Source organism: Artemia franciscana, chromosome 15 (genome assembly GCF_032884065.1).
Source record: "Artemia franciscana chromosome 15, ASM3288406v1, whole genome shotgun sequence".
Taxonomy (NCBI): domain Eukaryota; kingdom Metazoa; phylum Arthropoda; class Branchiopoda; order Anostraca; family Artemiidae; genus Artemia; species Artemia franciscana.
The window spans coordinates 28,161,114-28,223,468 of NC_088877.1; the positions used below are offsets into that span (position 1 = coordinate 28,161,114).

The 62,355-nt window shown below is 36.7% G+C and overlaps 2 protein-coding genes across 2 annotated transcripts; both read right to left on the bottom strand.

Annotated features, from left to right (window-relative positions):
- Nucleotides 1–995: 995 nt before the first annotated feature.
- On the bottom strand, nucleotides 996–40,358 carry LOC136036284 (uncharacterized). Its single transcript, XM_065718429.1, has 5 exons — nucleotides 40,161–40,358; nucleotides 14,976–15,108; nucleotides 10,511–10,652; nucleotides 7,654–7,733; nucleotides 996–1,497 (listed from the first exon to the last, which is right to left on the bottom strand). The coding sequence occupies exons 1-5, from the start codon at nucleotides 40,341–40,343 to the stop codon at nucleotides 1,133–1,135; spliced, it is 903 nt and encodes a 300-aa protein (XP_065574501.1). The 5' UTR covers nucleotides 40,344–40,358; the 3' UTR covers nucleotides 996–1,132.
- Nucleotides 40,359–54,148: 13,790 nt separating this feature from the next.
- LOC136036567 (craniofacial development protein 2-like) lies at nucleotides 54,149–54,598 on the bottom strand. Its single transcript, XM_065718869.1, has one exon. It carries the CDS (start codon nucleotides 54,596–54,598, stop codon nucleotides 54,149–54,151), a length of 450 nt encoding a protein of 149 aa, XP_065574941.1.
- Nucleotides 54,599–62,355: the final 7,757 nt, after the last annotated feature.

Here is a 62,355-nt window from a genome sequence, read left to right on the forward strand (position 1 = left end):
TGTACCTCAGCGTTTCTGGAGAATTCTAATATTCTCGAGAAGTTCCAGAATTGTCTTCAATACACTATATTCAAACAAATAGGCTAGTATATACTTCAATTGTATTTCAATATAATTTAATTTTAGTCTATATGAAGCCCCCACAAAATAGTCCTGGGGCGGGTAAGGATTTACAAAAAAAAATATTTTGCCAATCAAGTATTCACAAACATAAATCTGCTGTGCCCTAACCCAAGCACTGCAAATAGAAAATCTATAGCTTAAATACCCAATTACAAAATTTTCGCTTATATTTTTCAGACTCAAATAGGTTGGCTTATTTAACGAAATCACCGCGTATTGATGCAGTCTACAAAATCATTACGTCACAAGAGCTTTCAAGAGTAGAGTTGAGCTAAACGTATTTTTGAGGAAACCAAAACTGAGCTTCTGTAAAAATTTTCGATGTATAACTTACTTATCTTGTTTAGGAGCCCCAACGTCGACATTGTCCATCAGGCACGTCAATTAGCGAGGAGGACAATAATCCTCTATAGATTTTTACCCTCCTTTCCTCTATTTTGAAGAAAAAATTTTGTATTTCATTGGAAAATCGAGAAAATAGCCAAATTGCCCAATCTTCTAGATTTTTGACGAGCACATTTTGGCTCCCTTCCCTTACATTCTTCGCTCCTTGAATTGACGCCCTTTTTGCCTCTTTTCATTTATGTTCTTGACATAGCAACTTGACAGTTGCAAATGCATTCATATCAACGATGACTGTGAAATGGGATATTACTTATAGAAGCCTTTCCATAAAACCATCCGTTGATTCTATCAAAAGGAATGTCAACAGATGTTTAGAACTATATCACAAGATGGGAGACACGTTAGGTTCACACAAGATCTGGCACCGCTAAATGTGATATACTGGACCCAAAATATGGGGTATAACTTTATGTTATTTATTTAGCAATGTGAATTACTCTATTTAATAAGTCAACATAAAACTCAAAACCGCTTTCAGGTTTTTTATTGATCAATTAATAGAGCAAAGAAATATAAAAGCGTCATTGACCCCTGACAAAGAAAAGAGGTTCGAAAAATATAATCAGAAATATTGCAGAATACAAAGTTAATAGGGAAGTTTATTTTAATAATTATTTAGAGGCTTTCTCGAATTTAAAGCCATGCGTAAAAGATGAGCTCTCCCCCGAGCAACAGTCGGTCGCTCTTCTTGGATACGACCAGGTTTTCTCGCGTTATCAAATTCATCCCGGCACCGATTATCATAAATTTGGATAGGTCTAGCTGTTAGTTGCTCTCCTTCTTGACTACTGGTACTTTCTTCTGTATACTCTTGGCTAACACTACTACATCCGCCTAAGCTGACTTGACAAGTAAGGCCTGTGCTGTCATGATCAAAATGGTCTATGTACCGATCATCCCATTGGACAGCTTGAGCACGGTGTTGGGAAACGACTCTTTCACAGTGGTCGACCATCAAATCTTCCAGATCTAGAATTAAAATTGGATATTTGGTTAGCGGTAAAAAGAGAAGCTTCCAATGGAATATTTAGGGAATAAAATACAGGGGCCCATAAAAAGCTTAAGGCTAACATATTTTGACTTAAGTAAACTAACGAACTTTGACAAAATCCAAAGATCAATTTTGAAAATTACGCCAAACTAAAATTGTAATACTGCTTCTAATATACAGCGCACAAAAATATACAGAGCAAACAACAAAGTAGAGTTGCAATACAACTAAATGAAGCAGTGGCAAATTCCCTAGGTCATTCGTTAAAAAACAAGATCAATTGTCATACTATTTTAGATATATTCTAAAATACACATGTTTTTTTTTCACGTCACGTTACGTTAAGCACATCGAGTCTCAACATGACCACGCTGGCTATGTCCACCATGTCCACCTGACGTATGGACGAATGGATGATAGACTTATCTATCACCAAGTGAAATGAAATCGTTTAAAGGACTGAGAGGCCATATTTGCCTCTCACTCACTTGGACTATTTGTCTTGGCCTTTTCTACAATTAGCCATGGCTTGATACCCGCAACTATTTGATTTTGAATTAAATTGATGGGCGATTCAAGCATCGAAGCATGTGATTGAATATTAATACAAAAATAAGTTTATTATCTAAAGTTAAGGATGAATACTGGGAAATGTTACAAATTCAAGACATTTTTTTAGCTACATGATTGGTGCACCAGAAGAAAGATTACGAATACGTATTTTTTATGTTTTTCCAAGGGATATCGTATCGAACCGGTGATCCTAGAAAATCGGGAGAAAGATCATTCGAACGTAAATAAAAAGTTGCAGTGCCCTTTTTAAGTGACAAAAAAGATTGGAGGGCAACTAGTCCCCTCTTCCCCCAAAAGGCATCTGATCAAATTTTAGAGATAACCATTGTATTTAACATAGTTGATGGGTCGAATAACTATGTCTTTGGGGATGAAATGCCCCCCCCCATGGTCCCCGGATAAAGGACTTTCAGTTACGCAATTTGCCCATTGTTTGCATATATTATTTGTTATTGCAGAGTATACGAAAATTTTTTGGAATATATTTTCTCCGGGTTTGAATGTTTGCGTAAAGGACACTTTTGGGGGGATTTTCCAGAGGAAATTTTACGCGAAGTTAATTCCTGGCATTGTTTGAAGAACAGACTGAAATTAAATAAAAAAACAAGTTTTTTCAACTAAAAGTAAGGAGCAACAATGAAACTTAAAATGAACAAAACTATTTTGTACATGACTGGGCCCTTCCTCAATCCTTACTCTTTCAAACAGTTCTTGGTAATGAACTGTAGTAAGGAGCGACCCGGCTCAATAGTAACTGAAACTATAAAAAACGGAATTTTGATACCAATAGTTACATCAAAAGAATCAAATTTTAATGCTGATCTTAATATACAAGTTTCATCAAGTTTATTTTTACCCTTAAAAAGTTACGAGCCTGAGAAAATTTGCCTTATTTCAGAAAATAGGGCTAAACACCCCCTAAAAGTCATCATCAAATTCATCAAAATCACACCATCAAATTCAGCATATCAGAGAACCCTACTGTAGACGTTTCAAGCTTCTATCTACAAAAATGTGGAATTTTTTATTTTTTGCTTGAAGGCAGATCACGGATGCATGTCTATTTGTTTTTTTTTCCAGGGGTAATCGTATCGACCCAGTGGTCCTAGAATGTCGCGAGAGGGCTCATTTTAAAGGAAAACAAAAGTTCTAGTGCGCTTTTTAAGTGACCATAAAATTGGAGGGCACCTACTCCCCCACGCTCATTTTTATCCCTAAGCCACCGAACTAAATTCGGAGATAGCCATTGTATCCGACATAGTCGAAAAACCTAATAACTATGCCTTTGGGGACGACTTACTCCCCCACAGTCCCCGTGGGAGAGGCTGCAAGTTACAAAATTTGACCAGTGTTTACATATATTAATGCTTATTGGGAAGTGTACAGACGTTTTCAGAGGGATTTTTTTGGTTGGGGGGAGGGAGGGGTTGAGGGGACGGGATTACTTGGGTGGATCTTTCCATGGAGGAATTTGTCACGGGGGAAGAGAATTTCCATGAAGGGGCGCAAAATTGTCTAGTATTATTTAAGAAAAAAACAATGAAAAAATAAATATGAGAAAGTTTTTCAACTGAAAATAAGGAGTAGCATTAAAACTTGAAATGAACAGAAAGTATTACGCATATGAGGGGTTCACCTCCACCTAATACCCCGCTCTTTACGCTAAAGTATTTTTTAGTGATTTAAACTATTTATTCTACGGCCTTTGTGACTCTGGGGTTATTCTTAAGGAATTGGGACAAAATTTAAGCTTTAGAGGAAAGAACGAGGTATTAACGAGGGGGAGAACCCCCTCAAACAAGTAATAAAAACATACGAATATAGAAGTTCCTTACGTAAGTTATGTATATTTTTTACAAATAAAAACGTTCGTAAAAAATCAAAAGTTCTAGTTGCCTTTTTAAGTAACCAAAAAATTGGAGGGCAACTAGGCCTCCTCCCGCAATCCTTTTTTCTCAAAATCGTCCGATCAAAACTATGAGAAAGCCATTTAGCAAAAAAAAATTAATATGCAAATTTTGTTTTAATTATCCATGTGCGGAGAGCCAAAAACAATAAAAAAAACAAGTTTTTTCAGCTGCAAGTAAGGACTGACATTAAAACTTAAAACGAATAGAAATTACTCCGTGTATGAAAGGGGCTGTTCCCTCCTGAACGCCCCGCTCTTTACGCTAAAGTTTTTTATTGTTTTAAAAAGTAGAGTTGTAAGAAAGAGTGAAACTTTAGCTTAAAGAGCGGAACGTTGAGGAGGGAACAGCGCCTTTCATATACGGAATAATTCCTGTTCGTTTTAAGTTTTAATGCTGCTCCTTACTTGCAGTTAAAAAACTTCTTTTTTTATTTAATATAATGAAGTATGCCTTTTTGTCCCTATTCCTCAAATAATACAACTCAAACACAAATTTGAATGATAAATATTTTTTAACATTCAAAGAACCTTTAAACTTTAGCGCAAAGAGGAAGGGGCAGCCCCCCCCTAATATACCCAATAATTTCAGTTCATTTTAGTATTGGTCCTTCCTTTTTGTTGAAAAACCTTGTTTTTGTGTTTAATTTTAAAGAACAGAGTACGGAGCCCTACCTTCTTTGAAAACTATTTGCAGGAGTTTATTTTGGACGGATTCAATTTCATCTTACTTTTCTCGGGAGATGCCAGTGTGCCAAACTGGACAAGAATATTCAAGATGAGGGCGGACAAAGGAAGGATGAATCATTAAAGACTGGGAAGGGGGAATAAAAAATTTATTCGTGAGCTCAAGCAGGGAGATAGGCTTATCAAATTTGTGGATAATGTTTTTAACATGTATATCCCACTCTAAATTAAAGAAATTGTGACGCCAAGTAACTTAAAAGAGGACACAGAAATTTCAGGAGGAATGGAACTAAGAAAAAAAGATGGGAGATTTTGTAGCACAGATTTACACTATCAAAGATTTAGAAGGGTTTAATCTCATGCCCAGTCCGAGGCATTATAAGCCGTATAAACATGGCCCACGGATGATTAGTAGTTCCCTAAACTTATTAATGTAGCCAGTACTGCCAAAGTCGATTTTAGAGTCCAAAATTGAGGTTTAGAGACCTAAATCCAGGCAAAAAGGCCCTAATTAGAGACCATTTCGGACCCGAAACTCGGTTTCGGAAAGTCTGGGTAAGAAAACCGAACTAATTACAACCACAAATGACATGTTACTGCGAAAGAATATAGGATGATGATTTGCAAATGTCTCTCCGTGATCAGAGTTCCAGTGATAACTAAGAAACAAACCACCTGAGAAACATTATACCATGGAGGAAAAAGTGCTTTTATGATTTATCCCCGTCTTTCCAAAGATGTTTCTTTTTTTGTATTTTCACATTTATACTTCTCATTTTCAAATATATGAAGCTAAGTACAAAAATAATACCAAAACAATAGCCGTTGCTAGAGCCTAATTATTTTCATTTTTTGGTACCTTCTGTTGGGACTTGCTGTAATCAGCAACTTCTTCAATGACTCCATCTGCTTTTGAACAGCTATGAGAGTAGCGACTAGCTTGGCTGCTCAGGGCTCATTTACAGTTCCACCTATAGTACACGCCACACGTATCTCAACCATGTCCTTCTTTTCAATGCAATCGTTACGCATGTTCTGGGCTTCCTTCAGAAGTTAGTTTGCACCCAGTTCATTGGCAATCAAAAGCTCTTTTTTTAGAGAGAAACTTCCAGGATCCCTCCGAATCCTATCCCCTCTTTCTCATTTTTATCTTCCTGGGCTTTGTTACTCTAGGAATAAATCATGATTTTTTCTAGCGCCAGAATTGTAAAATCTTCAGTAAAAAACATCATGTACACACCCTTCAAACCTACCAAACCTGTAAATCACACTATTGCATTAGCAAAACTTCCTCATTCATAGAAGCGTTTCATTCTCTCAGTATTTTTTCTGGAGAAGGCAAGTACCCATGCTTTCCTACCTTTATCGCATTGTTTCACCTATCCCCGATACTTTCTGGCTCAGATGAAAGTTTAGACAACTGGACTAGCCTAAATTCTCTTCAAGTTAGTCCTCTTTCTTGCTATGTGTATGACCCTCTTGGAAATTATAGCCTAATATACAACACAGCATGGCACTGTATTTTGATTAATGGATAGTTCTTCTGGATTTTGTTTTGGTGGGCATTTTTGGATGAATAGCCTCTTCCTAATTATGCTTAATTATGGGCCGCGTTCCCATTCTAGTATAATATTTATATGTGTGACTTATAATGAGTGGGAGGTATTAGGCTTGAGATTACTTCTGCAAGACGTCGACCCGTGTTGCTGTGAGTGCAGAACCAAATGGTGAAACGGAACTTCCAGTCTTGCTTCAAGGACTCATCTCCTAGTGTTAGGAAACAAGATATTAGGTAATATATAGAATTTATTCATTCGGGCAGGATGGATTTGGAAGTCATAGTGGTATCAAAGTCATGGTGTTATTTGACCCAACAAAAGTGACTGATGGGAAACAGTAGTGACTTGGATGAATTTTGCAGGTTGCCACAGAATGGGCTAAATTGCACCAAGACGCAAAATCTCAACTTAAGCTCAATAATACCTGTGGAAATCCGCCTGTTTTTGAATTAATACTCATCTCTGAGCTAGCGCTTTATACATTGGTGGTCCAACACTACATCTATTATTTGTTCATTCCTTCAAAATTATTTCGGTCAAATTATTTCTTCTTTATTCATTTGTTTCTAGCTTAACTTTATCACCTATCGTTTTATATCTTTAATTTGAGAGACTAAGTAGATGTTTGCAAGACAGTAAAGCACGAAATACGCATGGCACAAAGGCCTTATGCTCAAGGGGTAGATCCAAAGAACGGTTTTAGGGGGATGTGTGCCCCCAGAAGGTTGAAAGCCGTACTAGTTACAGGGTCGGAGCGGCAGAAAATTCCGATGAGGGGGCTAAATTTTTACAGTGCCCCCAAACATTATTTTTGTATCCATCCCTGCTCATAGTGAATGCTCCCGCTGTGGTGATTTATTTTTTAAGTTGTTATTCGTTATAAATCAGTTTTGAAGAATGTGCATGTAGGTCTTGTCTGTCTAGTCATCTCTATGTATATTTCTTTTTAGTCCATTAACAATTATAGAGGGCCCGTGCCTATTTATAAGATTTGATTACATAAACAAAGTCAAAATGTGATACTTGTAATAAAAGAGAGAATCTGGTGAAATTTACCCTAAATGACGGCGAAGCATCCTTTCCTTGATAAATATTACGTATATTGTTAATCAGACGGCTATGTTGCATAGAAAATGCTCTTGCATCGCATGTACCTCTATGTCAACCTTTGTGACAAAACTTGTTAGCCTGGCTCACCAACTACTGAGATAACGTTTCAAACGAGTAATTCAATGATGCATATTTTCTTTTTCTGATGGGCTTAGCCTACACTTTTTTTTTTTTTACACTGGTTACAATAGGTCACGCCGTAAATCTTGGTTAAATAAGCACACCACGAGATTTATTCTTCCTCTTCTGAGAAAATTTTTCAATTTGTCGCGTTTCAGCATTAATAACAAATGCAATACCTTCATCTGTAATGTCCTTGAACATTCCTTTGCGATAAGTTGTCGTCCTCTCTACCCTTTCAGTCTGCCTCGGAGCAAAGCTAAAAAAGAAACAGAAAAACTTCAAACTTATTACATGAAGTCATCAACAATGACATAATTCATAATCCTCACTTAATATGAATAACAAATAATATCAGGATATTACACATCCACCAGACCGCCTAGTAATTAGGCTGGTGAAAAGACTTTGAAAGGAGCCCTGTTGGGGCTCCCTGTCCCTTTTCTTTCTTTTTTTCACCAAAATAACTTGTTTTCCTTTTCGTAATTACATTTGTTTGCATTCGCCTATAATATAATTTTCAATTATGTTGAACTTCCGTTGCTAAGCCAGTAGTGTTGCAATAAGTAAACTGTCGGGTTAAAATCTATTTTTGTCTCCCTGGATTTGGTCATTGATAGTTCGCGGTATTCAAAAGTGTTTGATTTTGAAGCTCTCATTTATATGATTGCCCAGGGCCAATCTAGGGTCTACCTTTACTCCAAGTTCTTTATATGAAAGTACTGATTTTGGTTTTAGTCTGTTTTCAAAGTTTATAGACATGTGTTCTGCTTAAGTGACCTTTGGGAGAATACAAGTGAGTTATGTTCTACAACCGTTTAAGATAATTTTTCCCGATCCCAGGCAGGGTAGAAAAAGAGTTCGCGAGAAATACTGTCATTAGTATATCGATAGGAGGTCCGTTTACCCTCCAAAGAGATAACTAGAGATATTAGTGGTGACACAAGTGGTGGCACCTCTGGTCCTTTCAATCGTTCGATCACGTTACCATATTCTAACGACACCGCCAGTGACACTGGTGTGGCGTTAGAGAAATCAAGTAGCTGGTAGCCCCATGACATGCAGTAAGAACAGTGGTGGCAGCCAAATACGGAAAGTTATCAGGAGATAGCTAAAAGAATACGCGTTTTCCGAAGATACGATTTAATTTAGCCTAAACAGTAGCCTGCTGTGATCACATATAAAAAATTCCCGGAAAATAAGGAATCAATTAAAATATTACATAAGTCTGAATAGATGCAGTCTAGATGGAATATAATAAAATTTTACGAATCAATGCATCACGCAACTAATTAGCTTGCGAAAATCATCAGCAAATTGAGACGTAGAAATTTATCAAGAGATAAAACCGGATGGTAATTGGACCATTTGAGAAGGAATTTACATGTGAACTGAAATAATAGTTATTAGCTAAATTTTGAAATAATGTCGAGAAAAGAAACAGTTCATATAATTAGATATTAGTTCGAGAAAAGCTACCGCGGTGAACCAGAAAAATCCTTTTCAGGTTCACATTTACATGCGACTCCCGCTAAAAGTAACTGAGGGAATTCACCATCAAGAGGAACACTATATATTTCAGGGAATAAAATAGACAGTTCTGACACGTACAACGGGGGATCTTCCCAATAAGCTCAAAAATAGAACGATCTTCAGTAAGAACCGTAGAAGGAGAAAAGAATAGGCTGGAAACTCAAAAGGAATTGTTTCCGGATCGGGGAGACCCAGATAGAGAAACAGAAATGGGAGTACAAAGAATACAATCGGGAAGGAGTACACCCGGTAATATGAGAAAGCAAGAAATCAAAACAGAAGCGGTAATACACAAAAAAATTATTATATGAAAATACACAGAAAACATGACCAACTCACCCCTCAGATCCCATGCAAAATGAAGGGGAGTTGTCTGTAAGAAAAAATATAGACCGAGAACGAACAGACTCAGAAAACGAATTAAGAGGATATAATGACAGAAGGAACCAAAGTAGACACAGCAACAAGAGTAGTAGGAGCTCATGTCCAGCAGGGGGTCACGAAAAAGCAGTCATGTAGATATGACACAATATATTAAATTTAATGAAGGAAGAAAGAGTAGCTAGGGAACGAAAGGATGAGGAAGATAGAAAAGAAAGAGACAGATAGAACGCCAAAGAAAAAAGGAAGAGGCTGAAAGAATAGCCAAGGAACAAAAGAAGGAGGCTGAAAGAATAGCCACAGAACAAAAGGAAGAGGCAGATAGAGAAAAAATTAAGGAAAGAAAACAACTAATGTCAATGATCACAGGGAGACATTCCCAAGAACCTCAAAGATCTACAGTAGATTTAATACATGCAATAAACGTTCAACCAATGAAAGAAAATGAAGATGTACATTTATACCTCTACAATTTTGAAAAATCTGCGGAATTAAACGGATGGCTGAGAGAAAATTGTGCGAAATTAATTTGCCCCTTCCTTGACATCATCACCATCTTTAGTTATGGTGAAAGAAGTTTCAGCAAAGTGAAACAGGTCATGGCACGTTTATGTACAATGACGGACGATAACTGCTTCGACCACCACGTCATGATGTGGTTCGAGATAGCCAAATCAAGACATTTGACTTTTTAATGGAAGTTTTACAGTTGCATTTTATTCTTTCTGTGTTTAATCCGTATATTTAATTGAAATTGTCAGTTTCTCACTTCTGAGTTCTGTTTGTATATAAATGACATTATCGCTTTATTCCTCTTGCATTACCCCTTTCTCTGCTAGAACACCAGCTAGTTGTAGGTATGCCTCTTACAAGATACTGAACTAATAGGCTAATCTTCTTTAGGCTCTGCAAGTCTTTGTTGATTCTTTGGACTAAGCTATGCTCCCAGGTTTCGTATTCGAAACGTACATTATGCTAATTATTGAAAAAAAAACAGTCGGTAGAAATGACCAGCCAGTCAGTAAAATCCCTTGTTCCCCCTACCCCCCCACATTTTCACTAGTAACGCCCTTCATCAGATCTGCGTCAACCAAGACAAAAAATGAATATAATTGACCTTACTCATAAGTAACTACATCCTGTCTTCTACCTACTTCTTCTTCAGCATCTTCACCTTCACAAAAAGCCTCATACAAGCTTTTGCTAACAAGTGGTCCTGGGGTATTGATATCACCATGTTTTCGTTTCCGCAATATTTCTTCGCCTAAAAGAATACATTTATAAAACTGTGCAAGCACACTTTAATAATAGCTGTTAAACAACTTTTTAATCGCTGATTGCCCACCCCTGTTCTCTTTTTATGAAGGAAACGAGCTAAAGCCCTTCAAATGAAATCACAATTACCGAATGCACCGCCACTACCGAATGAAAGGCTTTCCTTTCTTACCAACACCAAAGATTATGAGTGAGTGACAAGAGCGGGAACTGGTGTTAGTGGTGGTTTAAAATCAACAAGACCATCTAGTGTTTGGCATGTTTTTCAAGCTTCGTAATTGTTTTTCTTATCCAGAAACTGAGATCAGATACTTATTACCACACCCGTTTTGCCAATTTCATTAATTTCCTAATTATTACACTGATTTTTTTTCGACACTAGTGCCAGTTTCCATCCTTGGAGGCTATCCATTCTCTTTGACCAATACTTTTATTTTATTATTCGCAATCTACTAAGTGCCGTACTTCTCAACGCGTCAATAAAAGTGGCACGTCTCATGAATAATTTATTCTCTATTTCCTAACACCCAATCAATGTTGTTAGTTTTAAAAGTAACCATGTCAAAAGCTTACACTTTATCATTGTGTCGGAAAACACAATACTTAATACAATCTATGTTGTTTTTTCTGTAACTTAAGCACATACAAGCTAAGGGTACGTAGCTTTGCCTTAAAACATAACATCCATTAATTATTTTCTATGCATTTGATTCTAAAAATTGTTTGATTCTATCTTCATCACTGAGTGATTTAAACACTTTACCAATAATTTCGAAACAAACTCTTTGCGTTGTATTATTGTTCATAATCGTTCAATAGCCATTTGTGCGAAGAAAAAATTCTTCTAGAAAATTTTTTTGGAAGCAAATGAAAGGTAGATCTGTTAGCACAAGCACAACCTATCATCTTGAAGACGAATAAATCTTACGACTTTAAACTACAAGCCACCCTTCAAGAGGAAATTCTTACAGGGACACTTTGAAGCCGACTACCAAATGACCCGTGAAGTTCAACTGTGTGTGGTTCCTTGATTCACGTATCCTTGGCTATACTGCCCTTCTATCAAATCACAAGTGTCTGCAACCCCTTAAGTGCGGAAAGAAGGTGATGCTCAGAAGTTGTGGACACCTCTGGATATCCAATTGCTGTGTTCCCTCGGTCTAATTACTTTCCCCATAAATTTTGTACGTGTTTGAGGTCGAAGAAAAGGACAAACACAAGGTTTCAATTTATCAAAGATAAAGTCTATCAGGTGGACAAGGTCCACCAAATCGAACACTATTCTATGGTACCGCTTCAAATAGACTACATCAAGTCTACTTTTCTACTAAAAGGCTGATGACAAGAAAGGAGAGGGAAATTCGAGGGACCAAGGCCAAACTTAGTGCCTCAGACTATACAGATTGAAAATCATTACACGTTTCAAGTTATACAAGCTGCAACATGCCTGCTCTTCCATTTGAAAGTTGAAGATTGGAAGGGTGTGAGTACTGAATGGTAAACTGTTCCAAGGACTTGGAGGAGGGAGGGGGCATTAAAAAGCTCAAGGGCCCACTATGTGCCTCCATAAATATAGATTGAACATCCTGGCGGGAATCTGCTCCAAATGAAGTCCTACATGTCTAATTTTCAACTAGAGATTTGGTGGGATGAGGAAAGGGATCGTTGGAGTAGCTATGGGCTCGACAAGAAACTTAGAGGGCCTCAAGGTCCACTTCAGTCCTCCAGTTGTACAGAGTAAAATATATTGCATGATTCCGGTTCAAACAAGGTGCAACATTACAACTTCTGGGTAAAAAAGCTGGTGATGTATTAGAGGAGACTATGGCCTGCTTTGGTTCTCTAATCTTACCGATTAAATATCGTTATGCAATCCCAGCTAAAAAAATGAGTCAAACACCCCAGTCTGCTAGAAAGTTGGAGGTACAAAGAGCCCAGTTCTTCCACTATCCCCGAGTTTTTGGAGGCTTTCCCGAATTTCTCCAAGATAAAATTGGATTCTTTGAAATCCTCTCGATAACTAACGTTCGTAACTACATGAAATGTAAAACGTTAATTTCCATTAACTGTAATTTTTCAGGGATTTCTTAGATAAATAAATTTCTTGATTTATCTAAAATAAGGAAAACTCAGGAATAGAAAAAGCACTGGAAGAGGGGGGGGGCTTTAGATGGATCATAGGCCTTGATTATGCTTAAACGTTTATAGAATAAAAAAACTTGCGCAATTTCACTTTAAACAATGTGCAACATGCCGGCCATTCAGAAGAAAAATCCTTTCGTTCAAATTTTGCCTCAAACAATATTAATTTATAAAAACTTGCATGATTTGGGCTCAAACGAGCTGCAACCTAACAACTTTTCAACTAAGAAGCGGCTGGAGAGAAATAACCCCAATTTGGCCTCCAATTGAGTAGGTAGAAAATACTTGCATGATTGAAGTTTAAAAAAAGGCGCACCAACCTTTGTGCTAAAAATAATTTTTTTTTTTTTAACTGAATGTAAGGAGCGACATTAAAACTTAAAACGAACAGAAATTACTCCGTGCATGGAATGGGATTTTCCTCCTCAACGCCCCGCTCTTTACGCTAAAGTTTAACTCTTTCTCTTAACTCGACTTTTTAAAACAGTAAAAAAACTTTAGCGTAAAGAGCGGGGCGTAGAGGAGGAAAATCCCCTTCCATATACGGAGTAATATCTGTTCGTTTTAAGTTTTAATGTCGCTCCTTACTTTCAGTTGAAAAAAACTTGTTTTTTTTATTTAATTTCTGAACGTTTTTGAATTAATGCATGTTTTGATTTTGGCTCTCCGCACATAAATAATTAAAACGAAATTTGCATATTATTTTTTTTGGCTAAATGGCTTTCACATAGTTTTAATCGGAAGATTTTGAGAAAAAAAGGAGCGGGGGAGGAGGCCTAGTTGCCCTCCAATTTTTGATCACTTAAAAGGCAACTAGAACTTTTAATTTTTTACGAACGTTTTCATTAGTAAAAAATATACGTAACTTACGAATTAACTTACGTAATGAACTTCTATATTCGTATGTTTTTATTACGTATATGAGGGGTTCACCCCCTCGTCAATACCTCGCTCTTTACAGTAAAACTTGAACTTTGTCCCAATTCCTTAAGGATGACCCCTGAATCACAAAGACCGTAGATCAAATAGTTGAAATTACTAAAAATACTTTAGCGTAAAGAGCAAGGTGTTGCGAGGAGGTGAGCCCCTCATATGCGCAATAATTTCTGTTCGTTTTAAGTTTCAATGCTGCTCCTTACTTTCAGTTGAAAAAACCTTTTCATATTTATTTTTTCATTGTTTTTTGAAATAATGCTGGCAAGTCCTGCTCCCCCTTTATTGAAATTCTCTTCCCCATGACAAATTCCTTCATGGAAAGATCCTCCCAAATATCCCCCTCAACTTCTCCTCCCAAACCAAAAAAATCCCCTTGAGAACGTCTGTACACTTCCCAATAGCCATTAGTATACGTAAACAATAAACAACGGTCGAAGTTTGTAACTTGCAGCCCCTTCCACGGAGTCTCTGGGGGAGAAGTCGTCCCCAAACAAATAGTTATTAGGTTTTTCGACTATGGTGAATAAAATGGCTATATCAGAATTTTGATCCGGTGACTTTGGGGAAAAATGAGCGTTGGAGGGGGCCTAGGTACCCTCCATTTTTTTCAGTCACTTAAAAAGGGCACTAGAACTTTTAATTTTGGTTAGAATGAGCCCTCTCGCGACATTCTAGGACCACTGAGTCGATACGATCACCCCTGTGAAAAAACAAACGAACAATTTTTACAACAATTTCTAAACCTACACTTCACCCCTGATGATACAATTGCAAAATTACACGACTTATCAATACAAGATAAAACAGAGCACAGGTCAACTCGATCAAAATTACACTTAACAAACACACAAGTTCCCGAGATTCCCAAATATGTAAAAACTAAATCGGAAACAGAGAACACACCTGGAGACAGAGGGCCTATCATTTGACATTTTGCCACCAATCATGCTGATCTTAAAATCCTGATTTCAATAAAGCACAAAACTTCATCTTTTAATAAATTTATCCACAAAACCTCAGTATTTAAACAGACTATTTTAGCAATTTGTCAATCTGATTATAAAAAGCCTATTGTACCTAGCATAATGCCTATCTGATAGGCATTATGCTGTTAGTGCACATGATATTATCATGTGTGCTGTAATTTACCCCTGATAGTATATTTCTCAGGCCTTCAACTACTTCGAAAAAACAGAGATTCTTAGCTGCTATTTGAAAAACGTGTCCAACTTACAGTGGGTTATATGAATCGTGTTGCTTGCCTTCTCACTGCAATTTGCCAGGTGAATATGTGACTCAGGCATTGGGACAATGTGCTTCGCATTATAAGGACAGGTAAAATACTCTACTTCAACCAACGCTTGTTTCTGGAAAATAAAATATTTATTTCGATACTTCGAATCAACTTTGCTACTGGCTAAAAAAAAGAAGAAAAAAAAGCCTACAAGAATGTACTATAGTATTTTTCTCTTTTTAAAGAAAAGCCAAAACAAAATGTTAAGTCTTTGTTGAACAACAACAACCAAGTGGATATGTGTATCTTTGCAAAAAAAAATTTGATTTTGCCTAAATGATTAATGCTTAAAACTTATTCCACTATTAGAGGTAACTCTCATACACTTTTCTGATAATCCTTCTGGTTTTCAGAGGGGCCGTATCCAGAATTGTTTTTTGGGGAGGGGGAGGGAGAGGGTTACAAAAGGATACAGACTTAGTTTTCAGGCATTGGATTTTACTATACCATTAACAGGTTGGTATACTAACCACTCGCTTTGATCAAACTCCAAGCCAGAACAAAGAAAATTTTAGATGAACAGAACTCATTTCAAATAAACAAGCAAATTAATTTCTTTAACCTTAATCTTAGTCCACTATGATAACTTAACCCTCAGCTCCTAAAAATACGAAAATAAGATTTAAAAGGAATAGAATTAGAATATAAACCTCTGTCTTGGCTTTACTCTAATTAGCCATGGATTTCAAGTCTCTCATCACTTTCAGCAAGTTGATAATTCTAAAAATCAAATTCCAATTCCAGAATTTGTATGAGGGTATACGGACTGCAGTTAATTACTCGTAAGAACTCATTACAGGTAAAGGACTCGGTTAATTTTAAAATGAATCCTATATGATATTCTGCACCATCTATTCTACATGAGTTTTGGAATAGAGGTGAAATATTTCAAAATCCCTTCTTTTTTCATTCTTTATACTTGTCTGACTTCCCATTTGGCCACTAAATTTTGCATAATGGGAAGAATCTTCCCGCGGGCTTCTCTGGAGGCAAAATGACGGAGCCCTTCTGGACCCACTCTAGAACTTTCTTGTAGACTGCTTTGGCGAATAACTAGAAAACGTATACATATCTATAGATTGAACGTCATCTATACGAATAATTGTTGTGCATAGCTTACTTGTGTTGATATTTTTACAAGGATAAAAGACATTATCAAAGGTAATTTATACCTATATTGAACCGTAAATTCATTAGTAAATGTCCAGAACCAGCAAGTCGCAAGACTTGCTCCCTAAAGGAGTAGTGACCTATTATGATATTTAGATTGCGTAATATCCGATCAAAATAGGAAGATTATTTTAAGTCTGTAGCTGAACTTTGTCACCAGATCCAAGCTTGATGGTACGAAAATTAATCTAATTATCGGAAAAGCTGTGAGTTTTTTTGATCAGGGTACTATTATCAGTGCTAAAGAGTTTTCGAATTAGGAGCTGAATATTCAGAGCCGATGTGTGAAACATACAAAGGACGAAGATAGTGCAGAAAGTCTTGAGTGTTCAAAATCTACTTTGAGTCGAGTCCGCAAAAACATTAGTATATCTCCTAAAGCGTTGGTTCTCGTGTCATATAACCGGGCATCTGGCCTCCCAATGCCCTCTGCCCTATCAGGCCCTCTGCTCTCGCTGTGGATCATGCGAGCACACCTCTAACAGTGCCTCTCCGTGTTCGGAAAAAATGTTTTGTCTAGAATGTAAAGTTGCCAGACATACTTGTTACAGTGTAAAGTGTCCCGATAACAATAGTCAACTAGCAAATCCTACGGTATGATTTAGATCTCTCTACTACTGCACAAAATGTACTTTCGTGGAGTCAAACTTCCTGTGATAAAAGGTTTGCTTTCGAACTGGGACGCATTGTACTTGCAAGAAGATTTATTGACGAGTCATAGTTTTGGCCTTCAGAAAATTGACAATATTTTTCTTACTCGGTGCCCACTAAACAATCCGATTCCAAGGGCCGCCCCTTGGGTGGTATTGCGATGCTTGTTAGGACCTCGTGCCGGTCGTGTATTTTTGATTCATGTGATGTTTTGTTGCTGTCCGTGTAGAAAAGCATGTTATTGAAAACGTTTATCTCCGTACAGTTTACCTCAATGACCGACCGGAATTTTTATTTACTTCTGCATGTGAGAAACTAGGGTCTTGCCTTTCAAGAATTCGCCAGTTACATAAGTGTTGTATTATTATAGGAGGATTTCGACTGTAATTTAACTGATGCCTCGTTACTGCGAACATCTATTTTGTCTGGTATTTTTGACGATTGGATTAGGGTCTGGCTGTAAGATCTCGATTACACTTACACACACCATTCAAGTCACGTTTCGAACCTTGACTTCTGCAAATCTTCTAGTGTCACCTGTTCACGTCGTTACTGACTCTCAACTATCAGACCCCCTTCCAATACCTGCATCTGTTTCTTGTCGTTCTGCTCAGTCTACTCCCACTCCACAACCACACCAGCCTCAGGCCCAATTCTACAGGGATTGGAAAAACATCCAAGGTGAACTTTTCACAACAGCTACTAATTCTGTCCTACATAAATTTATGTTCTGTTTCAGCTGCTCATGAGAAATCCACAAGCTGATGCAAATGAAGTACAGATTTTGCTTGATATATATCCTGCAAAAATTAGCCATGCCCTGCGATGCATAGAAAAAGTTGCTATACCTCTTAAACTAATACTTCGGGGTGTCAAAAAACATTGGTCCAGTAATCCCAGCCCAGTTGAGGCTTGAAGAAATTCCAAATTTTGGTACCATTTATGGCTCTAGCGTGACCGTCCTCGCTCTGCATGGGTTTCTGACATTCGTCTTTCTACCAAAAGAAAGTTTGCAAGAGAACTATCTATCCAAACGAACCAGATAGTTGAAGAGACGTCTCAGCAAGCTTCTCTATCCCAACCTTCCTTCTGGAAAAATGTATCAAGAGATCCTCCTAGCGCCCGCATATCTACTCAAGATATTGCTAATTCCGAGTGAAATTCGTACTTCTCCGCTGAATTCTCCCCGCCAGATGCCGCTTAACAGTCCTAATATGAAGATAAGCTGCGTAAACTTCTGTCTAGTTGTCCTACCGACAATGTTGTTGTTTCGGTTGATTCTGTACAACGAGCAATCCAGGGCATAAAACGTAAGAAATCTTCTGGCATCAATAAAGTGAGCGCTCTTCACATTCTACATGGAAGTGAGCAACTGGTAAACCATATTGCTTTTTTGATGCAGATGATTGTTTTCCAAGGAGTTGTACCTTCTTCTTTCTCGATTGGAGATCTCATTCTAATTCCAAAGAAAGGTAAACTCGCCATCCAGTGTTCGTCTTTTCGCCCTATAACGGTGGCTACTACCTTCTGTAAGCTTTTCAAAGTTCTGTTCATTGACCCTCTGAACGCGAAATACTATGCACCTTACCAATTTTGATTCCAGCCACTGACCAATTGACCAAATTGACCAAATCTTCACCGTTCGCCAGCTCATGGAACGCTTTGTCGAGTTCAACAGAGACCTATATCATCTCTTTATTGACTTTCAGCAAGCCTTCGATTTAATCTGGAGGAAAGGTCTGTGGCACATCCTAAGACATTACGGTATCCCCGACCAAATAGTCACGATTATTGAGAATATATACAGCCAATCCAGAAGCCGGATACTCACCACTGATGGACTCTCTGATGAATTCTCAACATCCTCGGGAGTTTTGCAAGGATATATTCTGTCGCCCCACCTGTTCAACCTGTTTCTTCATGCCATACTGTCACTGATACCAGACGAACATGGAGCCAAAATAGGTGGAGTCTTAGTAAAATAGCTCGCCTATGCTGACGTCATCGACCAGCTCTCTACAACGGCCGCTGATCTCCAAAGACAAGCAGACTATCTCAACGAAGCCACAAAACATTTTGGGATGCAAATTAACGCCAAAAAAACGAAAGTTATGGTCACGTCACGCCAAAAACAAGCAGCTACTCCTTCCATAATGATTGACGGTCAGCCAGTTGAAACGGTCGACCAATTCGTCTACCTGGGCAGTCTCCTCACAGCGGACAATTGTCACACCTCCGACATGAAACGCCGCCTAGCTCTTGCTAGCTCCAGTTTTAAAAGGCTCACACATATCTGGAAATGCCGAATCCTGTCGAACCAGCTGAAAGTTCAACTTTTCAACAGCCTGATTGTGCCAATTGCTATATATGGGTGTGAGACCTGGACCTTGAAGATCGAAAATGAGCGCAACCTACTGGCATTCGAGATGAGATGTCTCCGTCGCATTGCAAGAATCACCTACACTGAACATGTGACCAATGAGGAGGTGCGAAGACGGCTGAAGTCCCCCGACACAATCCTAAATAAAATCAAACGACAACAACTGCGACGGCTCGGCCATGTCAAGAGAATGGACTACGACCGTCTACCAAAAATCTCCCTCGAAGGAACCATAGACGGATCTCGACCACGAGGAAGACCTAGCAAGAGGTGGATTGAAAACTTTGACCGAAAGCGCATCGTTGAGTTGACTCGAACTGCACACGATAGAACAACGTACCGAGCCCTAGTTCACGCCCTGTCAAAAGAAGTGGCCCCAAAACGTCCCGCGAGGATGGACAAAAATATCAGGGGTTGGAGCGTAGACTTGAGAGCCGTCAGCTTTAGATAATGGAAGAAGGATAAGGCAAACTTTAAGACGTTTACTTACTTAAGTTAAGTAAGTAAGTTTATCGGTTGTCGCGAACGCATTGATCAATGCTGATACATCAGGTGAAACCCTCGTATTAGCCAGGTACGATGTTCGTAAAGCGTTCGATTCTATTATTCATGCCACTATGCTACTCCATAAAGCAAAACACGGAGTGAGCCCTTCATATATCAGGGCCCTTCGAGACATGTATTCTCGTCTTAAAGTTCGCCTTATCCTTCTTCCATTATCTAAAGCTGACGGCTCTCAAGTCTACGCTCCAACCCCTGATATTTTTGTCAACGTCGAAAAAGGTGCCAAATCTTTCATCTTTGCCAGTCTTGATTTATCTCTTGTATGTTATGCAGACGACATTCTGAATTTGAGCAGCACTATCCAGCGAGTTAGCGAGACTTTCGCAACACTAAAATCTGAATGTACAAAACTAGGTCTTTGATTCAATGCTGAAAAGTCCGAAATTGCATTCTTCAATTGGAAGCAAGTGTCACCTGGGAATATTCCTCTCAGAAATAGTAGGATTAGGCAGGTAGATCATATCACCTACCTCGGTCTTCCCATTGGTTCGTCAATTATGCACACGCGACACCTATTAATTGCTCAAATGGAACATAGAATTGAGTTATCATATGCTTCTGTTGTGAAAAAAAAGTTACGCTCCAACTGCTGTCTTTTTTCGAAACTTTTCAACTCTGTCGCTCTACCACACTATCTGTACATATCACTGTTTGGAAAATTCTCAAAAAATCTGAAAAGCCAAAATTTGTTCAGTTTTCTTCCGGTTCGCAAAATATCTTTTAGGTTTTCATCCTTGGACCCGCAACTCTTATCTCGTTAGAAAATTCAGCATTGCTGAGCCCATTAGAGCTGTTGAAAAAGAAATTCGTGCTTATAATTCCCGTTTGACGAAGTTAAACCATCCTTGTTCGTTGGTACTGGCCCAGTAGTTAAGATATATTTGCTGTGTTTTTTAAGTGTTTATCTTCGCACTTAGTGTGTATTTATTCTTTTTTTTATGTTTTTTTTCTTTTGTTTATTCCTCCGTCTTTTCCTTTTTTTGTATGGTGGGTTTACCAAAACCCGTTTTTCGTTTTAATGGAAAAAGAAATATATATAACAAAAACCCTCATCATCACAAACACTAAAAAATACACCGATTAATACACCCCAACAGAAAATCTACGACTGACTCCGCTGTCTGAATCTGCCTTCTAAAACATGAATCTTATCAAATATCTCAAAAACTTTGCAACATTTAGAGATATAATTGTTACAGGACCAAATAGAAACAAGAAGAAAACTTACAAAATTTGAAAAAGACAGAGCAAATTCATTGACGTTCTGACGTGATAAAAAACTTCCATAATGGCACCGGAAAAATACATGGGGGAGTTATAAACGAGTTATAAAGCCAATCAAGCGTTTTTTTTTTGTAAAATTGACCTTTGACTCGAGAAAACCGTCCATAGGAATTTTTGGCTTCTCTCTCAAAACATTTATTGTTAGCGACCTTGTTGGCTGAATCAAAGTCCCGAATGCAAGTTCAAGGTACTTAAGAGACGCACTAGGAAAAATTTAATCAGGACCAACCTGAATTTTTGAACTGGGAGGGTGATGAAAACCAAAAACAAGAAATTCAGTTTTAGCAGAAGCAACTGACAGCCCAATGTCAAACAACCCCACATAAAGGCTGTTCACAGCAGCCTGCAGTGCTTGCAAATTAACAGACAGCAGAAGAATGTCATCTGCATATGAAAGACGACTTGCGTAAATGGATAGCTCGATAGGAAAATGCAACATTCAGTGGGTTGCGCAGCGGATGACATTGTTAAATATTGCAAGACTTAACACTGAGCCTTGTTTTGCTCCGAGATACACAGAAATTCGGTTGCTATAAAGATTTTCGACGTGGACGCGTATAGACGAGTTTTGATACTATTACCACAGGGAGGCATAAATGAATAGGTTTACCCCACTCCTCAAAAGTGCTAAAATAGCTTGGGAGTGTAGGATCGAATCAAACACTTTAGAAGTATCTATTGCAAAAACAAATAAAGGTTTCTTCATTCTCTCATACCTCTCCAAAATAGACACGAAAACTGAATATGCATTCCCAATACCAATACCCACACGAAAAACAAACTGATGATCTCCATGATCATACCTATTGGAAATTTTGAAAGAAGAATTTTTTCAAATAATTTGGCAATAATTGAAGACACTGTAATTGGACGATAAGAGTCACAAGATTGAGGGTCCTTATTCTTTTTTGGGACACACATCACAATCTATTTATATATATTATATATTACTAGCTGTTGGGGGGGGGGGGCGCTTAGCGCCCCCCAAGCCCCCCCGCGCGTGTAAGTCGTTACGCGCCATTGTAGTTGTGTCCCTGTGTCCCACCTGTGAATATATATATATATATATATATATATATATATATATATATATATATATATATATATATATATGTGTTTTATGTATATATATATATATATATATATATATATATATATATATATATATATATATATATATATATATATATATATATATATATGTTAACATGCAAATATACAACATTCTTCGCTGTCCCATTGTCTGTGCATATAAATAGATTGTCAGGTTTACTGACTCTTGAACATGCAACATATAATTGTCCACGGGAAAAACAATCCGTATTCAGATCTATGCCTCATTATTCTAATGATGTGTCCCTGTGTCCCGGTCGTCATTTATATTCCCTGTGTCCCGGTCGTCATTTGTGTCCCGGTATCCCAGTTTGTAATTTCTCTTTGAGTGTCCCGGTCGTCATTTATATTCCCTGTGTCCCGGTCTGTAATTTCTATTCGAACAATCCCTGTGTCCCGGTCGTCATTTATATATCCCGCCTGTGCCCCCGGCGTCCCCGATGTAGTTGTGTCCCTGTGTCCCGGTTTAGTTTTTTTTTTATTTTTTTTTTTTTAGTTTTGTTTGGTTCCAAAACTGTGTCGACTGACTTGTAAAGGACTGCCTGGTCTCGAATCTTGGTCAAAACAATATTGTTGATTTCGTGGACGTCTATATTTTTGGGTGCGAGAATCGCTCTTTCACTTAGCCATTTATTATTTTTATAATTTTTTAGAATATTCGGAAATACTTTTTCAATCAATTCATTTTTGGACGTCACTAAATTACAGAAATCAGCAGGTAGTTGTATACGTCCTGAAATTGAGTCTACTGGGAGCTTTCCGTTTCCAATTGCCAGCAACTGATCTGAAAATGTTTGACCAGAGTCATCGTTTTGCAATCGGACACGCATATTTGTTGTTAATTTTAATATTTTTACGTGTGCCCATAAATTAGAATTTTTCAGGCAAGCATTCATTTCGTCTGCAGGAGTTGATCTAGGTATTATAGGTAATGTTTGCCTGAAATCTCCCACAAGCAATATTAATGTGCTGCCAAAGGGTTTCGACTTCCCTCTCAAATCTTTCAAGCATTGATCCAGAGCTTCGAGCGATTTTTTGTGTGCCATTGTGCACTCATCCCAAATAATAAGTTTGCATTGCTGCAATACTTTACCCATCCCAGATGATTTGGAAATATTGCACGTGGGAGTTTCTGTAGAATGCAAATTCAGAGGCAATTTCAAAGCGGAATGAGCAGTTCTTCCACCAGGCAGCAATGTTGCGGCTATTCCGGACGACGCAATTGCCAACGCTATATCATTTTTTGATCGAATTGATGCCAGAATCAGTTTTATCACAAACGTTTTACCAGTACCTCCTGGCGCATCCAAAAAGAAAATTTCTCCAACGTTGTTATCGACACAATGCATTATCGTATCATAAATGTCTTTTTGTTCCGACGTTAACTTGGAAATGTTATTTTGTACATACGACAATAGATCACTCGTACTGTAACTTTGTTCACGATCCAATTCTGCACATGTCGAAACAGCAGCGATACGGTTAGGTGAAGGCATTCCCAAATCCTGAAGAGGTTTGTTTGCCATACGTACGCACAAATCTTCTATAACAACTAAAGTGTAGTTATAAATTTCTGATGTAAAATCAAAAGTCATATCTGACGTATCTAACTGTTTTCGATGGAGTATATCTTCGGACATTTTTGACTTATATTTTTCCCATAACTCTGTAGGAGCTGATGGAGAGCAAGTTGTTAAAATGATGCCAAACAATGCACGAATTTGACTTGGGGTTGACGTTTCGCACGCGTCATTGATGCAGTTATCCCAGTGTTGGTCATTCTCCAATAAATTCAGAGCTTGGCATGCACTACGGTAAGTGTAATGTATAGTACCGTTTACAGTTCTCAAATACTCAAAGGATGTCAGACCGGGTACATTCACCAAAAGCAGGCGTAGAAAGAAGCATTCATGTTGATTGGGGTGAACGGTGTAGAGTCTTCCTATCGTGGTATCTTTGAAGATGGTAGGTTGGCCGTCGACTGACTTACCCTGTTTTCGACGTTCAAATACTTTATTTTTAGTATTCCACGTGTAATACGAAGGCACTTCAGTATGCAGCAGTTTTTTTTGCAAAAGAATCATTTTTGCAAAGCGAAAAGAAGGTTAACTTTATATCCGGTGGATTCAGGGCTCTTTGTTGCACGTTGGTTTCCGAGAAATAAACACGTTGACCATTCTGTAAATGTACCGCTAAGTGAACAACAGCTTGACTACGTTCATGTATCGGAAATGAAAGAATTCGCCAAAAAGCTTCATCACTGCTTATGTATCTTCCAGCCTGATATTGTACGATTTCGTCGATATCTTTGATTTCGGACTGCAAGCCAAAAACTGCCATGTCACTGCCTTTGTTGACGTATTTACATATGTATTTGATTGCCTTTACGGAGCTACAGTACTCAACCTTTATGTGTGCATTAAATGTTTTTGATAATAATGGGGAATATGGAACAACCCACTGGTTATCTACTTCGATGGTGGTACCGTTACGCTTCTTTATTATTGCTGTTTTACCGCCATCTTCAGTAGATCTTCTTCTATATTGTGGGTAACCATCATTGCCAGTAATTGTGTTGGATACTAAAAGTCGAGGATATTGCTTTGTGCACCTTCCTTTGACCATGCATGGTGAATTTTCGTTCAGTGCACCGCAAGGTCCATGTATCATATTTTTTACAATAATATCATGTAACCCCTTATCGACATTTTCATCAGGTATTTCAGCGGAAATCACATCATCAATTTCATTCGAAGTAATTTTTTTATGTGGCCAGATTAGTATATGTGCGTGTGGCAAACCTCGTTTTTGCCATTCCACTGAGTACATCCAGCATCGCACTGACCCAAACACTTCAAGTTTTACTATGTAGTTTATCAGTGATTTCAACTTTTGCCGGAAGACACGGGCCGTAATGTCATGTCTATGAACCGCCGATTGTCCTTGAAGTAAAAGCTGCAGTATCTCGTCCCAAGATTGAATACATGTAAATGTAATAAATTAATCTGGACGACCATAGATACGAACATACGCAATAGCATCTTGAGCATATTCATGCATAGAACGGGGACTGCCAGCATATGACGAAGGTAAAATTGTTAATCTTCCAACGTTTGTGGTATTACCGTCATTTATAACTGCATCTCGCAAATGAATGTATTGTTCAGAGCGGAGCTTGGTCTGATTCAGGCGGATATATAGCACTCATCCCAAATAATAAGTTTGCATTGCTGCAATACTTTACCCATCCCAGATGATTCGGAAATATTGCACGTGGGAGTTTCTGTAGAATGCGAACCCATCCCAGATGATTTTGAAATATTGCACGTGGGTGTTTCTGTAGAATGCAAATTCAGAGGCAATTTCAAAGCGGAATGAGCAGTTCTTCCACCAGGTAGCAATGTTGCGGCTATTCCGGACGACGCAATTGCCAACGCTATATCATTTTTTGATCGAATTGATGCCAGAATCAGTTTTATCACAAACGTTTTACAAGTACCTCCTGGCGCATCCAAAAAGAAAATTTCTCCAACGTTGTTTTCGACAAAATACATTATCGTATCATAAATGTCTTTTTGTTCCGACGTTAACTTGGAAATGTTATTTTGTGCACACGACAATAGATCAATCGTACTGTAACTTTGTTCACGATCCAATTCTACACATGTCGAAACAGCAGCGATACGGTTAGGTGAAGGCATTCCCAAATCCTGAAGAGGTTTGTTTGCCATACGTACGCACAAATCTTCTATAATAACTAAAGTGTAGTTAAATTTCTGATGTAAAATCAAAAGTCATATCTGACGTCTCTAACTGTTTTCGATGGAGTACATCTTCGGACATTTTTGACTTATATTTTTCCCATAACTCTGTAGGAGCTGATGGAGAGCAAGTTGTTAAAATGATGCCAAACAATGCACGAATTTGACTTGGGGTTGACGTTTCGCACGCGTCATTGATGCAGTTATGCTGTTTTACCGCCATCTTCAGTGGATCTTCTTCTATATTTTGGGTAACCATCATTGCCAGTAATTGTGTTGGATATTAAAAGTCGAGGATATTGTTTTGTGCACCTTCCTTTGGCCATGTATGGTGAATTTTCGTTCAATGCACCGCAAGGTCTATGTATCATATTTTTTACAATAATATCATGTAACCCCTTATCGACATTTTCATCAGGTATTTCTGCGGAAATCACATCATAAATTTCGTTCGAAGTAATTTTTTTATGTAGCCAGATTAGTATATGTGCGTGTGGCAAACCTCTTTTTGCCAATTTACTGAGTACATCCAGCATCGCACTGACCCAAACACTTCAAGTTTTACTATGTAGTTTATCAGTGATTTCAACTTTTGCCGGAAGACACGGGCCGTAATGTCATGTCTATGAACCGCCGATTGTCCTTGAAGTAAAAGCTGCAGTATCTCGTCCCAAGATTGATTACATGTAAATGTAATAAATAAATCTGGACGACCATAGAGACGAACATACGCAATAGCATCTTGAGCATATTCATGCATATGACGGGGACTGCCAGCATATGACGAAGGTAAAATTGTTAATCTTCCAACGTTTGTGGTATTACTGTCATTTATAACTGCATCTCGCAAATGAATGTATTGTTCAGAGCGGAGCTTGGTCTGATTCAGGCGGATATATAGCAAACGTTCTGATTCAATTTTAGCATACATATAAACGACGAATTGGTGAAACAAATCACGGCATTTTAAAATATAATTTTCTTCATCCTGCCGAATCATTAGTCTATAGGAATAATAATGCATTCCACTGCATTTCTTATTCATTTCTTTGTTAGTGGCTGGATTCATCAATTTAATATTAAAGTGATAGCCGTCGGCTCCATCCCAAAAAATGACAGGATATTGTAGGGCATCGTAGCATCGATGAGTTTCAGCAATTCTTAACAACTGAGCGTTTCGCTTATGAAGAATAATATCTCGAGGTAAAAACTGATCACCGACCATAACGATTGCCACTTCGTCGATAGTTGGAGCATTGTATCTACGCACATGTTGGCCAGGAGGCGTTTTGTCAGCGGAAATAACAATTTTATGCGTATCAGTAGGCATCAAATCGATGGCTGTTTTGAACAGACGCACTAAATTATTATTTTCGTGGAAAAGATGTTGCAATTGAAAAACGATTGTCCTTTCAACGTTGGGAGAAATTTCGCAACGTGCACTCAATTCAGAATTTCTATCACTGATGAAGTACAATAGTAAAAATTTATGATTCTCGCCTGAGAATGGTAGAAGGGACCCTGCTCTATGATAAATTTGCCCTTTTACTTTGAAAGTAGACGTAAATTGATCTGGATTTTCGATTTGGGCTCCAAACGACGTCATTTGGAAACATGAGTTATATTTTCTGATTTGTGACAAAAAACGCTTAGATTCTGACGTTGTTCCAGTAAGGAAAGTCTTCAATGGCTCTGGTGGTGCAGCCAATAGAGGAAGTTTAACTTTTCCTGAGGCGCAACACATTCCCATTGTTTCACCATTGAATTTCAAGGCCTTGCAATAGGGACAAATTTTAGACATGGTCCCGATTTGAACACATCTACTCAAGCTATAATCATCGACTGGGTTGTACCTGAATGCCAGGCGATAACTTTTAGGTTGCTCTGAGTCCTCGGCACGCTTTCTTTTCTTACTTTCTCTATCAGCAGCAAGCCTGATTTCTTGCTGTTCTTGTGATTCCTCGGCACGCTTTCTTTTCTTACTTTCTCTATCAGAAGCAAGCCTGATTTCTTGCTGTTCTTGTGATTCCTCGGCACGCCTTCTTTTTTCACTTTCTCTTTTAGCAGCACGTCTGGTTTCATGGTGCTCTGGTAGTTCCTCGGCACGCCTTCTTTTTTCACTTTCTCTTTTAGCAGCAAGTCTGCTTTCGCGTTGCTCTGGTAGTTCCTCGGCACGCTTTCTGTTCTTTCTTTCTCTATCAGCCTCAAGCCTGTTTCCTTGCTGTTCTTTTGATTCCTCGGCACGCTTTCTTTTCTGACTTTCCCTATCAGCAGCAAGTTTTTTGGCATAGACTCTTTGAGCATCTTCCTCGGCCGTTGCCATTGTAAGTTCATCAGACATTTTAAAGTTAAACATTATATATATATATATATATATATATATATATATATATATATATATATATATATATATATATATATATATATATATATATATATATATATATATATATATATATATATATATATATATATATATATATACTAGCTGTTGGGGTGGCGCTTCGCGCCACCCCAACACCTAGTTGGTGGGGCGCTTTGCGCCCCCCCAAGCCCCCCCGCGCGCGTAAGTCGTTACGCGCCATTGTAGTTGTGTCCCTGTGTCCCACCTGTGAATAGAGATAGATATAAATATATGTTTTTAACTACGTAAAACATGCGAATATACAACATTCTTCACTGTCCCATTGTCTGTGCATATAAATAGATTGTCAGGTTTACTGACTCTTGAACATGCAACATATAATTGTCCCTGGGAAAAACAATCCGTATTCAGATCTATACCTCATTATTCTAATGATGTGTCCCTGTGTCCCGGTCGTCATTTATATTCCCTGTGTCCCGGTCGTCATTTGTGTCCCGGTGTCCCAGTTTGTAATTTCTCTTTGAGTGTCCCGGTCGTCATTTATATTCCCTGTTTCCCGGTCGTCATTTGTGTCCCGGTGTCCTGGTCTGTAATTTCTATTCGAACAATCCCTGTGTCCCGGTCGTCATTTATATATCCCGCCTGTGCCCCCGGCGTCCCCGTTGTAGTTGTGTCCCTGTGTCCCGGTCGTCATTTATATTCCCTGTGTCCCGGTCGTGATTTGTGTCCGGGTGTCCCAGTCTGTAATTTCTCTTTGAGGTTCCCGGTCGTCACTTATATTCCCTCTGTCTCGGTCTAATGACGTCACCGTCAAAGCAAAAATGACGACAACTAATTTCATGACGTCAGCCGACACAGAAACATGACGTCACCTGATCCACAGATCCACAGACAGACAACTTATTTTTATATATATACTAGCTGTACACCTAGCACCCCAACACCTAGTTGGTGGGGCGCTTCGCGCCCCCCAAGCCCCCCCGCGCGCGTAAGTCGTTACGCGCCATATTAGTTACGCGCCATTGTAGTTGTGTCCCTGTGTCACACCTGTGAATATAGATAGATTTATATATATGTGTTTCAAACTACGTAAAAATTGCGAATATACAACATTTTTGGCTTTCCAACTACTGGGAGCTTTCCGTTTCCAATTGCCAGCAATTGATCTGAAAATGTTTGACCAGAGTCATCGTTTTGCAATCGGACACGCATATTTGTAGTTAATTTTAATATTTTTACGTGTGCCCATAAATTAGAATTTTCAGGCAAGCATTCATTTCGTCTGCAGGAGTTAAACTACGTAAAAATTGCGAATATACAACATTCTTGGCTTTCCCATTGTCTGTGCATATACAAAGCCGTATGTACTAATAATGACGTCATATGCAAACGCTCTTTTTTACAAACAAACAAACATGCATACACACAACTCGTTTTTATATAGATAGATAGATAGATAGATACAATACAAATTAACTGCGTAAAACTTGCGAATATACAACATTCTTCGCTGTCCAATTGTCGCTGCATATAAATAGATTGTCAGGTTTACCGACCCTCGAACATGCAACGTACAATTGTCCATGGGAAAAAAATCAGTATTAAGATATATACCACATTTTTCTAATGATTGACCTTGAGCTTTGTTAATGGTGATTGCAAATGCTAATCGAATTGGGAATTGCAATCTTTTAAATTGAAAAGGCAGATCTGTTGGAATCATGGAAATGCGAGGAATAAGAACAGCCTCACCCTCAAAAGGCCCTGTCAAGATTGTGGCCTCTATTAGGTTTTCCATTGTTTTTTTTTACGGCAAGTCGCGTGCCATTGCAAAGCTTTGGTGGGTTGATATTTCTTAAAAGTATTATTGGTACGCCTATTTTTAGTTGTAGCACGTGTGGTGGAAACCCTGAAAGATTTTATGTGTGCATTAAATGTTTTTGATAATAATGGGGAATATGGAACAACCCACTGGTTATCTACTTCGATGGTGGTACCGTTGCCATTGTAGGTTCTTCAGTCATTTTACAATTAGAAATTTCTCTTTCAACGGTGTTCTTACAATTAAAAAGTTTGTCTTTGAACGATATTCTTAAATACCTGTGTCCCGGTCGTCATTTGTGTCCCTGTATCCCAGTCTGTAATTTCTCTTTGAGTGTCCCGGTCGTTATTTATATTCCCTCTGTCCCGGTCGTCATTTGTGTCCCGGTCTGTAATTTCTCTTTGAGTGTTTTTTCTTTTTAGTATTTTTTAGTTTTTTACATTTTTTCTTTTTCAGTTTTCTTTTTCTTCTTTATTTTTCAGCTTCACTATGAAATACATATCGCCGAACCTTTGTTTTTTTAACTAAAATCTGGTAGGCATTGATGACCTTACCCAAGTCAAAATCCCAAACCCAATCATCATCGCTATCATTTTCAGTTTCGATATGTTTTGACTCTCGCTGTCCAGGTGGATCTTCATCTAACTGCGCGGTTTTGCGTTCTTTAGCCTCAAGCGTGTTTCCTTGCTGTTCTTTTGATTCCTCGGCACGCTTTCTTTTCTGACTTTCTCTATCAGCAGCAAGTTTTTTGGCATAGACTCTTTGAGCATCTTCATCGGCTTTTGCCATTGTAAGTTCATCAGTCATTTTAAACTTAAACATTAATAGATTTGTACGTGAACATATTTCTTAAATATCTTGAATGACGTCACCGTCAAAGCAAAAATGACGACAACTAATTTCATGACGTCAGCCGACACAGAAAAATGACGTCACCTGATCCACAGACAGACAGACAGACAACTTATTTTTATATATATATAAGATACTAGCTGTTGGGGTGGCGCTTCGCGCCACCCCAACACCTAGTTGGTGGGGGCGCTTCGCGCCCCCCCCCAAGCCCCCCCGCGCGCGTAAGTCGTTACGCGCCATAATAGTTACGCGCCATCGTAGTTGTGTCCCTATGTCCCACCTGTGAATATAGATATATATATATATATATATATATATATATATATATATATATATATATATATATATATATATATATATATATATATATATATATATATATATATATATGGTTTTAACTACGTAAAACTTGCGAATATACAACATTCTTTGCTGTCCCATTGTCTTTGCATATAAATAGATTGTCAGGTTTACCGACTCTTGAACATGCAACATATAATGGTCCATGGGAAAACAATCTGTATTCAGATCTATACCTCATGATTCTAATGATTGCCCTTGAGCTTTGTTGATGGTGATTGCTAATCGACCATTCCCTGCCCCGGTGTCCCGGTCGTCATTTATATCCCCCTGTTTCCCCCGGTGTCCCCGTTGTAGTTGTGTCCCTGTGTCCCGGTCGTCATTTATATTCTCTGTGTCCCGGTCGTCATTTGTATCCCGGTGTCCCGGTCTGTATATACATTCGTTTTTTAGTTTTGTTTTTCTCCTTTATTTTTTTCCTTTTTTTTCTTTTTTAGTTTATTTAGATTTTTAGATTTTTTAGTTTTTTTATTAGTTTTTAGTTTTTTTTTCTTTTTAGTTTTTTTGTAGTTTTTACCTTCTTTTTAGTTTTGTTAGTTTTTTTTTCACTTATGTCCTGGTCGTCATTTATACTCCCTGTGTCCCGGTGCTTTGTTGATTGCTAATCGAACATTCCTTTTGTCCTGGTCGCTTTCTCTTTGAGTGTCGTCATTTATTTTTTTCTTTTTTAGTTCTTTTAGTTTTTACCTTTTTTAGTTTTTTTTTAGTTTTTTAGATGAAATTTTTTTTTAGTTTTTTCCTTTTTTTCTTTTTCGTTTTTTATTGTTTTTTACCTTTATTTTAGCTTATTTTTCAGTTTTTTCCTTTTTTTTAGTTTTTTTTATTTTTTATTTTTTTTAGTTTTTTACCTTTTTTAGTTTTTTTAGTTTTTTAGCTTTTTTACTTTTTTTTATTAGTTTTTAGTTTTTTTTGTAGTTTTTGCCTTTTTTTAGTTTTTTCAGTTTTTTTTTTTAGTTTTTTATTGGTTTTTACCTTTATTTTAGCTTATTTTTCAGTTTTTTCCTTTTTTTTAGTTTTTTTTAGTTTTTTACCTTTTTTTAGTTTTTTTAGTTTTTTTTAGTTTTTTAGCTTTTTTATTTTTTTTATTAGTTTTTAGTTTTTTTTTGTAGTTTTTGCCTTTTTTTAGTTTTTTTAGTTTTTTAGCTTTTTTTATTAGTTTTTAGTGTTTTTTGTAGTTTTTGCCTTTTTTTAGTTTTTTTAGTTTTTTAGCTTTTTTATTTTTTCTATTAGTTTTTAGTTTTTTTTGTAGTTAGTTTTTTTAGTTTTTTACCTTTTTTTAGTTTTTTTAGTTTTTTTAGTTTTTTAGCTTTTTTATTCTTTTTATTAGTTTTTAGTTTTTTTTGTAGTTTTTGCCTTTTTTTAGTTTTTTTAGTTTTTTAGCTTTTTTATTAGTTTTTAGTTTTTTTTTGTAGTTTTTGCCTTTTTTTAGTTTTTTTAGTTTTTTAGCTTTTTTATTTTTTTTATTAGTTTTTAGTTTTTTTTGCAGTTTTTGCCTGTTTTTAGTTTTTTCAGTTTTGACGTCACCTGATCCAGTTTTTTCAGGTGACGTCACCTGATCCAAATAGATTGTCAGGTTTACCGACTCTTGAACATGCAACATATAATGGTCCATGGGAAAACAATCTGTATTCAGATCTATACCTCATGATTCTAATGATTGCCCTTGAGCTTTGTTGATGGTGATTGCTAATCGACCATTCCCTGTCCCGGTGTCCCGGTCGTCATTTATATCCCCCTGTTTCCCCCGGTGTCCCCGTTGTAGTTGTGTCCCTGTGTCCCGGTCGTCATTTATATTCCCTGTGTCCCGGTCGTCATTTGTATCCCGGTGTCCCGGTCTGTATATACATTCGTTTTTTAGTTTTGTTTTTCTCCTTTATTTTTTTCCTTTTTTTTTCTTTTTTAGTTTATTTAGATTTTTAGATTTTTTTGTTTTTTTATTAGTTTTTAGTTTTTTTTCTTTTTAGTTTTTTTGTAGTTTTTACCTTCTTTTTAGTTTTGTTAGTTTTTTTTTTTACTTATGTCCTGGTCGTCATTTATACTCCCTGTGTCCCGGTGCTTTGTTGATTGCTAATCGAACATTCCTTTTGTCCTGGTCGCTTGCTCTTTGAGTGTCGTCATTTATTTTTTTCTTTTTTAGTTCTTTTAGTTTTTACCTTTTTTAGTTTTTTTTAGTTTTTTAGATGAAATTTTTTTTTTTGTTTTTTCCTTTTTTTCTTTTTAGTTTTTTATTGGTTTTTACCTTTATTTTAGCTTATTTTTCAGTTTTTTCCTTTTTTTTATTTTTTATTTATTTTTTATTTTTTTTTAGTTTTTTACCTTTTTTTAGTTTTTTTAGTTTTTTTAGTTTTTTAGCTTTTTTACTTTTTTTATTAGTTTTCAGTTTTTTTTTGTAGTTTTTGCCTTTTTTTAGTTTTTTCAGTTTTGACGTCACCTGATCCAGTTTTTTCAGGTGACGTCACCTGATCCACGATCCACAGATCCACAGACAACTTATTTTTATATATATAGATATATAGATGTATATATATATATATATATATATATATATATATATATATATATATATATATATATATACATATATATATATATATATATATATATATATATATATATATATATATATATATATATATATAAATGTAGTGTCTGTCCTCTGTTACACTGTCTTCTATAAAAAAAAAAGAAAAAAACAACACCAGGACGAAACACAGGAGCAACGCAAAACTAGGCTTGTGGCTCAAAGAAAAATGGCCAGATTAGGAATGTCCAATTTACGTCAACGAAGACGTATATATGTTTTTAACTACGTAAAACATGCGAATATACAACATTCTTCGCTGTCCCATTGTCTGTGCATATAAATAGATTGTCAGGTTTACTGACTCTTGAACATGCAACATATAATTGTCCATGGGAAATACAATCCGTATTCAGATCTATGCCTCATTATTCTAATGATGTATCCCTGTGTCCCGGTCGTCATTTATATTCCCTGTGTCCCGGTCGTCATTTGTGTCCCGGTGTCCCAGTTTGTAATTTCTCTTTGAGTGTCCCGGTCGTCATTTATATTCCCTGTGTCCCGGTGTCCCGGTCGTCATTTGCCCCCGGCGTCCCCGTTGTAGTTGTGTCCCTGTGTCCCGGTCGTCATTTATATTCCCTGTGTCCCGGTCGTGATTTGTGTCCGGGTGTCCCAGTCTGTAATTACTTTTTGAGGTTCCCGGTCGTCATTTGTGTCCCGGTATGTAATTTCATCAGTTGAAAAACGTGACGTCAGTCAACAAACAACTTCATGACGCATACAGCTCCTGAATTGAAGCGTTTTTTATCAAACATCAGGAAATGCCATCAATTGTTTCACCAATACATTGTTGATATGTCTGCAAAGATTGAGCTACGGACGAAATGAATACTTGCCTGAAAAATTCTTATTTATGGGCACAAGTAAATACATTATAATTAACTATACATATGCGTGTCTGATTGCAAAACGATCACTCTGGTGAAATATTTTCAGATCAATTGCTGGCGACTGGAAACGGAAAACTCCCAGTTGACTCAATTTCAGGACATATACAACTGCCTCCTGAATTCTGTAATTTAGTGACGTCAAAAAATGATTAGGTTGTAAAGGTATTTCCAAATATTCTAACCAATCATAAAAATCACAAATGGACAAGTGAACAAGCGATTCTGGCAGCCGAGAACAAAGACGTCCACGAAATCAACAATATTATTCTGACCAAGATTCGAGACCAGGCAGTCATTTACAAGTCAGTCGACACAGTTCTGGAATCAAATGAAGTGGTTAACCATCCATCAGAATTTTTAAATTCCCTAAATCCCCACGGGCTTCCACCACATGAGCTATAACAAAAATAAGCGTAATAATAATCATGTTGCAATATATTAACCCACCAAAGCTTTGCAACAGCATGCAGAGTCGGTAAACCAGACAATCTATTTATATGCACAGACAATGGGACTATGAAGAATGTTGTATATCCACAAGTTTTACGCAGTTAAAAATCAACACCTTGCATACGTGTTGCTTTAGGGGGGGGGGGTTAGGCTTGCAGGTCAGAGAGAAATTACCAAAAGAAAGTATGTCAATGTATTACAAGAGCACGTGAAACCAGGCTTGAGACTGAAAGAGAAAGTAAAAAAAAGAATGTGTGTCAAGGAATTAACAGAGTATATCAGAGGAATTACCAGTTGCATATCTGCAAGTTTTCCGCAGTTAAAGATTAGCACCTTGCACACGTATTGATGGGGCACATCGCAGAAAAAAAAATAAAGAAAAAAAAGTAAAAAAAAGAAGAAAAAAAAACTAAAAAAAGGATAACTAAAAAAATAAAAATAAAATGAAGAAAAACACTAAAAAAACTAAAAAACTAAAAAAATGAGTCCAAGCCAATTCAGCCCCAGATTTTGCATACAGGTCCAGTGGACATTGTCCATCACACATCAGCCCAAAATCAATCCAATTCTTTCATCCCTTTGTTCTATGACTATCTACCTTAGTTCTGCACAACGAGTTCTACCTTAGTTCTGTTGATGCGTGACGGACAATGTTCACTTGACTTGCATACAAAATATGGGACTGAACTTGCTTGGACTCGCAGGCAAACAAGTGAAACTTAAGCCTAATAGGCTTGGCCTTCATTTGTGCCATTCATTCAGGGAAGGACAGTTCTGACTTTCTCTCGAGATTTCGTTAATAAGAAATGACCTATTTCCATGAAAAATGCAGAAAACTAGCTAATTCATATGATTTATTCAGAAAAGCACAGTTCTCATTTCTCCATAGATTTTGCTGCCAAAAAAGGACTCAATCTAAATAAAGCATTCTGAACTGAATGATGTCTGGAGTACCACAGGTTTGATTATCAAGTAAATAATCAATAGGTAACATAAAGGAAACAGAAAGAGATTTTTGCCTATCCATCTCAAAGAACTTAACAAAATGTTTCCTGTTGTATAGAAACCACATTATCCAGCTAGTTGCATATGCATTAATATTAAAGTTTGAACACTTACAGAAAGATTTATGTGAAATACTTTGCCAGAAGCCTCAGCAAGGTCAAGAAATAGTATACCTACACAAAGTCTCTCAATATGCAGTTTAGTTACACAAGAATCAAAAGGATTGGTTTTAACATTTTCCCCAGAGCAGGAACCATGTTGATTAGTCTATTTGATAACGAATGTTCAACATGAAGGTGATGAAGACATTTACAACACCTGTATTCACAATACACTTATGAGGTTAAGCACCTATTTTGGTTAATTTTACTGGTTGGTAATTACTCACTACATCTGTGGAGCCACTTTTGTGAATTGCAGTGTTATAAGACTTGTCTAGTAAAAAAACTGTGTTATTAATTGTCTACTTGATCTTTGGGCTTTTTTTTTTTTTTTTTTTTTTTTTTTTTTTTTTTTTTAACAATATTTGGAGACATATACAATCCCTTCTTAATTTACCCCTGAAATCTTTATGGATTTCTAATTTCATTTCACTTTTTTTTTTATTTGTGCATGATAGCCTACATCAATCCTTTCTGAATGATTAGAAAATATCTTTAACAGGCCACACTAAACAGTAGACTTTCTGGCTTGTGCTCCTACTTTACAAAAGAATGCTGAGTTGTTGCACTGAACAGTATGAAGTTAATTCCTGCTGTATCAGAATCTCTTGGGCTCTTGGGTATGTGAACAATGTAGTAAAATTTAACTTGGAAACTACCAACTACAACAACAGCATTCTTATCAGCAAAGCTTTGTTTGATAAGAACGGATTTGTTTAGATGCATCCAGTTTATTCCATAATAGTCATACTGTACAATTTTGGGCAGGGGGGTGGGTAGGAATATTATTCAATTGTATTGAAAATCTGCCTAATTTTGCATTCTACAGAGCTTAAACCATCCTGACTCTCATCCTGGTACAAACTTGAATATGGACACATTTTTATTAGCCATTTAAAAAAAATAAGAATTTTACTGTAATAAATTTTGTTGTAACTGCTTGTTGTAAAAATAAATTCATTTTGATCTTATTTATTAGAGAGTTCTGTTTTGTTGTTAAAAAATAAACAAAATAGGACATAAAAACTATCGCAATCATATTTTTTGACTGATTGAGTTTATACTGGTTCTGAGGATTTAATTGAGGTGTCTTCATGACCTGAAACTTTAAAGAAGATCAGTACAAAAAATTAAATATTTAGGAATTAGAATAATCATAACATAATTTTTGCAGCCACGTTTGTTGACTGATTGAGCTAATCCTAGTTTGGAAATTTTATTTGAGGTATTTTCAGGACTTGTAACTTTAAAAAAGATCAATATAGATAAAAAGAATATTTCACAATAAGAATAAATATGGTAATGCTTTTCCTCCAAATTTATTACCCTTTATAAGACCCCCTCCCTAAGTGAAAATATAAATATACTTCACTCCTTCTACCTTGTCTAATATTCTCTTGAAGTTACAACTGGGTGTCTTAAGCTGTTCATTTTCATTCCAAATACATTGCAGATATAGTATTTTGATAGTCTGGATACATATAATGTCATTTGATTTAGTTCCCATCTTTCCCCCAAAACTAAGTTCAGTGTCCGTTTTCACTTCCCCCTCAACCTCTTCAACATTCCCTAAAAGTTTCAATTTAATACCAAAAGCTGTTTCCAAGATTCATTCCAATAAATGCTAATTTGACAACATGGCAGCTCATAGTATGAATAATAAGTCTTATAGGAGCAGTGCAAAAACAATATTTATGCATGGATTGGAGTCACAAATCAGTCAGGCCTTCCTGATTTCCCAAAAAACAAAGTTGAATTTCTCTTGCCCAACAATCTCTCTTTCTCTCTCCAAAAGGGTCTGAAAGTTTTAATTTCACCCCCAAGCCATTTCAAAGGTAATGCTGACATGCTGTTTTATTAACCTGAATACATAGAGTGTCTTTCAAATTACCCCCCATTTCCTAGTCAAAATTGAACAGAGCTACAGAGCTTACACCACCTGAGCCACCCACCCTTTTAGCCATCAAACATGCCTGATTGGCAATAAATCTAGTGACACCCAGCAATGAAACCAAACTATCATGTATGCATGTAAATATTGATGATCCACTCATGATTTGTGACATGAATATCAAGTGAATGTTGTCTGGCAACATCTATAGGTTCTTCAATCTTAGTTGCTAGAAGATACAATTTAAGGTAATTTTAGCTAATATTGCCTCAAAGTTATAATTAGAGCCTTTAAGCAATTCCCAAAATACTGGAAATAACTTAAGCAATCAGGTGCACATATCCTTGTTTGATTTACTCAAATACATATTTTGTTTCCTGAGTACACTCTTGTGAACATTAACTGATGTGATCTCTTTTGTTACTTAAAAATGGTCCTAAATATTATGACTTATGTTTAAACAAGTCCTCTCAATATATTATATGAGCACTGACTTCATTCTCTGAAAAACAGACAAAGAGTTGCTGTTCATGGAAGAAAGGTGAATTTCCTTGTTATATTACATGTGGACTGTAATAATACAAATCATGCTTTGATAAAAATTCTTGGAAAGGGGTTAGGTTAGGAAAATGGGCAAAATTATAGCAGTTCATATAATTTGCTTTCCTATGAAGTGAATAGACCACTTAATGCCTTTTTTATGCTTTTTATGAATATAATAATTGCTTCTACCTTAAATTGAGATTTAAGCACTTTTTGAGTTCTTAAAAATGACAAATTTTCAAAAAATTATGACTGTTCATATAACTGACTTATCAATAAAGCAAACATACCACTTGATGCCTTTTTTTATGTTCTTTACTAATATAGTAGTCAATTCTACCACAAATTCAAATTAAAACACTTTTTGGGCTCTTAAAAATGACAAATTTTAATTAAAGTATGACTTATCATTTGTTTTCTACAAAATAATACAAGGTTTTCTCAGCATCATCTTTTCCACCATTTTTGAAAAAATAATCCTACATTTTCTCAGTGCTAGAATTATTTATAATAAGGTTAGTTTAGGTTAGGTTAAAAAGTGATTAAATTTGAATTTGAGGTAGAAGCAATTATTATATTCATAAAGAGCATAAAAAGGGCATCAAGTGATATGTTCACTTTATTGGTAAGCCAGTTATATGAACTGCTATAATTTTACTGGAAAATGAAACTTTCAGGGATGGGTCTAGAGGCTAAAGTATATCCCTGAAAGGTATTTTAAAGTACTCACCTCTACTCCTTCTCCCTCTAGAGGGCCCTGAAATTTGCCTACATGACATTTTGATTTTTTGAAATTGATATTTTGACCTATTGAATTTTTGGCAAAACAACATTTTACCTTAATTTGCAGTTACAAGTCGCTTTTTCTCTGCCTTTAGTTCTGAAAATGCAATTCCTGTTATTTGAGTACAATTCTGAGCCATATTAATTTTTGTTTTCAAAATTTAAGAAATGTATTTGCATATCTTTAAAACCTTATAAATTGGGATTGAGCAAAGTTGTGAAGCTGAAAACAATTTTGTAGTACTTCATTCAAGCAGAAGATCTATTTTGCAAGAATTCAGTTTTATAACACATATATTTTAAAAGGTCATCAATGATCAGGACCCTCTAGAGGGAGATAGAGTGGAGGTAGGTATTACAAAATACCTTCCCAGGACATACTTTAGCCTGTAGACCCATCCCTGAAAGTTTCATTTTCCTAACCTAACCCCTTTCCAAGATAGCAAGAAGGCACTAAACTAGAATTTTACCAAAAGGAATCATAAGTAAATAAGCTCACCTGTCTACATTTTACAAGATGAATTTGAAAACGCAGCGGACGGACCAAGTGATGTGGGTTATATGGACAGACCCAGTCACCATTCTTTAAAACTGTCACTCCTAGCATGTTGTGACTTTGAATTTTTTTGGGTAGAAAAACGGGGTAGGACGATTTCCAATTGATCCGTTTGACCATTTCCATATTCTCCTTGAAGCACATTTAAATGCCCTTTCTATATATAGGGTTGCAAAATTGGATGATGAAACATGGTTTATTATCTTTTTAGTACTAGATTTTGGAAAATAGCCTTCGCCCAAGCTCCTCTCGCCTTGAGCGGTTAGACCAAAACTAAAATATGATATAGATGTCTATTTCTGAGTGTCCAATCTTAAAATGGTGTATAAAAGACCATATATTCTGTTGCCTTCTGTCTATGTGTGATAAGGATAATAAGCGCTAGAAGCCTGAGAAACTAAAGGTATACAAGCGCAAGCACCGAATTGATTGGTATCAAAGAAATATTTTAAGTCGGGCGTCTGTATTACATATGGTTTATTTCTGGGTTAGACATAACCTTTTTTCTTGCAAGCTTGAAAGTAAAGCCAGCTTAGGTTTTCATTCTTTTTTTCATTATTCACGATTAACTTAAAGCTGCCAAACCTTTGTTCGTGACAAGACAAGAACCGGATAGACTTAAAAATAAATCCAAAACTCTAGTGGAAAGTATTTATGGCAAAAGAATTTTGACGTTAGGTTCAAATAAGGGTGATTATGACTCTGATATAGTCTTGAAACCTTTTAACCCTTCTAGTAAACTTAGGTCTTGGCTATTTATTTCTGTTTTAACTGCTCCAAGTGAAGTCCTTGAAAAACGTATTCTTTCAACAAATGAACAATTTCCTAAAATTAGTTATATCCTTTCAAAAGAGCAGACGGACCTCAAAAAAGGTTGTAGCTCCACAGACAACATTATGTGCCTGGTAAGTGATGTTAGCAGTTTTCGTAGACACTTCACAGTGGTTGTCCTGTTTGATTGGTCAGATGCCTACAAAAACATAATACTCAATAGACTGTTGTAAACTGTAATTAACCTTGATTTCCTTTACCCTTTTATAGGTTCTATAAAATCTTTTCTATTGGATAGATGTTTTTATGATAACAAAATGAGACGAAAGGGGGGATTTTTGTTTCTGCTAGAAGTGCCATTCCTCAAAATACTATATTGAGCCCTTTTTTTTTTTCAATTTATATATTTCAGAATGCCAAGTACCTCATTCAACGTTTGGCGTTCGTGCTGATGATCCGAATATTCGAAAGTCTACGTGGGACATTAATCTTCTTCAAAGACTCATTCAAAATGATGTCAAAATAGTTTATAAATTCTCTTCATCGCTTTGTCTCTCGATTTTAATCAGCAAAACTAGGCTAAGTATCAAAGTAAAGCAAAATTAAAAAAAAGAGTATCAAAGCAATAGACCCTTTGAATCTAGACAGAGCCTTATCCTGGTGTACCATTTGAGTTGCTAACCCCTCATATCCTTGTAATACATCCAAATAAAGCCCTGCCCCCGTGTAACATTCGAGTCGCTAACCCCTCTTATCTCTGTAATACATCCTTGCAGAGCCATTGTGTTTTCTAGAAACATTACATGCTAAGTTTATTTCCTCGGTGAAATGATACAACGAATGCTGTCACGCACAAGGCCTTATCTGAGCTTCCAGCGATGAAAAAATACCTGGAAAATCATCGTGAATATACAAATATTTGATATGAAAGAATGAGGATTGGGCTTAGTATGATCAATTGGGAAACTGAGATTGATCAGGCAAGATGTCAGGCATGAAGGAATTTTAACAAGGAGTCAAATATACAAGAGGTCAGTAACCTTTATATATATATATATTTTTTATGATAACAAAATGAGACGAAAGGGGGGATTTTTGTTTCTGCTAGAAGTGCCATTCCTCAAAATACTATATTGAGCCCTTTTTTTTCAATTTATATATTTCAGAATGCCAAGTACCTCATTCAACGTTTGGCGTTCGTGCTGATGATCCGAATATTCGAAAGTCTACGTGGGACATTAATCTTCTTCAAAGACTCATTCAAAATGATGTCAAAATAGTTTATAAATTCTCTTCATCGCTTTGTCTCTCGATTTTAATCAGCAAAACTAGGCTAAGTATCAAAGTAAAGCAAAATTAAAAAAAAAGAGTATCAAAGCAATAGACCCTTTGAATCTAGACAGATCCTTATCCTGGTGTACCATTTGAGTTGCTAACCCCTCATATCCTTGTAATACATCCAAATAAAGCCCTGCCCCCGTGTAACATTCGAGTCGCTAACCCCTCTTATCTCTGTAATACATCCTTGCAGAGCCATTGTGTTTTCTAGAAACATTACATGCTAAGTTTATTTCCTCGGTGAAATGATACAACGAATGCTGTCACGCACAAAGCCTTATCTGAGCTTCCAGCGATGAAAAAATACCTGGAAAATCATCGTGAATATACAAATATTTGATATGAAAGAATGAGGATTGGGCTTAGTATGATCAATTGGGAAACTGAGATTGATCAGGCAAGATGTCAGGCATGAAGGAATTTTAACAAGGAGTCAAATATACAAGAGGTCAGTAACCTTTATATATATATATATATATATATATATATATATATATATATATATATATATATATATATATATATATATATATATATATATATATATATATATATATATATATATATATATATATATATCTATCTATATATATAAAAATAAGTTGTCTGTCTGTGGATGTGTGGATGGATGTGTCAGGTGACGTCACCTGAAAAAACTGGATCAGGTGACGTCAAAACTGAAAAAACTAAAAAAGGCAAAAACTACAAAAAAAACTAAAAACTAATAAAAAAAATAAAAAAGCTAAAAAACTAAAAAAACTAAAAAAAGGCAAAAACTACAAAAAAAACTAAAAACTAATAAAAAAGCTAAAAAACTAAAAAAACTAAAAAAAAGGCAAAAACTACAAAAAAAACTAAAAACTAATAAAAAAAAATAAAAAAGCTAAAAAACTAAAAAAACTAAAAAAACTAAAAAAAAGGTAAAAAACGAAAAAAACTAAAAACTAAAAAAAACTAAAAAAAAGGGAAAAAACTGAAAATCAAAACTGAAAAAACTAAAAAAAAGGCAAAAACTACAAAAAAAACTAAAAACTAATAAAAAAAATAAAAAAGCTAAAAAACTAAAAAAACTAAAAAAAGGCAAAAACTACAAAAAAAACTAAAAAAAGGTAAAAAACTAAAAAAACTAAAAACTAAATAAAAAAACTAAAAAAGGTAAAAACTAAAAGAACTAAAAAAGAAAAAAATAAATGACGACACTCAAAGAGAAAGCGACCAGGACAAAAGGAATGTTCGATTAGCAATCAACAAAGCACCGGGACACAGGGAGTATAAATGACGACCAGGACACAAGTAAAAAAAAAATTAACAAAACTAAAAAGAAGGTAAAAACTACAAAAAAACTAAAAAGAAAAAAAAACTAAAAACTAATAAAAAAACTAAAAAATCTAAAAATCTAAATAAACTAAAAAAGAAAAAAAAGGAAAAAAATAAAGGAGAAAAACAAAACTAAAAAACGAATGTATATACAGACCGGTACACCGGGATACAAATGACGACCGGGACACAGGGAATATAAATAACGACCGGGACACAGGGACACAACTACAACGGGGACACCGGGGGAAACAGGGGGATATAAATGACGACCGGGACAAAAAAACTAAAAAGAAAAAAAAACTAAAAACTAATAAAAAAAACTAAAAAATCTAAAAATCTAAATAAGCTAAAAAAGAAAAAAAAAGGAAAAAAATAAAGGAGAAAAACAAAACTAAAAAACGAATGTATATACGGACCGGGACACCGGGATACAAATGACGACCGGGACCCGGGACACAGGGAATATAAATGACGACCGGGACACAGGGACACAACTACAACGGGGACACCGGGGGAAACAGGGGGATGTAAATGACGACCGGGACACCGGGACAGGGAATGGTCGATTAGCAATCACCATCAACAAAGCTCAAGGGCAATCATTAGAATCATGAGGTATAGATCTGAATACAGATTGTTTTCCCATGGACCATTATATGTTGCATCTGCAGGAATGCACTGCAGGGCCGACGCAGGGACCATAGCAGTCAAGAAGGGTCGTTAATTCTTAAATAAATAATATATATATATATATATATATATATATATATATATATATATGTATATATATATATATATATATATATATATATATATATATATATATATATATATATATATATATATATATATATATATATATATATATATATATATATATATATATATGTTTTTAACTACGTAAAACTTGCGAATATACAACATTCTTCGATGTCCCATTGTCTGTGCATATAAATAGATTGTCAGGTTTACCGACTCTTGAACATGCAACATAAAATTGTCCATGGGAAAAACAATACGTATTCAGATCTATACCTCATTATTCTAATGATTGCCCTTGAGCTTTGTTGATGGTGATTGCTAATCGAACATTCCCTGTGTCCCGGTCGTCATTTATATTCCCAGTATCCCGGTCCTCATTTGTGTCCCAGTGTCCCAGTCTGTAATTTCTCTTTGAGCGTCCCGTTCGTCATTTATATTCCCTGTATCCCGGTCGTCATTTGTGTCCCGGTGTCCCGGTCTGTAATTTATCTTTGAGTGTCCCGGTCGTCATTTATATCTCCCGGTCGTTATTTGTGTCCCAGTGTCCCAGTCTGTAATTTCTCTTTGAGTGTCCCAGTCGTCATTTATATTCCCTGTTTCCCGGCTTTTAGTTTTCTTTTTATCCTTTATTTTTCAGTTTTTCTCCTTTTTTAGCTTTTTTTCTTTTTCAGTTTTTAGTTTTTTTTTAGTTTTTTATTCTTTTTTAGTGTTTTTCTTTTTAGTTTTTTTGTAGTTTTTACCTTTTTTATTTTTTTTTAGTTTTTTTTTCTTTTTTAGTTTTTAGCTTTTTGTTGATTTGTGACAAACATGTGATTTTGTTGATTTTGTGAACAAACATGATTTGTTTTTTTTAGTTTTTTAGTTTTTTTAGTATTTTCATTTTAGTTTTTTTGTAGTTTTTACCTTTTTTAGTTTTTCTCTTCTTTTGTATTAATAGTCTGTAATTTCTCTTTGAGTGTCCCGGTCGTCATTTATATTCCCTCTGTCCCGGTCGTCATTTGTATCCCGGTCTGTAATTTCTCTTGGAATGTTTTTTCTTTTTATTTTATTTTTTATTTTTTTACCTTTTTTCTTTTTTCAGTTTTCTTTTTCTTCTTTATTTTTCAGCGTCACTATGAAATACTTATCGCCGAACCTTTGTTTCTTCAACTAAAATCTGGTAGGCATTGATGACCTTATCCAAGTCAAAATCCCAAACCCAATCATCATCGCTATCATTTTCAGTTTTGATATGTTTTGACTCTCGCTGTCCAGGTGGATTTTCATCTAACTGCGCGGTTTTGCGTTCTTTAGCCGCAAGCCTGTTTTCTTGCTGTTCTTGTGATTCCTCGGCACGCTTTCTTTTCATATTTTCTCTATCAGCCGCAAGTTTTTTGGCATAGACTCTTTGAGCAGCTTCCTCGGCTGTTGCCATTGTAGGTTCTTCAGTCGTTTTACAATTAAACATTTTTCCGTCCACGATCTTCTTACAATTAAAAATTTGTCTTTGAACGATTTTCTTAAATACTTTTAATGACGTCATCGTCATAACAAACATGACGACAACTAACTTCATGACGACATGATGACATGATGACATGACGTCACTCGACAGACCCACAGACAAACAACTTATATATATACTAGCTGTTGGGGTGGCGCTTCGTGCCACCCCAACACCTAGTTGGTGGAGCGCTTCGCGCCCCCCCGCGCGCGTAAGTCGTTAGGAGCCATATTAGTTACGCGCCATTGTAGTTGTGTCCCTGTGTCCCACCTGTGAATATAGATAGATTTATATATGTGTTTCAAACTACGTAAAAATTGCGAATATACAACATTCTTGGCTTTCCCATTGTCTGTGCATATACAAAGCCGTATGTACTAATAATGACGTCATATGCAAACGCTCTTTTTACAAACAAACAAACATGCATACACACAACTCGTTTTTATATAGATAGATAGATAGATAGATACAATACAAATTAACTGCGTAAAACTTGCGAATATACAACATTCTTCGCTGTCCAATTGTCGCTGCATATAAATAGATTGTCAGGTTTACCGACCCTCCAACATGCAACGTACAATTGTCCATGGGAAAAATAATCAGTATTAAGATCTATACCACATTTTTGTAATGATTGACCTTGAGCTTTGTTAATGGTGATTGCAAATGCTAATCAAATTGGGAATTGCAATCTTTTAAATTGAAAAGGCAGATCCGTTGGAATCATGGGAATGCGAGGAATAAGAACAGCCTCACCCTCAAAAGGCCCTGTCAAGATTGTGGCCTCTATTAGGTTTTCCATTGTTTTTTTTTTACGGCAAGTCGCGTGCCATTGCAAAGAATATTCCATAGAATATTCGGAAATACTTTTTCAATCAATTCATTTTTGGACGTCACTAAATTACAGAAATCAGCAGGTAGTTGTATACGTCCTGAAATTGAGTCTACTCTATTATTTTTATAATTGTTTAGAATATTCGGAAATACTTTTTCAATCAATTCATTTTTGGACGTCACTAAATTACAGAAATCTGCAGGTAGTTGTATACGTCCTGAAATTGAGTCTACTGGGAGCTTTCCGTTTCCAAGTGCCAGCAATTGATCTGAAAATGTTTGACCAGAGTCATCGTTTACAGTTCTCAAATACTCAAAGGATGTCGGACCGGGTACATTCACCAAAAGCAGGCGTAGAAAGAAGCATTCATGTTGATTGGGGTGAACGGTGTAGAGTCTTCCTATCGTGGTATCTTTGAAGATGGTAGGTTGGCCGTCGACTGACTTACCCTGTTTTCGACGTTCAAATACTTTATTTTTAGTATTCCACGTGTAATACGAAGGCACTTCAGTATACAGCAGTTTTTTTGCAAAAGAATTATTTTTGCAAAGCGAAAAGAAACCGGTTAACTTTGTATCTGGTGGATTCAGGGCTCTTTGTTGCACGTTGGTTTCCGAGAAATAAACACGTTGACCATTCTGTAAATGTACCGCTAAGTGAACAACAGCTGGACTACGTTCATGTATCGGAAATGAAAGAATTCGCCAAACAGCTTCATTACTGCTTGTGTATCTTCCAGCCTGATATTGTACGATTTCGTCGATATCTTTGATTTCGGGCTGCAAAATGGCTCTGGTGGTGCAGCCAATAGAGGAAGTTTAACTTTTCCTGAGGCGCAACACGTTCCCATTGTTTCACCATTGAATTTCAAGGCCTTGCAATAGGGACAACTTTTAGACATAGTCCCGATTTGAACACATCTACTCAAGCTATAATGATCAACTGGGCTGTACCTGAATGCCAGTCGATAACTTTCAGGTTGCTCTGATTCCTCGGCACGCTTTCTTTTCTTACTTTCTCTATCAGCAGCAAGCCTGATTTCTTGCTGTTCTTGTGATTCCTCGGCACGCCTTCTTTTTTCACTTTCTCTTTTAGCAACAAGTCTGGTTTCATGTTGCTCTGGTAGTTCCTCGGCACGCCTTCTTTTTTCACTGTCTCTTTTAGCAGCAAGTCTGCTTTCGCGTTGCTCTGGTAGTTCCTCGGCACGCTTTCTGTTCTTTCTTTCTCTATCAGCCTCAAGCCTGTTTCCTTGCTGTTCTTTTGATTCCTCGGCACACTTTCTTTTCTGACTTTCTCTATCAACAGCAAGTTTTTTGGCATAGACTCTTTGAGCATCTTCCTCGGCTGTTGCCATTGTAAGTTCATCAGTCATTTTAAAATTAAACATTAATAGATTTCTACGTGAACGCATGTCTTAAATATCTTTAGTGACTTCACCGTCATAACAAAAATGACGACAACTAACTTCATGACGTCAGTCAACACACAAACATGAGGTCACCTGACAGACACATCCACAGACAACTTATTTATATATATATATATATATATATATATATATATATATATATATATATATATATATATATATATATATACTGGCTGTTGGGGTGGTGCTTCGCGCCACCCCAACACTTAGTTGGTGGGGGCGCTTCGCCCCCCCCCCAAGCCCCCCCGCGCGCGTAAGTCGTTACGCGCCATATTAGTTACGCGCCATTGTAGTTGTGTCCCTATGTACCACCTGTGAATATATATATATATATATATATATATATATATATATATATATATATATATATATATATATATATGTTTTTAACTACGTAAAACTTGCGAATATACAACATTCTTTGCTGTCCCATTGTCTGTGCATATAAATAGATTGTCAGGTTTACCGACTCTTGAACATGCAACATATAATGGTCAATGGGAAAACAATCCGTATTCAGATCTATACCTCATGATTCTAATGATTGCCCTTGAGCTTTGTTGATGGTGATTGCTAATCGACCATTCCCTGAGTCGCCATCGTCATTTATATATCCACCTGTGCACCCCGGCGTCACCTTTGTAGTTATGTCCCTGTGTCCCGGTCGTCATTTATATTCCCTGTGTCCCGGTCGTCATTTGTGTCCCGGTGTCCCAGTCTTTGATTTCTCTTTGAGTGTCCCGGGCGTCATTTATATTCCTTGTGTCCTGGTGTCCCGGTCGTCATTTATATCCCCCTGTGCCCCCCGGCGTCCCCGTTGTAGTTGTGTCATTTATATTCCCTGTGTCCCGGTCGTCATCCCGGTATACATTCGTTTTTGAATTGGTATATGATGAAATAAATTTTAAATTTTTTCCCTTTTTTTCCTTTTAGGTTTTTTTTATTGGTTTTGACCTTTTTTTAGGTTTTTTAGTTTTTTTCTTTTTTCTTTTTAGTTTTTTTGAAGTTTTTATCTTTTTAATTTTTTTTATTTTTATTTATATTTTTTAGTTTTCTTTTTCTCCTTTATTTTTCAGTTTTTTTCCTTTTTTTAGTTTTTTTTTCTTTTTAGTTCTTTTAGTTTTTACCTTTTTTAGTTTTTTTTAGTTTTTTAGATGAAAATTTTTTTAGTTTTATTCCTTTTTTTCTTTTCAGTTTTTTATTGGTTTTACCTTTTTTTAGCTTTTTTAGTTTTTTTTCGTTTTTTCTTTTTACTTTTTTTTTAGTTTTTATCTTTTTTATTTTTTTTTATTTTTATTCTTAATTTTTTTTATTAGTTTTTAGTTTTTTTTGTAGTTTTTGCCTTTTTTAGTTTTTTCAGTTTTTTTTTTAGTTTTTAGATTTTTACCTTTTTTAGCCTAACCAGGATTTGAACCTGGGACCTTCATTCTCCGTTCTGACACCCTCTCTCACCGAGTGACTACTCCAGCATGTTCATTTTGGTGTTTTAAATGGTATATTATTAACCAAATTAATGTGTTTTACAATATACTAAGCATCGTCATAACAAAAATGACGACAACTAATTTCATGACGTCAGTCAACACAGAAATTAAGTTCTGAAATTAAGTCATGAAATTAGTTGCCGTCATTTTTGCTTTGACGGTGACGTCATTCAATTTATATAAGACATATGTTCACGTAGAAATCTATTAATGTTTAAGTTTACAATGACTGATGAAGATGCTCAAAGAGTCTATGCCAAAAAACTTGCTGCTGATAGAGAAAGTCAGAAAAGAAAGCGTGCCGAGGAACTATCAGCAGCAAGTTTTTTGGCATAGACTCTTTGAGCATCTTCATCAGTCATTGTAAACTTAAACATTAATAGATTTCTACGTGAACATATGTCTTATATAACTTGAATGACGTCACCGTCAAAGCAAAAATGACGACAACTAATTTCATGACGTCAGCCGACACAGAAACATGACGTCTATATCTTCCGGTGCTCAACACCAAATAGCATTTGAAATTCCAGATGGCGATACTTTTTCACTGCCTTAAGTGCTGCCATCTTTTTGGCTTTAGATATAAATGGATGTATAACTGAATTTTAACCTAGGTTTCATTGAGTTAATTGCTTTTGAAATTAGACTTGGTTAGGTTCACTTAGCGTGGCCATCCATGCTAATTGAACCTAAATTAAACTAACTTGAAAAGTAGTTAACTCCAAATTGTAAACAGTTGAGAAATAGAACAATTTGAATTTACCAACTAGCTGAGTTTATTGTACCCTAAGGTGTTTTTATAGAAGTTTTGGTACTCAGCTAGTTGAATACCGAATTTATCAACTAGCTGAGGTTATTATACTCAAAAGTGCATTTTCAATTTTAATCATCAGTTAAAACATACAGAATTTATCAAGTGTTGGAGTTTGTTGTACTCAAAAGTTTTTTCATTAATTTTTGGTACTCAGTCAGTTATAAAAAAAACTCGGAATTAATCAACTATCTGAGTTTGCTGTACACAAAAGTGATTCTATTAAATTTTTGTTACTCAGTCAGTAACTAAACCACTCGGAATTTACCAACTGGCAGAGTTTTTTGTACTCAATAGTGCTTTTATTAATTGATATTCAGTCGGTAACTATGGCCCATGGAATTTATCAACTAGTTTAGACTGTTGTGCTAAAAAGTGCAAAAGTGCAAAACACAAATAAAATTTTTACTACTCTATTAGCAACTAAGACACTGGGAATATACCAAATAGCTGAGTTTGTTGTACTTCAAAGTAGTTTTATAAAATTTTTGGTAATTAGCCTTCAAGAAAAAAAGAATTTATTAACTAGCTGATTTTTTTGCACTCAAAAGTGCTTTCACTAAAGTTTTGCTATTCAATGAGCAGCTAGAACACTCAAAATTTAAAAGTAGCTGAGTTTGTTGTACTCAAAAGTATTCTTATTAAACTTTTTATATTCAGTATGTAACTAAATTACACTGAATTTATCAACTAGCAGAGACTGTTGTACTCAAAACTGCTTTTATTTAATTTTAAGTACTCCAGCAGTTAGTAAAACACACGGAATTTACCCGTTACTTGAGTTTGGTGCATACAAAAATGCTTTTGTTAAATTTTGGTTGCTCTATAAGCAACTAAAACACTCGGAATATACAAACTAGCTGGGTCTGTTGCACTCAAAAGCGGCTTTATTAAATTTCTTATATCCAGTCAGTAACTAAAATATTCGGAATTTACTAGCTAATTCAGATTGTTGTACTCAAAAGTGATCTATTAAATTTTCCGAACTCAGCCAGCAGATAAAAAAACACGAAATTTATAACTCATCCGAAATTGGTAATGACATGAAATGAGTGTCTGGGTTTTGGGTGCATTTCTCTTTATCTGGTATCCTCTCAGGAACCCATTGGGCGAAATAACAAACTTGATCATCGAGGCGGTAAAATGAATGGGGGTATTTCTCACATCTGAAGTATTTTAAATTTAATAATGGAGTATGTTTATCACTTACCACAATTAAGAATTTATCCATCAGGACGTTTCTTTTATTGAAAAGAGCTTGCACACGAAAAAACTGCATATTTCTCGAATATACTCTTGTATCTTATGATTATATCATAAAAGCCATTTCGGCTTACAAAGTTTAATGTAGCATACCATCCTTTTGATTATACATAAACGTATTGCATTTAAGCTTCCATTTATAACTTTAAACTTCACTACATTGTTCGTCTAGCAATATGAATACTACTTCGAAAATGGCTTCACACGAGGAATATTTCAGTCCGATATATTCTGAGTCAATTACACTGAATATTTTAATTACTGTTGAAAAAATTGGGTCTTCGGTATTTTCAGTAGATTTACATCACTTGACTTGACTTACTTGACTTAAGTCTCCTGCCGGGCACTGCTCGGCGTAGAGAGTGACGTCTGCCTCCTCCACCCAGTTCGGTCCATGGCGAGTATTTGCTCTTCGTCCTGTCTGATGTTTGCCATCGTCCAGAGCTCGGACAGGCTGTCGGACCAACGTTTCTTCGGTCGACCGAATCGACCGAAGGTCACTTCCAACCAACTTTGATAGGGTCGAAATAATAGATCAACTTTGCGGGTAGATGTGGTGGAATACGAAGCAGATGCCCGAACCAGCGTAAGGTTCGCTCGGCTGCTTGAGTCGAAAACCAAGACTGCTCTGTGATCTGCAGAAGCTTTTCATTGCTGACGAAGTCGGACCATCGTAGGCACTCAATCCTCCTCAGGCTCTTTGCATGAAATACGTCTATTTTCTTGAGGGTTGCAGCTGATACTTGCCATGTCTCAGCTCCGTAAAGCATCAAAGAGCCGACTAGAGCGTTGAAGATACGTAGTTTCGTTTTGAGACTGATGTTTGGTTTTCACCAGAGGTGACGATTCTGTCTACCCATGACAGAAGACGCTTTAGATAATCTCGCCTGTAGCTCGGGGAGAAGTGAGCCATTTGAAGAAATTACGGAGCCCAGGTAGGTGAAGTCATTAACAACCTCGATGCTAGTGGTGCTGTCCAGGCTAACCAGAGAGTTAACAGCAGGAGAAGACGGGTCTATGGCCATAATTTTAGTTTTATTCCAGTTTATATGTAGTCCTACTTTGGCAGCCTCTTCTCGCAGAATTCGGAGTGCTTCCAGCAGCTGCTCCATGGAGTCCGCCAGAATGGCTAAGTCATCGGCAAAATCAACATCTGTGATGGTATGATCTCTGAATTTGAGCACAAAGCTGAGACGTTAAGTGGTTTTTGTCATAACGTAATCTATGATGACATTGAAGAGCTCTGGGGCCACTGCATATCCTTGGCGCACCCCTGTCGTGATTTGAAAGAACGGGCTGCGCCGACCATTTACTTGTACACAGCTCTCCGTCCCATGGTGTAGCGCCTTGGGAAGTCTGCAATATTTCTCGGGTAGGCCAGTCAACTCTAGAATCCACCAAAGAGCTTTTCGATCGACTGAGTCAAATGCAGCACGGAAGTCAACGAAGGCAATAAATACTTTCTGTCGGAACTCTGTGGTTTTCTCTACTATCTGTCGAATCGTGAAAATCTGCTTGATGGTTGAACGATCCGATATAAAACCAGCTTGCTCTGGTCGCCGGATTTTTCGAATGATGCTTCGGCATCGATCCAGCCGGACCATTGAAAATAGTTTGCCAGGGACTGACAGTAGGGTTATTCCGTGGTAGTTAGAGCAGTCGCTTCTTGAGCCTTTTCTCTTCCATAAGGGGATGATGACACCCTTCTGCCAATCCTCGGGAATTATCTTTGTTTGCCAGATTGTAGAGAACAGGGTGTGTAGAAACAGGAGCATTGCAGGACCTCCATATTTTAGCAACTCTGAGTTTCAGCCACAGATACCAGCAGCCTTATTATTCTTGAGTCTTTTTACTGCATGCCCAATATCTGAGGGGATGAAAGGCTCATCTGGAGGAACATCTGTTGCAGGTCTTTGACTACAAGGTTGGCTGGGACTATCATTAGGAGGCGCTGACGGACCAGTATTGTTGAGGAGCGAACAGAAGTGGTCCTTCCACCGCTCGAGACAAGAACCTTTGCCATAAAGAAGTGCACCATACCTGGAGAGGACAGGATCCAAGGTGGGAGTTTTATTTTCAGTGAGATCTCGGAGATGCTTGAATAGGCTGCCCATGTCTTTCTTTTTTGCAGCTAGCTCAATTTCATCGGTTTTCCTTGCAACAAACTGGGTTCTATCCCGGTGAATGAGTCTGTTCCGCACTCCATTGAGCCTTCGATATGTGGTCATGTCCCCAAGAAGTCTTGCCTTCCGCCTTTGCTCTATGACTTGCAGTGTTTCATTAGTTAGCCACGATTTCTTTGGATAACTCCTCTTGCCGAGCACTAGTTGTGCTGCTTCGCTGGTCTGCAATTTAAAATGCTTCCAGAGATCTTCACTGGTATTGAGTGAGCCAAGGGCCTCGAAGCGATTCGATATCTCGATACTCTACTTCTGGCAAGTATCTGGTTCCTTTAGTTTCCCAATATCTGCAGCGACGGGTTTTCTTTCCGATCGTTGTGCATGGAGGCGAAGCCAAAGATCGGCACACACAAGCCTATGGTCTGCGTTTCCAAGCTCTGCTGATCTGTAAGTTCTGCAGCTCTTCACCAATGATCTCCAGCGTTTGGAAATAATGACGTAGTCAATCATCTTCTTTGTACGACCGCCATTACTGTACCATGTGTACTGATGGATAGTTTTGCGTTGGAAGTAGGTGTTTGCAATGTAAAGGTCGTGAGGTCGGCACAGTTCAAGTAAGTGGAGCCCATTGTTGTTGAGTGGGTCGGGGGATACAGGACCAACTGTGCCACGCCATAGACCCATATCATCGCGCACTGTCGCATTAAAGTCGCCAAGGAGAACAGTTATATCATGGGGGGTACTGTTGCAAGGCATCTGGACAAAGAAAAGTAGAAATCCTCCTTAATCGCATCATCAGAATCTTTGGTCGGGGCATAGCATACGATGACAGTCATCTTGCCAGTCTTGTGTCCAAAGCAGGCCTTCATAAATCTGTCGTGTAAAAGTAAGGCCTTTCTTGTAAGGCTATTTAGTGCAAGGCCAACACCATTCCTTCTCGAGCTTCCTCCAGACTAGAGCAATGAGTCTGGTTTGGATAAAACATCAACCCAGAATAAAAATAAAATAAGACAAAACTGAAATCTTTGTTGCAAGTATACGGCGTCTTTGTTAAACCTTATAGACAAAATATTTGAGATCAAATTTCTAAGTTCAAATAAATTATAAGTCCCAAAAATCCTGAATCCCAAAAAAATTCCAAAAAAATCTGTTCCAAAAAATTTCGCTACAAACATTATTTTTCTAATAGGAAAAATCATGACTGACATATTTATATCATTCTAATTTTGTATGATTAAAGTGTCACAAGCGATTTTTTGTTGTTGTAAGTGTATTTAATGTGATTTACTTACTTACTTAAGTCCCATACATCCTCGCGGGACGTTTTGGGGCCACTTCTTTTGACAGGACGTGAACTAGGGTTCGGTACGTTGTTCTATCGTGTGCAGTTCGAGTCAACTCAACGATGCGCTTTCGGTCAAAGTTTTCAATCCACCTCTTGCTGGGTCTTCCTCGTGGTCGAGATCCATCTATAGTTCCTTCGAGGGAGATTTTTGGTGGTCGTGGTCCATTCTCTTGACATGCCCGAGCCATCGCAGTTGTTGTCGTTTGATTTTATTTAGGATTGTGTCGGGGGACTTCAGCCGTCTTCGCACCTCCTCATTGGTCACATGTTCAGTGTAGGTGATTCTTGCGATGCGACGGAGATATCTCATCTCGAATGCCAGTAGGTTGCACTCATTTTCGATCTTCAAGGTCCAGGTCTCACACCCATATATAGCAATTGGCACAATCAGGCTGTTGAAAAGTTGAACTTTCAGCTGGTTCGACAGGTTTTGGCATTTCCAGATATTTATGAGCCTTTTAAAACTGGAGCTAGCAAGAGCTAGGCGGCGTTTGATGTCGGAGGTGTGACAATTGTTCGCTGTGAGGAGACTGCCCAGATAGACGAATTGGTCGACCGTTTCAACTGGCCGGCCGTCAATCACTATGGAAGGAGTAGTTGCTTGTTTTTGGCGTGACGTGACTATAACTTTCGTTTTTTTGGCGTTAAGTTGCATCCCAAAAGGTTTTATGGCTTCGTTGAGATAGTCTGCTTGTCTTTGGAGATCAGCGGCCGTTGTAGAGAGCTGGTCGATGTCGTCAGCATTGGCGAGCTTGTTTACTAGGACTCCACCTATTTTGGCTCCATGTTCGTCTGTTATCTGTGACAGATTTAATAAAAGTTGGAAATTTTAAAGTTAAAGAAACCCTCAGAATAAGCATTATTTTTCCAATAGAAAAAATCACGACTGACATATTTGTATTATCTTTATTTTATATCTATAAAATCTCACAAGTGATTTTTTTATAAGCATATTTACTGTGATTTTAAGACGTGGAAAAAATGAAAAAATTCAGTAAAAAAGTGTTACCCCGCTTAAAATTCTAGCTCCACCCATATTCCCCCCTCTTCGAGGGGTATGGGACCCTGTCGTGTTCATTACGATGCTGAGTCTATCGATTTCTCGTTGGAAACAATAAAATATTTTAAGGGTATATAGACACTCTCGTACTCATAATACGTTTTCTACGAATAATCATGTTAAGGCTTGGGTTCAAAAATGATCTAAGTTTTTTTTACTTAATTTCTGATCTTTTATAAAATAAAGAGAGAAAACCGGAATCCACCTCCACGGAAAAGTACCCTCCACACGGAAATATTTTTTAGTTTGGCAATTCCATCGCGATGGAAATTTACCCAGGGCAATTATCCTCAATATATCCGTGCGTAAAATTGAGTTGACAAAGAGAAAACAAGAAATATGAAAATAATTTCGTATAGGAACTCTTGGAAAGTCTCCCATGGTAGAATTTTCCCCGTAAATTTCACCCCCCAGAAACTTCCCACCACATGGAAACTTCTCCCCGCGGAAAATCATCCCGGCAGAAAATTTGCCCCCTGCTTCCAACCCAAAAATGTATGTGCTCCCCAATAAAAAATACTATACGCAAACAATGCAAAACATTTATAACTTAAAGACCTTTACTCAGGGCCTGTGGAGTGGGAGTCATAATATCTAAAAACTCCTATTGGGTCGGGGTGTATGGCAGGCTAATAAAGAAGTCATGTCTAGTATTTTACCAATTCAATAGACAGAGCCCTCACTGAATATAAACCACCTTTTATTTTATGTTTAAGTCATTTTAAGTTATTTAAGTTATTCTATTTATGTTAGAATAACTTTTAAGTTATTCTATTCATACTCTGTGTCATTCTGTGAAACTGTTGCTCCAATCTTAAAATATTTTTCAACCCTCCCTTAAGTGTTACAGGATATTGCCCATTTAAATAGTTAAAATACACTTTAGGAAACTCTATCCCCTTCCCACCCCAGTTAACTACCAAGTTATTCAATTGTGTCTTAGTGGCACCAACTTTCGAAGGGTTTACGGCCAGCAAAAAAGACCGCATACGATAAACCTTTATCGAAACAAAAATGTAGTAGACCTCCTCGCGCCCTCAAATCTACATTGTATTTTGCACCCCCTTCCCCCTCCCACCTCTCAAAACAAATTTGTTTTTAAATTCAGTTACATTAAGATCCAAATTTTCAACAAACAGAACTACCGAACCGCTCCAATTTTCATTATAATTCCTTATCCTATTAAAATGCTACCCACCCACTCTGAAAAACACCTTCAAAATTTTGTAAGTATGGGTGAAGCATCTGCATCTCCGTTGTTTTCATTTCATTTTCATTTCATTTTTCATTTATAAAAAATACTTTTTGAGAGATAAATGCTTTTACACTATCCCACCCACCTTCCTCCTGAATCTGTTTTTCAAGAGAGCCCAAACTTTGCCTTCTTAGGAGTGTACTATGTCTATTGGGTCCTTGATAATGCTACACTTGTAACAGTATTAAAGGGGTCTCCCAAGTCAGCCCTACAAACTTCAGTATTGTACAAAGCAGAATCAGCTAAGTAAAAATCTGGTAAATAGGGGGGATCCAGCACCATTTTTTTCTGCTTCACCCGCATTACTGTCACTGAGGACGGTGGGCACCTGTTCCTCCAGCAACCCCTCCACCTCGTTAGATGGTAATTGCACTATGACAGAGTTTGAGAATTCCTCATATAAACCGAGATCCTTCAAAAAAGCGTTTAAATAAAAGTTGTGGGAAGGTATAGTAATTGAACTCACCCCACACTAAAATATCCATTGTGTTCACTTTCCTCAGGGGCCTGTTCTCATTCGTTAACGTTGGATGCTCCGTTAGAGGTTGTAGACCCCTTGAGATGAAGCTTGTGTTGGCATGTGAATCTAAAAAAAATAAAAAAGAGCTTATAAGGCCATTGATACACTATTGATTTCATCCTGTAAAAAGAAAACAATATTAGTCTAAAGATTTCTTGAGAGGGCAAAGTGACCCTTCTAATATATTGTGAGTCTTCTACTACCTAGAATACTACCTAAATGGACCCAAAGTTGGTGTTAAATCTTGGTGAGGGTGTTTTACCAGCTAAAGAATTATGAGCCAGAAATCTTGTTATGCATGGGGGTAAATTGCCCCCTTTACGCTTCGGTTTCATTGAAATTATGAGTCTTGAGATGCTTACAGATAGAGAGGTGCTTATAATGTCCTTTGTCGGGATGTTATTCGTTTCTTCTTTCCAAAAGAAACTGGTCAGTAGATCCCCAATGAAGGTAGAATAATTGATGACCTGAAAAAAGAGTGATAATTATTATTCCCTTGAAACAATTATGGTTTTAAGCTGGAAAAAGACCATTAAGCTGAAAAGGAATGCATATTATTAACCTGAAAAGGTATATTATTATTTTTTTATTAATCTAAGGATTAGGGTCCTCAAACCCCGTTCTTAGAGGCAGGGACACGCCGACTTTCAATAATAAAACGCTGCTAAAATATTGTTCACATACTTAAGCTGTCTTGAAAAATATCAAATGCGAAACTTCAAGCTACTCCCTAGAAAGCAGGATGTTAAAAATATATTATTATCAAAACGTATAGTTAATCACGTCAAAAGTAGCTAAACTAGAATTTTAGTAATGTCGACTGCTTAAATTTGAAGTAGTCATATTTGAATCCAAAAAATAGGCCACGCCTCTAAAACATTAAAGATTACTGTAAATATAGATAGTCAATTTGATCAAACAATAGAATCTTTATATGTTGCTCATTTGTAATACGAGTGTTCAAACTTACCCAGACAAAAGGGAAGACCCCCTGTTTATATGAGTAGTGCGGGCAGTTGGCTAGAAACACCTCGCTTCTAATACTCCATGCGCCAAGTGTATCATCAGAATTCTTGCAATAAAGCACATTTTTTTAATTTTCTCATAGGTCCTATCCTTAGATTCGAGTTTAAAAAGGCCTGCATAATAAAAAAATGGGTTCGGAAATAACTGCATAGCCCTTATTTATGGGTGGGGCCTTACATGATAATTCACTATTATTATAGTCAATATATTCCTTGTCCAGCTTCCCCGCGTGGAATTGTCATTAAAAATTAAATCAATTTAACCATCAAATATTAATTTTAGCAGAAGCGATACGGTTTTTCCCTTGAATATTCAATCCTTTTTCACAGTTAACTAATGACTAATAAGTTGCATTCGATCTACGCCCCTCTTCCCTGAATCCCTCCCATTGACTAGTTAAATTAGATCTAATCACGTTTTTCATATGAAAATACTAATCATAACCAGCTCTGTCCCTCTCTCAAATCAAAGATTTATTGTAGAAAAATAACTCATTAAATTGATCTGAAAAATATTTTTATTTGTGCAGCACTTTTCCAGGTTTAGCACTAATCGAGGGTTTAATTTATCAACCAAAAAAGACATCTCCGCTAAGTAATTGTTTAGCACCAGCTCTTCTCATGCAGATACTTAACCCTATGCCAAAATGACACTTACTCACAGTAAATAAGGTCTAACTTGAATAGGAGGTAGGTGGTTATTCAATAGGGAGCTGTCAGAATATGTAAAGAATAATGGAAAATGTGCTTTAAAACGAACGAGATTCTTACAGTAACGAATGCAAAAAAAGGTGATTAATTTATTGGCCATTGGAGTATGCAATGGCTGTGGGAGGGATAGTTTTACTTGGTAGTCGAATATAGAGAATCATACTAGCTAAAATTTGAGTATATTCCCACCTCTTTTTTGTTGGGGAAGGAGGCTTACTTTATATGCATAGAGGCTTATTTGCATATAAGCAGAAATATAAATCTTTTTGATATTTCTCAGTGTGTTTGCATCCAATTTAGAAAATTGATTTGTGCGTTCCATTTCGATAATTAGACTGATAAAACTTTTATTATACTACCCGGTTTTATATCAACCGAAAACAAAGTAAATTACCGGTCCTTCTAGAAAAATGACAAGCCTGTATTCCTAGAAAATGAATAGAAGCCTAGACTGTATAATGCTTCACTCCCTGTTCCTGTAAAAAGTGAAAAAATCCTTTGTTTTCTGAAAAGGAAATGCTCTACGCGTGGAGTAGAAAAATACTGCGCTATGATCAATTTGGAGTATGGCCTTACTTGGGTGGGCCCTGAAAGTTTTCCCCTACACCCTCAGGTTTTTAAACAATAAAAAAAACTATGATGTAACATTTATTTTTTTGTCTTGATTTGCGCAGGGGCCCTGAAGGTTTTTCACCTACATCCTTAGGTCATCGAGCAATCAAAGAAACTATTACGTAACGCGTACGTTTGCATGTTGACTAGCGGCCTCTGAAGGTTCTTTCGTCAACCTCATAGGTTTTTAAATAATCAAGGAAAAAACTATGCTATAAAGTCTACGTTTGCACGTTTGTATCTTGACTAACGAACTCTAGCAAGTCCTATTGCGTAACCACCAAAAAAAACTTTTGCACAAGTAAATAAGCCCTGTTATGTAACAGCCAGGTGTTCTATGCCATTACATGCGCAATACACTATTGTGTAATACCCATGTGTGCACAATAACTTCTTGAGGGACAAGTAGCTCCAATAGTATGCCCCCTATGGGGGTTGTGGAATTCAAAAGGCTTCACCTTTGTAGTTACTTGACTTTTCAATAATTTCAGGTTTGAGGAGCTATCGAAAGGCAGCTAGCCCTCTCCCCCTTTTTATATTCTCCTTTTCCTTATCAGTGATTGGATTTGGAAAATTTAGGGAAAGTGATTTTTTTCACAACAGGTAAACGGCCTAGTAACTATGCCCCCAAGAATGCAAAGTCCCCAACAGCCTCCAGGGCAGGGATTATAAATTACGCGATTTGACTTATTTTACATGCAAGATTTATCATTAGGAAAAAATGTTTTGGAATGTTTTATTCTAGATTTCCTCAACTAGAGTGTAAGGGTATTACAGCGAAATTTCGATAAAGTGAATGTTGAGGGGCATGCTATAATAAATCAAAAGACACAATGGGCATTCTGCTTATCACAAAGGTGTATCTGCAACATGAAAAGAATTTCTCTTGATATTCTAGATACACCTTTGATATTGTATATGTGCTTTATGGTCCTGAGTGTCTAGCGTCTGGTGAGACAAAAGTATTTTTTTTTTTTTTTTTTTTTTTTTTTTTTTTTTTTTTTTTTTTTTTTTTTTTTTTTTTTTTAGAGTGACACTACTACAATCAAAGCATTCAAGTGGCCAAACTAAACGGATAGCTAATGATCTTTTTGACCAGATGCCTAGCATGTCAAAAATGTCATTTTATTTAATGCTTGAAAGCAAGTCCAAAACTTACCTTTAAAAAATGGGAGAGGCCACGTTTCTGAGGGGCCATGGGTCCACTCTGTTCTTTTGTAAATCAAAATCCTTTTGTGATTCCGCTTTGACAAGGTGCCATGAGCTTAATTTTGTTTGTCCTTTTGCTACAAAGCCGAATCTGTGGGTGCAGTGTTGGGGGGGGGGGGGATAAAAGCCTACATTGTTGCCAGAATACAGTAGTATAGATTAGAAATTACAGCATGAATCTGATTTTAAAAAGTGGCAGAACAGGCCTACCTTTCCGCTAAAGACTTTACAAGTGGGTATGGGGTATCAGGGGTGCCAGTAGCTCAATTTTACTCTTAAGGTAAAGAAATTGATAATCCTTGTATGATTTTGACTTAAACAAGATGTGTAACATACCCATATATCTGTTGAAAAGTTGGTCGTGAAAGTAGGGTGTTTCTACTTAGAAAAGGTGAAAACCAGTATATGTTTACGATTAAAATGAGGTAATAGCTGCCCACCTCTGTGCTAAAAGTTATCAGAAGGAGAGGAATAAGGGCGATTTGGATTTAGCTCGTGTTTGCACCAAGTCACGTCTCGACTTAGATGGTTTTCGTTCCGAGCCAGGGCTCTTTGCACCAAGTCAGTCAAAATAAGAAAGCGCATAGGTTGTTTTAGGCCACCGCCACCAGAACTCCACAGCCTGAGTCGAAATTCTTTTTACACCGGGACAAGACTTGACTTGCTTTGCACATAGCTTGTTTTTACTCGAATCAGAAACAAGCTTTTTTTTTCATCGATCAAAGAATTAACCTTATTTTGAGTTTAAACTTTAATTCAGAGAAAAATGTGCAGGG

Excerpts from the sequence above, each read along its gene's own strand:
- LOC136036284 (XM_065718429.1), bottom strand. The coding sequence starts at position 40,343 with ATGGAAATGGTCAAACGGATCAATTGGAAATCGTCCTACCCCGTTTTT. Across the intron at positions 10,653-14,975 it reads CACGATTCATATAACCCACT|GCGAAGAAATATTGCGGAAA; the intron begins GTAAGTTGGACA and ends GTATTCTTTTAG. Across the intron at positions 1,498-7,653 it reads CAAGGACATTACAGATGAAG|ATCTGGAAGATTTGATGGTC; the intron begins GTATTGCATTTG and ends TTTTAATTCTAG.
- LOC136036567 (XM_065718869.1), bottom strand. The coding sequence starts at position 54,598 with ATGCCTTGCAACAGTACCCCCCATGATATAACTGTTCTCCTTGGCGAC.